This window comes from Lontra canadensis, unplaced genomic scaffold (assembly GCF_010015895.1).
Source record: "Lontra canadensis isolate GAN:19392208 unplaced genomic scaffold, GSC_riverotter_1.0 scaffold58, whole genome shotgun sequence".
Lineage (NCBI taxonomy): Eukaryota > Metazoa > Chordata > Mammalia > Carnivora > Mustelidae > Lontra > Lontra canadensis.
In genome coordinates, this window is record NW_022631052.1 from 637698 (window position 1) to 694412 (window position 56715).

General features: G+C 46.7%; 3 protein-coding genes and 2 non-coding genes across 9 annotated transcripts in view; 4 read left to right on the forward strand and 1 right to left on the reverse strand.

Moving 5' to 3' along the window:
* The window catches only part of MSI1 (musashi RNA binding protein 1), a 21994-nt gene extending 13727 nt beyond the window's left edge, over positions 1-8267 (forward strand). Inside the window, exons 10-15 of one of the 4 annotated variants that reach the window (XM_032876149.1) lie at positions 217-297; positions 1604-1660; positions 4591-4659; positions 5351-5538; positions 5969-6032; positions 7122-8267. In XM_032876149.1, the coding sequence (XP_032732040.1) occupies positions 217-297; positions 1604-1660; positions 4591-4659; positions 5351-5538; positions 5969-6010 (437 nt within the window). In that variant the 3' untranslated portion in view covers positions 6011-6032; positions 7122-8267. The remainder of the gene's footprint in view (positions 1-216; positions 298-1603; positions 1661-4590; positions 4660-5350; positions 5539-5968; positions 6033-7121) is intronic. The other 3 variants (XM_032876150.1, XM_032876152.1, XM_032876153.1) reach the window with 3 other exon arrangements.
* An 11318-nt stretch (positions 8268-19585) lies between these two features.
* PLA2G1B (phospholipase A2 group IB) lies at positions 19586-26307 on the forward strand. The gene is made up of 4 exons (XM_032876107.1): positions 19586-19752; positions 22784-22943; positions 23454-23581; positions 26097-26307. The coding sequence occupies exons 1-4, from the start codon at positions 19719-19721 to the stop codon at positions 26219-26221; spliced, it is 447 nt and encodes a 148-aa protein (XP_032731998.1). The 5' UTR covers positions 19586-19718; the 3' UTR covers positions 26222-26307.
* A 1737-nt stretch (positions 26308-28044) lies between these two features.
* Positions 28045-42857, reverse strand: SIRT4 (sirtuin 4). Of its 2 annotated transcripts, none has more exons than XM_032876155.1 (5): positions 42813-42857; positions 40112-40609; positions 36426-36720; positions 36120-36330; positions 28045-28367 (listed from the first exon to the last, which is right to left on the reverse strand). In XM_032876155.1, exons 2-4 carry the CDS (start codon positions 40606-40608, stop codon positions 36178-36180), a joined length of 945 nt encoding a protein of 314 aa, XP_032732046.1. In that variant the 5' UTR covers position 40609; positions 42813-42857; the 3' UTR covers positions 28045-28367; positions 36120-36177. The 2 variants fall into 2 exon arrangements, with proteins under 2 accessions (XP_032732046.1, XP_032732045.1); XM_032876154.1 differs by lacking the exon at positions 28045-28367 and adding an exon at positions 30686-31355.
* A 4902-nt stretch (positions 42858-47759) lies between these two features.
* On the forward strand, positions 47760-47900 carry LOC116878725. Its single transcript, XR_004384873.1, has one exon. It is a non-coding gene; the product is annotated as a U4 spliceosomal RNA (small nuclear RNA).
* A 604-nt stretch (positions 47901-48504) lies between these two features.
* LOC116878736 lies at positions 48505-48645 on the forward strand. Its single transcript, XR_004384881.1, has one exon. It is a non-coding gene; the product is annotated as a U4 spliceosomal RNA (small nuclear RNA).
* The last annotated feature ends 8070 nt before the right edge of the window (positions 48646-56715 follow it).

Consider the following 56715-nt stretch of genomic DNA (forward strand, 5'->3'; position numbering starts at 1 on the left):
TAGGACCTGCCTCTTAGGATTCCTTTGAGGCTTAAGGAGAGAATGAAGTATGCAGTGGGCTTAGCCCAGGGCTTGGCATACAGAAGGTGTTTGGTAAATGTGGCTGTTATCTGTGCTGTGAGGTGGGGAGGGAAAAGAGTGGCTCAGATCCTTCCCTGCTGAGCAGGGTGGCGGCACTAGGTGAGGCCTCTGACACTATCCCCCTCATCCTATCAGGTTACCCCGGTTTCCAGGCCACAACCTATGCCAGCCGGAGTTACACAGGCCTCGCCCCTGGCTACACCTACCAGTTCCCTGGTAAGTCCTGCTTGGTTGTCCCTCTGCTGCCAGCATGTCCCCGGTTCCCCCAGCAGTCTGACTCCTTAGGGCGGTGTCGGGGGGTGCATGGCTGGGGGAGGGCGGGTCTGCCTGCTGGAGGCTTGGAAGGAAGGGCATGTCTGAGGAAGAAGCACCTCTCCCCACCCATCCCCTTCCCCCTTCCTCCCCAGAAGGTGGGGACCCCCCCACCTGGGGACCCCCCACCCACCCACCCCCACGTGGTCCTGCATGGCACGGTTCTCTCTCAGGCAGATCTTTGCCTGCATCCTGCCTTTTCTCCCCTCCTCACGCCATTCTGAGTTGCCACTTCCACCAAAGAAGGCATCAGACTTGTGGCGGGAGCCTCCCTGAGGGCCAATGCCAGCTGTGTCTTTTACGGTCAACGCTTACAATGACCACGTGCTCCGCTGAGCCCTCTAAAGGCCCAATAAGACTTTTCACGCCCCCCTCCAATGCGGAAAAGCAGTCCAAAACCTTGATGATCATCACCCTCATTTGTAATTCAAAATAAAAATAACACTAGACCTTAGAGTAAGTGGTAGGAAGCCCAACACAGCTCTGAATTTTGCCATGGTGGGTCTTCAGTGTTGTTTTCTTTGAAATATCAGACATCAAATTTTTGCATGCTTTTTTTTTCTTTTTCCATTCTGGTTTTTTTTGGGGGTGGGGGGAGCCTTTTTCAAGAGGGTCCCTGAGCACTTGCATCCTTTGCCTCTTGGGCTGTCCAGTTTGGCGTCCTTCCTCTACACGATGTTGTCTAATCCTGACAACACTCACGGGGGAGGGATGACCATCCTCATCTTACAGGTGAGGAAACAGTCTCAGAGAGCAAATGGTCTTGCTAAGACAACCCATCATCTAGAAGGATGTGGAGCTGGGAACCCAGCCTGAGCCTGACAGGCTCTGGGGTCACGGTTTTTCATCAGTGCTGCCTCACCAGCTCCTCCCCACAAACAAACAAAGAAACACACAGGAGAAGAGGAGGATTCTGGGAGGCGTTTTGGTGCAATCTTAACATCTTTTAAAAAACACCAGAACAGTCGCTCTGGCATTGGCCAGCGCCCAGGGTGTAGATGGCAACTCCGCCTGTTCTTTTTCTCTCTGTCTCTCCTCTGCCTTCTCCACCTTTGCCTGTTGAGCACCGTGCTCTCCCCATCCCAGCTCTGGGGTCCTGTGCATGGCCTGTCCCCCTACCCAGTATCCCTGTGGGTGCACCCGTCCTCCCTGGGCCGTGCCCCAGGGGCCTCCCCTGGATCTTCCTAAGCTGTTTTACGTTTCATTTTAGAATTCCGTGTAGAGCGGACCCCTCTCCCGAGCGCCCCAGTCCTCCCCGAGCTTACAGGTCAGTCGCTCGGATTTCCTACACCTCACAGGCCACACGGGGAGAAAGAGAAGGACCCAGGGGTCTTCCCCGGGGAAAGCTAGTGGGACCCTTTTCTCCTGTCCAGCAGCGCTCTGGCTGTGGGGACAACAGACTCTGCCCGGGCCCTGGCCAGTCTGTGTAGCTCATGGCCCTGAAGGGTGGGGCATGGGGCCAAGCCCAGCAGATGGAGGAGAAATCACTCATTCATCTATTTGGCAAATATTTATCTAGCACCTCCCATGTGCCAGGCACCGAGTAGACTAGACTCTGGGATCCAGCAGTGAAGAGCCAGGGCCTCACACTCAGACTAGAGTGGGCCCGGTGGGGTCTTGGACACACTGGAGTGCGCATGCCTCCACTCTGTGCCAGCCGACCCTTGCCGGGATGGGATGCCCACCTAGTAGCTGGAGATCTCAGTTTCTGAGGGAAGCCAGAAACCCAGCTTTTGCTTCTGAATGGATTTTTCAATAGTTCTCAGATGTTGGCAACGAATTTGAAATTGTTAAACCACTGCAGGCCAAACGAAACCTTCGTGAGAGCCAAATCCAGCCCTCAGGCTGCCCGTTTGTAGCTTCCGAACAAGCTGCCTGAAGGCGCACTTGGCCTCCTCCGGAGCCATCTCTCCCCCTGCAGCTTTTGCTTGGGACCGGCAGCCCCTGCTTCGGGGCCGGGGGCGTGGCCAAGTCCGGGAGGAGGGGCGGGGCATGTGCAGCGAAGGTGGGCTGCAGGGGGTTTCTCTGTTCAACCTGCTTCTCCCCCCACCTCACCCCAGACTCTCCCTCCCAACCTGGCCGTGTGTGGAGGACGTGAGCATGGATGCAGCTTGCGATGACACCTTCCTTCCAAGGGGTGCTCGGGGGTCCCCCAAAATGGGGAATGGAAGAAAACGGGATGAGGAAAGGGGAAGGAGTAAAGAGTCCTGTAGGTGGGGGGTGGTAGATACCCCTCCCTGAGCAGAGTTGGGTTTGACCCGCCATGGAGATGTTGGAAGGAGGATTCTTTTCTCCTCATTTCAGAACTTTGTGCTGAGGACCTACTACGTGGGTTACTCAGCCAGGCCCCAGGGGCACGGCCGGGACTAGACAGGGCCAGGCCCTGCTCTCACAGGACGTGCAGTCTAGAGAGGAAACCAAATACTTATTATATAAATGAGTAATCCCTTACAGTTGTGATAAGCAGTTACTCAGGTTGGCTGTGCTGACTTTGCTTTGTGGAAATGCTTAACCAGACTGAGAACCAGGCATCAGAGCCCAGCCCCTGCCCTTAAAAGAACTGAGAAGACACGTCCCCTCAGCGGCTGGCTTGGTGCAGGGGAGGAGGCTTTCCCTGAAGGCCTGGAGTTTGGACTCTTCTCTTGCCTTCAGGAGATGTGGGTGTTTCCTTCAGGCATTCAGGAGACATTTATCATGCCAGATGCTCTTCCAGGTGGGGATGCAGCCATGAATGAGACGGACAAGATCCCTGGCTCCTGGAGCTGGTATTTCAGTGGAGAGAGACGGCAGTAAATAAGTAGACAAACGAATGAAGTAATTGCAGAGGGTGAGAAGTCCTACAGGGAAAATAAAACGGAGATGCTTTAAGGCCTTAGGGCCAAGGGCAGGAGGCTGCCTTAGCGAGGCTGGCCAAGGAAGGGGATGTCGGGGTGAGGAGCCAACTGTATTGGCTCTTAGGCAAGGCTCTTCCACAGTTTAGGAATCATGCTGTCCCCAGACTTTAATCCCCCAGACCCAAGGCTGTTCAGGGGCCATTTCCAGAGTCGCTAGCCCCAATCCAGTACCAGTTTTGGGTCAAGGTCACCAAAACAGCCCCACGGGGTGCATTTTGGAATGGCAGACTGTATTCCTGAGGGCAAATGCCAACTCAGAGGACTCTGGGTGGGGTGCGGCCTCAGGGGCTGCAGTGGCAGAGCCAGGCGGTAGAGGGCGCTCACCCACTACCGCAGCCCCAGGGAGCTCCAGGTTCAAGCCAACCCCTTATTTAAGAAGAGGAGCCTCTTAAGGGTGCATGGCTGGCTTAGTCCTAAAAGCATGCAACTCTTGACCTCCGGGTTGTGAGTTCAAGCCTCCCATTGGGTGTAGAGATATCTTAGGGGTAAAAAGAAGAGGTTCCTTTTACTCCTTCAGCATTTATTAAACACCTACTGTGTGTAAGACAGGGTGCTGGGCACCATGGAGGCAGACAGCAAACAAGGATATAGCAGTATCTGTATGTGAAGAAGGGAACCGAGAGAAGGAGCTAGGGGAATTTGGGGGAGATAGTGGTCGTTTCAGAGGCTGTCAGGGGAGCCCTGAGGCGGGGAATTGGGTGCATATAATTTACCGAGGGCACGCGGCCTCAGGAGAAGGACAGTGAGTGAAACAGGAGAGGCAGAAGGGCTGAAGCTGAACTGTGGCCTGGACTGGAGTCTGGCTTCCGCCTGATCCCACCGGGAGCTCTGAGACAGGCACTGCACCCCAGCGTTGGCCCCACCTTGAGGCAACAGGCCTGGCTTCTTGTACCCCATGTCAGTCAGCCACTGGCGCAGTCGCCTGGGGTTGGGTTGCTGGCCATAAGCTCCTGGGGGCCTCTGGGCTTGGTGGTCCCGTCCGGCCAGTGGCACTCTCTAGAGAAGGGGCATCACTCAGAGCAGCTCAGGGTGGGGTGCCCCGCTCCCTACCCCGAGTTTTGCGTTGTTTAGCTGTGTCGCTCGAGTTTGGGGGTGGGAGGAAACTGAGGTTGAATCCATTGCTAGGAAGCTGTCCACTCTCCTTCCTTTCTCCACCCATTCTGTGGGTCAGGGCACAGCTGGTGCCCTAAGGGAGTGCCTTCTGCCTCGATGCGGATGCCTTGATGCTGCCCAGAGGGGGCCTCCATTGTCCACTTCAGTCCCCTCACCCTGCACACTGAAGTGCCCATACCTTTCCTTTCAGCCATTCCTCTCACTGCTTATGGACCAATGGCGGCAGCGGCGGCGGCGGCGGCTGTGGTTCGAGGGACAGGTGAGGACTTCTGGGGTGCAGGAAGCAGAGGAGAGGTGTTTGGGGCAGAGAAGTCTAGAGGGGAGAGGAGGTAGCTACTGCCACCGTTTTTCAGAAGGACTTATTTATTTATTCCTTTGCTCCCCAAGTATTAATAGAGCACCTGGCGAGCCAGCCAGGAAGGAGGCTCCTGTCCTCCAGAGCTTACAGGCTGGTGGGGGCATCGGGTGTGACAGAGGCAGGCATTCTGAAGGACAAGCCTGCTCTGCTGGAGCAAGCCTGGTACCAGAGGTGCTCACAGCCGGAGCCTCTCAGGAAGGCTTCCAAGAGGACATACCCCTTAACTTCCAACTTGAAGGCAAAATGGAAGAAAAGTGTCCCAAGCAGAGGCCAGTTAGCCTGGGGGGAGTACAGGAACAGGGCGTGGGGAGGACAAGCAGGAGGAACCAGGCCCTGGGAGACACAGAACATTGAAGCAGTGGAGTGATGTCGATTCTGGAAAATGCACTGGGCTGCCAGATGGGTGGCGGTGGATGGGCCTGGGGAGACCTCCAGGGAGTGGACCCACCATCCCGCTGGGATGTAGGGATAAGGGAGAGGGAAGGCTCAAGGTCATGCTAAGTGGGTGGAACAGGTTTTGTTTGGGGGTGGGGGGTGTCGTGGGGCAGCAGTGGGCGCCGGGGCTATCACCGTCTTCTTTCTGGGTTGCCAGGCTCTCACCCCTGGACGATGGCTCCCCCTCCAGGTTCAACTCCCAGCCGCACAGGGGGCTTCCTGGGGACCACAAGCCCTGGCCCCATGGCCGAGCTCTATGGGGCAGCCAACCAGGACTCAGGGGTCAGCAGTTACATCAGCGCTGCTAGCCCCGCCCCCAGCACCGGCTTTGGCCACAGTCTTGGGGTGAGTGGCCAGTCCTGGAAGACTCACAAGTTGGAGGAGGGAGAGGTTTTGTCTGTTTGCAGGGGCAGAAGGGGGCTGAGGGAGGATGGATGGAAAGAGACGGTCACCAAGGGGGAACAGTGGGGCTCATCATTCAATCCATGGGCCAGGCATGAGGCGGGCTCTGGGAATATCATGCAGACTCACTGTCTCTGGCCACATGGAGGCTAGATTCTAGCTCAGGGGTGCCCTCATTTTAACCAGGGTACTGGTAATACGCAGATCCCAAGCCCTACCCTAGAGTGTCTTCTCCTGCGTCTGCAGTGGGGGCAGTATGGCAGGGCTAGACAAGGGTCTGTGCCTCACCCTCGGTGTTCCTCAGAAGAAAGGAGCCCCTGGGTCTTCTCTGCATCCCTAGGAATTCTAGGAGTCAAATTCTTTTCTCCCCCAGGGTCCCTTGATTGCCACAGCTTTCACCAATGGGTACCACTGAAGCAGGAAACAGGTGGCAGGAGGTGAGGAGGTGGGCCAGGGTCTGGGGTGGGTGGCACTGGGGATGCTGGCACCCTGCAGCGCCGTCTGGCACACAGACCTTGTCCCCGCCTTCGTGGAGCCCACGGTGCAGGGAGGAGACAGAACTTTCATGACCGCAGTGGTCAATGAACCTGAAAAGCTGCTCAGCCTGCTACATAAAAAATGTAAATGAAAACCACAATAAGGCAGCCAATGCCACCTGTCAAAGATTTTTTTTTTAAGATGCCTAATGCCCAACATTGATGAGGGTGTAGGGGAAGCAATAGGTAACTTGTCTCAGGGTTTCCAAAGGGCAGACTGGCACTGTTAATCCAGATGTTAAACATTCAATGCCCTTGACCCAACGAGTCCACTTCTAGGCATTTATTTTAAAAACTGCAAAAAATCGGGGCACCTGGCTGGCTCAGTTGGAAGAGGGTGTGATTCTTGACCTCAGGGTCTTGAGTTCTAAGCCCCCTGTTGGGTGTAGAGATTACTTAAATAAAATTTTTTTAAAAATTTAAAAACTGCAAAACACTGAAATGCCCATCAAAGGGAGAGTGGGTACTAAGTCAGCATATGCATATGCCGGCATATTACACAGCCATGAAAACGGGATACTGTCAGCATACATGCATGTCCAGAGAGAGAGAGAGCGAGAACTCTGTACACATGGTCACAGGGGGATCCTGGGTGAACCTCGGGAATTTCGTTTGTTCCTTCCTTCCTGCATTGATTCCAACGACCATTAGTGGAGCACTGTTTCAGGAAAGAGGGATGTAGGAGACAGACAAGGCCCCTCTCATGCTACAGACAAAAATCAAGTGGACCAATGATGAACTTCCAAATTACGTGTGAAGAGGCTGCTTGAGATTAGAGGTTCAGAAAAAGTGCCTCCGAGAAGGCACTACTTGAATACATCCAGTCATGCAAAAATCTAGGGAAAGGCATTCCTAACAGGGAACAGAGCCTGAGAAGTGTGTGAACAGAGCTCTGCTAGGAGAGGCTGCTTGCGTTCCAGGAGCCCCTAAGAGAGGCGGGGGAGGAGACACGTAGACTCTGCGTACCCCTAACCACCTGTTGTGTTCCAGCGCCCCAGCCTGCAGCTGACTGAGGACCACAGTGAGCCAGTGAGGGGGCGGGGACACCTCAGCCGCAGCCGCCGCCCCCTCCCCCCGCAGCGACTCGGACCGCTACTGCCTGCCCCCCACTCCCTGGGCCCGGCCCCTGCCCTGCTGCCCCCGGACAGCGTCTGGCTCCCCTACTAACCTCCCTCTCTTCCGCCCTTGGCTCCCCTCCCCCACCTGCCCCTCTCCTGCCCGCTTTTATTTATTTTGGATTAGCCGGTTGCCCCCCACCCCCCTGGTTCTCCCCTCTCAGGTCTGTGCCCCTCCCTTCCTGCCGTGCCCCCATAGGACCCTCCCCCCCCCAGAAGGCTTTTGTATTTGTGCATAGCTAGAGTGAGGGCGGAGGGGGTCTGCTCTAGGCCGCAAGCCCTATGCTTGTTTTTTATTCTGGTTTCCCCTCCTTTTCTCTTTACTTTTTTTTTTTTTTTTTTTAAAGAAACCGTTTTTTAAACTATTTCTAGGTTTGTGAATGTGAAGCCCCAGGCCGCAGGGGGCAAGGGGCCAGGTGCCCCCCCACCAGCTGAGAACAAAATGTCTATGTGGGTGTGGGCCCCTGGCTACCTCCCTCCAGCCCTGGAAAGGAGGACAGGGTTGTGTAGGCCAGGCCAAGCCCCTGGAACCATCCCGTCCTGTATCATATGTAAATACTGTGAGGTGAAGCCCCTACCCCTCTCTAAGACCCCTTGGGGGTGAGGGCATTGCCTCACCCCACCTGGCAAAGGTCTCCCCCTGTGTTTCTGTCTCCTCCTCAGACACCGTTACTGTAAGCTTGCAGGCCTCAACTGTGGCCAAGGCAAGCCCGCTCACTCAGGCCCTAGGGGTCAAGGCCTTGGGCCTGCTCACCCCAAAAACCCAGCGTGGGGGCAAGGGGTGAGGAAAGAGAAGGGCTCGCCCGGAGCCACTGCTGGAAAGGAATTAACTCTCCAAAGGTCTCCCCCTGCCCCTACCTAGGTCAGGCCTTCATGGTTTCTGCTCTGAGCCCCCCACGAGCGGGCATCAAGGGAGCACTTTGGGAAGGGGTGGAACCCAGGGGATAGCAAAGGGCTTCTCAGGGAACCCCCACATTTTCTCACTGAAGTTTCCCACCAGGATGGTCCCTTGGCAGCCCGAGCCCCTCCAAGTTCCCTTCAAAGGAAAAAGAGGCTCAGGGTCTGACTCTTCATGAACAGTGAGTGACCTGGCCGGCTCGGCAGGGCTGAGGCTTACCTACCTGTTGTTGGCCCTCTCTCTGTGTCCCTCGTTCCCAGGTCTGAGGCTGGGGACCTAAGTTCTCTTCCCCATCATAGTTCCCATCCCTGAAAACCCCCTTTGGAGAGTTAATTGTCTGTGTGAGGTGCTTAACCTATTAGCCCTGAGAACACAAAGCAATAATCTTTGTTACTGAGATGCGCGGCTGTTCGTGGTTTTGTTTTTTTTTTTTTTTTTTTAATGTTTCCTAATAAAAGAGAAGCTGCATTTTATTGGTTTTTATTTTTAATTTTCTACACGTTTGAGCTGAGTCATGAGAGACTCAGCTTCCTTCTCCTCCCTTTCTTGTGACCCCATCCCACCCCCACTGGGCCCACCCATGGGCTCAGGGCCCTGGAATTCCGTTTTCTGATTTGTTTGGGGAATTTTTTTTAAAAGATGTTACACGGTGTTTTGAAGCCAGCAAGTTACCACCCTCCGGTGTCTCTTCTCTCCACATCTGTAACTTCTTTTTCCAGGTTTTATTTTCAGTTTTAAATTCCTAATAAATTATTTGAAAACGGTGCTGGCTTTGTGAGTCTCTTCCAACTCTGTGTACGTTCAGGTCCAAGTACCCCGGTGACAGCCTGTTTTCTCCTACCTTTTGTTCTTCCCTTGAAAGTCTACACTTTCCATTTGACCCAGCTTCCATTGACAACTTCTTGAGCAGCCTCAAAGCTTACTGTTGTTGATGACATAGAACTTCATGTCTATTAGGATGGCCATTATTTTTTAAAAAAGGGGAGGGGAGGGGAGATAACAAGTGTTGGTGAGGACGTGGAGAAATTGGAAACCCCATGCATTGCTTGTGGAATGGAAAATGGTGCATCTACGATGAGAAACAGTCTGGTGGTTCCTCAAAAAGCTAAATACTGAATTACCATATGATCCAACAACTCCACTCCTAGGTATATACACCCCAAGGAATTGAAAGCAGGGACTCTCTCATACTTACATACCAGTGTTCATAACGGCATTACCCACCATGGCCAAAAGGTGGATACCATCCAAGTTTCCAACAACAAATGAATGGATAAGTAAAAATGGCTCTGGCCATATGATGGAATATTACTCAGCTAGAAAAAGGAGTGAGGTGCTCGTACATGCAGCAACCCGAATGAGACTTAGACCTTATACTAATGAGGGGCACCTGGCTGGCTCAGTAGGCAGAGCATGCGACTCTTAATCTCAGGGTTGTAGGTTCAAGCCCCACATTGGGTGTAGAAATAACTTAAAATATATTTGGGGGCACCTGGGTGGCTCAGTGGTTAAGCCTCTGCCTTCGGCTCAGGTCATGATCTCAGGGTCCTGGGATTGAACCCTGCATCGGGCTCTCTGCTCAACGGGGAGCCTGCTTCCTCCTCTCTCTCTGCCTGCCTCTCTGCCTGGTTGTGATCTCTTTCTTGGTCAAAGAAAGAAATCTTAAAAAAAAAAAAAGAAAGAAAAGAAGGAGCTTGCAACTCTTAATCTCAGGGTTGTGGGTTCAAGCCCCACGTTGGGTGTAAAGATTGTTTAAAAAACAAACAGGGGTGGGGCGCCTGGGTGGCTCAGTGGTTAAAGCCTCTGCCTTCGGCTCAGGTCATGATCCCAGAGTCCTGGGGTCGAGCCCCGCATCGGGCTCTCTGCTCAGTGCAGAGCCTGCTTCTCTCTCTCTGCCTGCTTCTCTGCCTACTTGTGTTCTCTGTCTGTCAAATAAATAAATAAAATCTTAAAAAAAAACAAAACAAAACAGGGGTGCCTAGGTGGCTCAGTTAAGCATACTCTTGATTTTGGCTCAAGTCATGATCTCAGGGTCATAAAACTGAGCCCTACGATGGGCACTGTGCTGAGCGTGGAGCCTGCTTAAGATTCTCTCGCGCGGGGGTGACTGGATGACTCAGTGGGTTAAAGCCTCTGCCTTTGGCTCAGGTCATGATCCCAGAGTCCTGGGATCGAGCCCTACATCGGGCTCTCTGCTTGGCATGGAGCCTGCTTCCACCCCCACCCCTTCTGCCTACCTCTCTGTCTACTTTGTGATCTCTTGTCTGTCAAATAAATAAAATCTTAAAAAAAAAAAAAAAAGTTCTCTCTCCTGGGGTGCCTGGGTGGCTCAGTTGGTTAAGCCTTGGCCTTTGGCCCAGGTCATGATCCCAGGGTCCTGGGATAGAGTCCCAAATCTGGCTCCTTGCTCAGCGGGAAGCCTGCTTCTCCCTCTGCATGTTGCTCCCCCCCTTCTTGTGCGATCTCTCTCTCTGACAAATAAATAAAATCTTTAAAAAAATAAGAAATATGAATAAATGTTAGTATCTGTTGCTACAGTCCAATATTTAAAACAAACAAAGAAACAAACAAAAACTTAGCATTGGACCCTTTGCTCCTGTTGCCTTTAAGAGGGTAAAGTGGAGGGAGGGCACCTGGGTGGCTCGTGGGTTAAGCCACTGCCTTCAGCTCAGGTCATGGTCTCAGGGTCCTGGGATCTAGGCCCGAATCGGGCTCTCTGCTCGGCGGGGAGCCTGCTTCTCCCTCTGTCTCTGCGTGCCTTTGTGCCTGCTTGTGATCTCTCTCTCTCTCTCTCTGTCAAGTAAATTCTAAAAAAAAGAGGGTAAATTGGAAAAACTGGCTGAAGTCTGAGTATGAGTATAGCCGAATGGTCAGATGTGGGGTGTTCCAACACACAGCTCTTCCCCTTCCTAGCTGAAGGACATTGAACAGGATCCCAAACCTCCCTGAGCCTTAATTTTCTCATGTGTCGAAGGAGAAGGATAAAGGCCACATATTGTAAGATTCCATTTATAATCCACAGAGACAAGAAACGGATCGGGAGGGGTGGGGGGGACAGGGAATGGGGAGTAACTGCTTAATGATTAAAGGCTGGCCTCTGAGGTCATAAACGTGTTTTGGAACTCGAGGCACGGGTGGCACAACACTGAGAATGTACTAAATGCCACTGAATTGTTCACTTTAAAATGCTTAATTTTATGTTACGGGAATTTCACCTCGATAAAAAGAGAGTGCTAGCCATAGCTTGAGTGATTGAGAATTAAATGGGAGGGCCAACAGGGGATTCAACACCAGGCAAGGCACAGAGTAAGTGCTTCGGGTGAATAGTAATTACTATTAATATTGGGCTGCCCCAGATGCCTGGAGTATGTGATCAGAGCTCAGTAGCGGCTGCCCCCTCCTGAGTGGGGCCGACAGCTGCCATTCACACATTCACTCAACAAATATTCCCTTAGCATCCACTGTGTGCAAGACTATGTGTTAGGCACTAATAGCGTGACCAAATCATCCTGCTTTGCCAGGGACTTTCCTGGTTTGCAAATAGTAAGTTCCACGAGTCCCAAGAACACTTCATTCCCTGGAAGAACCAGGACAACTGGTCACCTGAAAGCATTGATTTAGTATGGGTGTGTGTGTGGGGGGGGGTGTCAAGGTCAACTGAGATCTGAAAGCAAAGTAAGGGGCAGCTGGATGGTTCATTTGGTAGAGCATAAATCTCCACCTTGGACTCCTGATCTTAGGGTCATGAATTCAAGCCCCATGTTGGGCGTAGAGATTACTGAGAAGAGAAGGGAAGGGGGAAGGGAAATGGACAGTGGAGGGAAGGGAAGTGAAGGAAAGGGAAGGGAAGGGGGAAGGGCGGGGTGAGGGAAGAATAATTAGGCAGTGCAGTGGGAGGAGCCTACCAGGAGTAGAGCCCAGCTGCAGCAAAAGCCTTGAGATGGGGAGAAGCATGAAGCCTTTAATCAAGAGCTCAAAGAAGGCCCATTGGGGCTGGAGTAGAAGGTATCCCGTCCTACTCCATGTTGAGAGGTAGGTAGGGACAGATGAGTCTCTTGGTTGGTTTTCTTTTTTTTTTTTTTTTAAGGTTTTATTTATTTATTTGAGAGAGAGCAAGAGCAGAGGGAAGAGGCAGAGGGAGATGCAGACTCCCTGCTGAGCAGGGAGCCCGATGAAGGACTCAATCCCAGGACCCCAGGATCATGACTTGAGCTAAAGGCAGATGCCTAACCGACTGAGCCACCCAGACGCCCCTTAAAAATAAAATCTTAAGGGGTACTTGGGTGGCTTAGTTGGTTAGGTGTCTGACTCTTGATCTCAGCTTAGGACTTGATCTGGGGGTTGTGAGTCTGAGCCTAGCATGGAGCCCACTTGAAAAAATAAAAATCTTAAAAAATAAAATCTTAAAAAGAGTTCATACTGGAAGCTTTTCCTCTCAAATTAGGAGCAAGGCAAGGATGCCCACTGTGGTTGCTTCTACTCAACATAGTATTGGAAGTCCTAGCCAGAACAATCAGGCAAGAAAAAGAAATAAAAGCCATCCAAATTGGAAAGGAAGAAGTGAAATTATCTCTGTTCACAGATGACATGATCTTATATGTAGAAAACCCTAAAGTGGGGGTCCTGGGTGACTCAGTTGGTTAAGCATCTGACTTTTGATTTCAGCTCAGGTTGTGATCTCAGGGTCGTGCGATCGAGCCCCATGTCAGGCTCTGCCCTCAGCAGGGACTTTGCTTGGGATTCTCTCCCTCTCCCTCTACCCCTCTGCCTGCTCTCTCTCTCTCTCTCTCTAAAATAAAATAAATCTTAAAAATAAAAAAAAAGAAAACCCTAAAGAGTCCACAAAAAAACTGTTAGAATTAATAAACAAATTCAGTAAAGTTGCAAACTAATAAAATCAACACTCAAAAACCAAGTACATTTCTACACACTAACAATGAACAATTGGAAAAGGAAATTAAGAAAATATTTCCGATTATATTAGCATCAAAAACACTGGAGCACCTGGGTGGCTCAATTGGTTAAACGTCTGCCTTTGGCTCAGATCCTGATCCTGGGGTCCTGGGATCTAGCCGCACTGGGCTCCCTGCTCAGCAGGGAGTCTGCTTCTTCCTCTCCCTCTGCTTCTCCCCCAGCTTGTGCTCTGTCTCTCTCAGATAAATAAATAAAATCTTCCAAAAAAGAAAAATAGCAAAACACTGGGGGCACCTGGCAGCCTTAGTAGGTGGAGCATGTGACTCATGATCTCGGGGTTTTAAGTTCGAGCCTAACTATATGTAGAAATTACTTAAAAATGAAATCTTTACAGGGATGCCTGGGTGGCTCAGTTGGTTAAGTGTCTGCCTGCAGCTCAAGTCATGATCCTGGGGTCCTGGGATTGAGTTCTGGGATCGAGTCCTTCATCTGGCTCCCTGCTCAGCAGGGAGTCTGCTTCTCCCTCTCCCTCTGCCACTCCCCCTGCTTGTGCTCTCTTTCTCTGACAAGTAAATATAATCCTAAAAAAGAAAGAAAGAAAGAGTTGGAGGATTCATACCTCTTGATTTCAAAACATATTACAAACTATAGTAATCAAAACACTGGGGTATGGGCATACGGACCGACATAGACCAGTGGAATAGAATAGAGAAGCCAGAAATAAACCCTCACTTACATGGGCAAATGATCTCTGACAAGGGGACCAAGGCCATTCAGTGTGGAAAGGACAATGTCTTCACAAACAGTATTGGAAAAATTAGACTTCCACATGCAAAAGAATGAAGTTGGGCGCTTAAGCCATCTACAAAAATGAGCTCAGGGACACTGGACTGGCTCAGTTGGCAGAGCAGGTGACTCTTTTTTTTTTTTTTTTTAAGATTTTATTTATTTATTTGACAGAGAGAGAGCGAGAGAGGGAACACAAGCAGGGGGAGTCGGAGAGGGAAAGGCAGGCTTCCCACTGAGCAGGGAGCCTGATGTGGGGCTCGATTCCGGGATCCTGGGATCATGACCTGAGCCGAAGGTAGATGCTTAATGACTGAGCCATTCAGGTGCTCCCTCCTTTTTTTTTTAATTTAAGTAATCTCTACACCCAACATGAGGCCTGAATCAGGAGGTCCTCCCACACCACAGAGATCAAGAGTCCCGTGCTGTTCTGACAGAGCCACCCACAGGCCCCTAGAGCACATGACTCTTAATCTTGGGTCATGAGTTCAAGCCCCACACTGGGGTTAGAGTTTACTTTAAAAAGGGGGGGCAGCCCTGGGTGGCTCAGTGGGTTAAGCCTCTGCCTTCAGCTCAGGTCATGATCTCAGGATCCCCGGGTGGAGCCCCACATCGGGCTCACTGCTCAGCAGGGAGCCAGCTTCCCCCTCTCTCTCTCTGCCTGCCTCTCTGCCTACTTGTGATCGCTCTGTTTTGCAACCAAATAAATAAAAAATAAAAAGTTCAAAATGGATGAAAAACCTAAATGTGAGAACTAAAACTACAAAACTCCTAGAAGAAAGCATAGAGGTAAAGCTTCATGGCATTGCAGTTGGTAACGATTTCTTACATATAACCCCAAAAGCACAGACAACAAAAGCAAAAATAACTAGGACTATATCAAACTCAAAAATGTTTGTGCTTTAAAGGACACAACAGGGGGCACCTGGGGGGCTCAGTGGGTTAAAGCCTCTGCCTTTGGCTAGGGTCATGATCCCAGAGTCCTAGGATCCCAGGGTTCTAGGATCCCAGGGTCCTAGGATCGAGCCCTGCATCAGGGAGGGCTCTCTGCTCAGCAAGGAGCCTGCTTCTCCCTCTGCCTACTTGTGATCTCTGTCTGAAATATAAATAAATAAAATCTTTTTTAAAAAAGTAAATAAAGGATACAATAGGGGCGCCTAGGTGGCTCAGTCGGTTAAGCATCTGCGTTCAGCTCAGGTCATGATCCCAGCGTCCTGGAATCGAGACCCACGTTGGGCTCCCTGCACTCTGGAGGGTCTGCTTCTCCCTCAGCCCCTCCACCCCCAACCACGGCTTGTGCTCTCTCTCTCCCCCTCTCAAATGATGAAATTAAAAATTAAAAAAAAAAAAAAGGACTCAACAAAGTGAAAAGTGACCTAAGGAATGGGAGAAGATATTTGCAAATGATCTGATAAGCAGTTACTGTCCGAATACATGAAGAACTCCTTTGCTGGATGGTTTGGGTGCAGGGGAAAAAAGGTTTGGCTATTTTGGTACACGGCTTCAAGGTGCTCATCTGTACTTGGCATTGGTCATAGGATCCCCTGTGTAAATAAAGCTCTTAGTATCTTTCCCAGTCCAGCATTCAAGCAGCGTTTGCCGTTGTTGCTGTGTTGTTTGTTGGTGGTGGTGGTGTTGAAGGAGGCTGTGGGCTCACAGGCAGGTAAGCATAGGTTTGAATCCCAGCCCTATCATTTTCTAGCTGTATGACTTTGAGCCCGTGACTTAAGCTCTCTGAACCTGTGTCACCAACTGTAGAAAAGGGAAGATGGTAACAACAAGCATAACTAGGTACAAAGATTGTTGCTAGGCCGGAAAGCCATGTATGTGAAGCTCTCAGCCCAGGACCAAGCAAACAGAAGTGCTCAGCACGTGGTATGCCCATTGCTGCTTTTAAACATTTCCTGAAGGCAAGAGCCTTGTCCTTCGGGGGTGGGGCAGGGGCGACCTTGCTGGAGTGTGGGTACGCCGTCACCTGAAGGAGCCAGAAGTTATCCTTAGCTGTTCTTCCCACTGGAGAGTGTGTTTTTCCCAGGCTGGGAGAAGCTGTGTGAGACACAGCTGTGCGTGAGTCTGGGGCAACCTGAGGTCACGGTACAAAGAGTGTAGGGGCCTGGCAGGATACTGGGTACTTGCAAGGTCCATTCCTCTGCCACCTCTCTGTCCCCTGCAGAGGTTTGGATTGTCACATTTTGCACGTCTTTTTCCAGGGGGGAGAAGGGTCTGGTAGCAGCCTGACCCCTTCCCCAACAGTAGCTTTGCCTAAGCCCCAGCATGAAATGCACATGGGAATGTGTTCAGCCTGCCTTTGTGGAAGGCCTCCAGCTGGTGGAGGGAGGAGGAGAAAAGGAGGGATGCAGGCAGTGCTAACCCTCTTTCTGGCCTCCAGCACTCCCACCCACTACTACGATTCCCTGTCAGGAGGCCTCCAGCACTCCCACCCACTACTACGATTCCCTGTCAGGAGGTGACATTATGGTATCATAAGCACCAGATGGAGCTCACATCTTGGTCCTGCTGTGTGACACTGGGGCAGTCCCTTAACCTCTCTGAGCCTCAATTGTCTTAGTCTTCTCTGCAAAATGGAGTTTTGTAATTGGACCCACCTCAGAGGTTTATGCCAGCTTCTTAGCATGAGACCTGGAATAGAGTTAGTGCTCAGGAAATAGATGCTAACACTATTAGCCTTAGAGGATTTCATAGCACCGATTTCTCCTCCTTCCTCAGACCCCATAGAAACAGTGGTTCTGGGGCGCCTGGGTGGCTCAGTGGGTTAAGCCTCTGCCTTCGGCTCGGGTCATGATCCCAGGGTCCTGGGATCGAGCCCTGCATCAGGCTCTCTGCTCCGCGGGGAGCCTGCTTCCTCCTCTCTCTCTGCCTGCTTCTCTGCCTATTTGTGATCTCTCCGTCTGTCAAATAAATAAATAAATAAATCTTTAAAAAAAAAAAAAAAGAAAGAAACAGTGCTTCTTCCTCTGCTTCATTCTGTCCCCAGAGAACCCACACAAGAGGGACTTAGTTAGCATTTTGCTGGCCAAGCCTTCCCTTTCCTTGGGCAGCCCTCACCATTCTGGAGACTAAAGGGGCAGACCCATTTGTCAGGCCGATGTGGGGTCCCGAGCTAACCTTTCCAGGTTAGCTGGAAAGGCTCTCCCAGCACCACCTCCACACCTCTTGGTGGGCACTGAGACAGTCTCTGTCATCCTGAGCAGCATTGTGACGACGGAACCCTCCGTGACGATGGAAATATTCTGTATCTGTGTGTCACAGCGGCCACTGGCCACATGTAGCTACTGAACACTTGAGAAACTAATTTTTAACATTCCTGAATTGTAATGGATTTAGGTAGCCACATGTGGCTAATGGCTACCATACTGGACAGACGTAGAAACCTCAGATGCAGATGAAGAGTGGGAGGAACTTGAAATGATCCCAAACTGAATGGAGGCAGAGCCAGGGCCAAGCAAATAAGTCACTTGCCCTCTCGGCCTCAGTTTCCCCACCTACCTACTAAATGCTGCTTTAGTGTTACTCATTAGCTGAAGAAATTTTCCTGGGGCTCCTGGTTCGGGACAACACATGGGGAGCCCTTCCAGATGGATTTCTTCTTTTTTGGCCTGGGTGCGTGCCCAAGGGAAAAGTGGAGAGAGCTGCAATCCCGGAGGGCTTGGGCAGAGGCTGCAGAGTTAGGGTTAGACCCCTGGACGCGGTACTGACTCAGACACAGCACAACCATGCCAGGCTGGAGGGAAGGCATTCAGCGGGAAGAGGGAGGTGTGGGTTCATGTCCGGGTGTGGCCACGTCCAGCTCTACCTCAGGCTGAGCCTCCGTGTCCTCACCCGGAAGGTGGCCAAGATGCCACCCAGGGGGACGCCTGGGTGGCTCAGTTGGTTGGACGACTGCCTTCGGCTCAGGTCATGATCCTGGAGTCCCGGGATCGAGTCCAGCATCGGGCTCCCAGCTCCAGGGGGAGTCTGCTTCTCTCTCTGACCTTCTCCTCGCTCATGCTCTCTCTCACTGTCTCTCTCTCAAATAAATAAATAAAATCTTTAAAAAAAAAAAAAAGATGCCACCCAGGACAAGAGGCGATTAAACAAAACATGGCAGTGTGAGGAAAATGGCACTTTACCTCTGTGCTCTTCCTCCCCCAAACCTTTAACCAACCCCTACTGTAATCATGAGATAAACATCATGATTACAAACTCTAACAGAGGGGCATCCAATGATGTAGCTGGCTGCAATCCTCACAACAGTCAAGGTCATCAACACTAAGTGAATCTAGGGGGCTCCCGGGGGCTCAGTCCGTTAAGCATCTGCCTTTGGGTCAGGTCATGATCTCTTGGTCCGAGGATCAAACCTCCTGTTGTCTGGCTCCTTGCTCAGCAAGGGATCCTGCTTCTCCCTTTGCCCCTCCCCCACTCATGCACACTCCCTCTCTTTGTCTCTCTCAAATAAATAAATAAAATATTTTAAAATAATTTAAAAAACAAGAGGGCCTCCCAACTCAGGGCTGTTGCAGAGACCACGTCAGTAGTCAATAGGAGAGCACCAATTACAAAGTAGAACATACTACGGGAAATGTCCAGAACAGGTCGATCTATAGAGAGGGAAGGCAGATTAGCCGTTGCCAGAGGCTGGGGCAAATGACTGCTAATGGGAAGGGGGTTGCCTTTGCAGGGGGTGGGGGGTGAAAACATTCTGGAACTGGAGATGGTGGTTGCATAGCAGTGAATGTAATAAATGCCCTTCAGTTGTTCGCTTTACCTTTTTTTTTTTTTTTTAATTTCTTTCTTTCTTTCTTTCTTTCTTTCTTTCTTTCTTTCTTTCTTTCTTTCTTTCTTAAGTAATCTCTATACCTAACATGTTGCTTGAGTTCACAACCCTGATTACAAGGAGCATATGCTCTTTCAACTGAGGCAGCCAGCTGCCCCTGAATTGTTTGCTTTAAAAATGAAATGGCTAGGGGCGCCTGGGTGGCTCAGTGGGTTAAAGCCTCTGCCTTCGGCTCGGGTCATGATCTCAGGGTCCTGGGATTGAGCCCTGCATCAGGCTCTCTGCTTGTCGGGGATCCTGCTTCCCCCTCTCTCTCTGCCTGCTGCTCTGCCTACTTGTGATCTCTGTCTGTCAAATAAATAAATAAAATCTTCAAAAAAAGAAATGGTTAATTTTATGCTATGTGAATCTCTCCTAAAAAAATGCTGTACAAACATTTGAGAAGACCCCCCACTTTTTTTTTTTTTTTAATTCTATGAGTCAGATCCAAGCCTTTGGAACTCCAAAGCCCAGGGTTTCCTTACAAACCCATGCTGGGGAATGGGAGAGGAGATGGTATTAACAGAGTGGGGAAAAATAAAACATGTGCCTTAGAATCAGGCATGCCTAAGTTTGAGCCCCTGCTCTGCCATTTGCTGGCTGTGTGACCTCAGGCAAGTTACCTCACCTCTCTGAACTCGTTCACTCATCTGTGAGATGCATGACTGGTAGGAACTATTCACTGAGACCCACCATGGAGACCCAGGCCCATGAGAAGATGGGGAGGCAATGGTAGAATTAGGTTGAGTGCAAAGGAGGTGGGGTGAGGGTTGAGGTTCCCAAACTCCAGAAATAATCCCTTCCATTAAAAGGTGCTAATGAAAAAAAAAAAAAAAAAAGGTGCTAATGAAAATACATACACTACTTCCAAGGATCCCTTGCTGACAGGGTTTGCTTGTTGGTAAAGGTTATTCCTGTAACAGACAGAGTCAAGGCCAACTCAGAGCAGGTTCAAAGCAAAGCAAACACTACAGCCTTATCTTGGGGACATAGTGTGGGTATAAAGAGGGAGGCCATAGGTGACTTTAGTCCTTTCCCTTGCTCAGCAGCTTGACAACAAAATGAAATTCCTCATACTGGCTACTCTGCTCACAGGTAAGCAAGTCTCCCCAGTCCCACCTCTTCAGTGCTAAGATCTCACTCTTCAGGAATGGGGGCCCCAGCTCACAGGGCTGGCTGGACCTGGAGCCTTTACTCAGGGCTCTCTATCAGGCTTAACAGCACCCGTGCTGGCTTCCCTTAAATCCCCCCACAGCTCCAGCTTTTCAACCTTTAGGTCTGAACTCAGATTGCTCTCAGAAGGGCCTATCTGCCCACCTGAGCAAAGAGAGACCTCTCTCCTCTCTCTCTACCATACAGCCCTGGTATGGAATCTTCCCAGCACCTACCTTTGCCTGCAATTTGTATCTTGGTTTTTGTTGATTCATTTCCCTTTTCAAAGCTTTAGTTAATTAGTTAACTAATTAATTATTTTTAAGTAAACTCTATCCCTAACATGGGGTTTGAACTCAAGACCCTGAGATCAAGAGCTGCATGTTCTACCAACTGAGCTAGCTAGGTGTCCCACTTCATTTCCTTTTTATTCTCCACCCCCACAGAAGCATGCGCTCCAGGAGAGCAGGCATAGAGCTGTTTGCGCCATTTATTGAATGAATGAATGAATGAATGAATGAATGGAATCAGACACATTGGGATTCAGATCTCACTTCATTCATCCATCAGTCTTTCATGCATTCCACACCGATATCCCAGAGGCTCCAAGGTATCAGGCTCTGGGCTGGGACTGAGGACTCATAGATGAACAAGCCATGCTCCCTGTCGAGGGAACAGACACACGCAGACACGCACGCATACACAGGCGCGCACGTGAGAAGTGCTTTGTGCAAAGAGCTGAGCTGGCTGGATCAGAGACAGAGGAAACAGGGAGGCAGGAGGGAGGTCTGGAGATGGGCCAAGGTGGCCGGGCCACTCCTGTCTGCTGTCGGTGTGGAGGCTGCTCATAGGGGAGAGTGAGCAGCTGTCACCCTTCCTTTGCCCTGAGGTTTAATTTTTTTTTTTTTTAAGATTTATTCATTTAGTTGACCACAGGGAGCTGTGAAGGGAGAAAGAAGCCTAAGCAGACTCCACCCTGACCGTGAGCCTGGCATGGGGCCCAATCCTACAAACCCTGAGATCATGAACTGAGCCAAAACCAAGAGTTGGATGCTTAAATAACTGAGCCAACTAGGCGCCCCTGCCCCGGGGTTTAAACATACGGAGCAGCTCCAGTGCGCACAGCAGATCAAGGGAAGAAAGGGCATGACGCTGGGCAAGGAGATAATACTGGTGGCTGATGGAATGGGACCCCCAAATCATATAGTGTCCTCTTCTCTTTAGGGCACCATATCTCACAGGGTATGGCTCTGAAAATGAGGTGAAGGGGTCCTGCTGCCTGTGTCTTCTGTGTCAAACTTTGTGCTACAAGGAAACTTAAAAAAAAAAAAAAACCCACCTTATTTATTAGATATTTATTGAGCACCTACTATATGCCATGTAGTTTCTTTAATTGGTGTGTTGATTATTTCATTCGCATAGCTCATCATATACTTACGGAGTGCTTACTAAGCGTCAGGCCCTGGGGAATTAAAATTGCCCTGAGGCCGGTCCTTGAATTTATGCTCTAGTGAGTGGGAGGCATTAAATAAACAGATACAGACTGCTAGAGGTACGAGGAGACAATGAACATAAAGAAAAGTGATAGCAAAGGAGCCACTCAGCTTGGGTCATCAAGAAAAAGGAGGTGGCATTTTTTTTTAAAGATTCATTTATAAATTTGAGAAAGAGGGAGTGAGCACGTAAGGGGAGAGGCAGAAGGAGAGGGAGAGAGAATCCCAAACAGACTCCACAAGTGTGATGCCTGATGCAGGGCTCGACCCCATGACCCTGAGATGAGGACCTGAGCCAAAACCAAGGGTCGGGCTCTTAACCAACTTCACCACCCAGGCGCCCAGAGCAAGTGGCAATTAAACCAAGATCCTCCAGGTTTTTTGAAAAGTGAGATGACAAGTGTGCCAAGCAGAAGAAACAACGGGTACACGGGCCTTGAGGCAGAAAGGAGCTTGTCCTGTTGAGAATGGTAGACCACCCAGGTCTCCTGACTATCCCTTATACTCTTGCCCCATCTCAACCCCGCCATTCCCCACCTAACCCATTTTAGATTCCCTTTACCATGTTCCAATTTTTCCACCCTCTAACACAATATCCGGTTTCCTTCTTTATTTCATTTATTGCTTATTGTTTTCCTCGTCCACTAGGATGTAAGCTCAAATAGATTTTCTATTTGCCCCAGGCCCTGGGGAATTAAAATTGTATCTCCGGTTCCTAGGGCAGTGACTGGGTCCGTAGTAGGTGCTCAATAAACATTTGTTGGATAAATAAAGGGAACTCCACTGGAAACATATGTTCATGCAAAAACTAAGATGTAACTGTTAATAGCAGCACTATGCATCAGAGCCAAAACGGATAAGCCCAGATGTCCATCATGTGATGAATGGATAAACAGAATGTGGTCTATATATACAGTGGAATACTATTCAGTTATAAAAAGGAACAAAGTATTGTTATATAGTATAATGTGGATGAACTTCAAAGATATTTTGCTAAGGGAAAGAAGCCAATCATAAAAGGCCACATGTTGTACGATTCCATTTACGTGAAGTGTTCAGAATAGGCAAATCCATAGAGACAGAATGCAATTTAATGGTTACCAGAGGGGAGAGGGGGAATAATTGCTAATGGGTACAGGGTGTTCCTTTGGGGGTGATGAAAATGTTCTGGAATTAGTGGTGATGGTTCCACAACCCTGTGAATATACTAAAAATCACCGAAACGTACATTTTAAGAGGTTAAATGGTAACTTTTATGTTATGTGAATTTTATCTCAATAACAATTTTTTTTTTGAAGTTTTACAGAAAGAAAAAAATCTCTACTCCTATTACCAGGTTCCGGCATCCAGCTCTCTCCAGAGGAGGCATCTGGTGTGGTCCGGGGTGGGGGGCCAGAAAGCCGGCAGGCAGTGAGCAGGGCCCCTGGGAGCTGGCAGAGCTGATCGGGACGTATTTAAACTCTGGACGTGTCTTCTTGCAGTGGCCGCGGCGGATGGGGGCATCAGCCCGCGGGCGCTGTGGCAGTTCCGCAACATGATCAAGTGCACGATCCCTGGGAGTGACCCTTTGAAGGATTACAGCGACTACGGCTGCTACTGTGGCCTGGGTGGATCTGGCACCCCTGTGGATGAGCTGGACAAGTGAGTGATCGATCAGCAGGAAGAGCGGGGTGCCCGTGGGGTGGGAGGAGGGCACAAGCCAAAGATCTCACGAGGAGGCACAGAAAAGGGGTTTGCATATTTGCTAAAGATAACATATTTTCCCCTCTTGCCGTATAAACAAACATACTCCAAGAGGACTCTGAATCCAACTCTATCGGGAGGAAAAGCCAGAGTGGAGATGTAAAGTAGGAGCGGGTGCGTCTGCCCTCTAGTGGCAGAATATCATAATACAAGACACCACAGCGACGATTCAATTGTCCTCTTCCAGCAATGGTTAAGACTCTCACCTCATCTTCAGAATATATGATTGTATTATAAACCTGCGACCATTTTTAAATCGCCTTCAATAAACATGATCAAAGAACTTAAGTTTTTTCAAGCCACAGGACCAATATCTTCTGGAGCGTGTCAGCTTAATCATCCCTCCATTTTCCTGAGGCTGACCTGCTTCCCTGCACCTGCCTCAGCTCTGTCCATCCCCCTCTCCAGGTGTTGCCAGATCCACGACCACTGCTACTCAGAAGCCAAGAAACTGGACAGCTGTAAATTCCTCCTGGACAACCCCTACACCAAAATCTACTCGTACTCGTGCTCTGGCTCTGAGATCACCTGCAGCGGTAGGTTGAATCTTTTGTTGGCTTGTCTCCCCTCAGTAGATAGGGGAGGAAATAATAGTAATGAGAGCCACCATTTATCAATCACTTCGTTGGTGCCAGGTGCTCCTTGAATTCAAGGTGCTCTTTGAATCCTGGCAACACCCTAGGCGATCAGTATTATTATTATACCCATTTTACAGGTGACAAAACTGAGGCTCAGAAAGCTGAGCCAGTTGCCAATGGGCACACAGCTCATAAATGGTGGTTTGGTTTTGAATATAGGTCTATATGACTCCAGAGTCTCTGCTCTTAACTGCCATGCTATTCAGCTTCGTTGTTTCATAAAAAGAGCTCAGAACTACCATTTATGAGTTCCTTATTACATACCAGGTATAGATGAGATAGGTTTTAATGACCCCATTTTACAGGTGAGGAAGCTGAGACTCAAAATAGCCACTTGCCCCAAATCACACAGCTTCTAAGTGGTAAGACTGGCATTTGAACTCAGTTGTTTCTATATCAAAGGGTCTGGTCTTAACCACTAAGTTGTGCAGAGCTCCTGATGAAGTACGTCCCTCCGGGGAGGCGGCTGTGAAGAATAGAGGTGAAGGGTATTGTCATGCTAGGTCAGCATTCTGGTTTGCACTACTCTCTACTATGCACCCAGAGACAGGTCCCACTTTTCCCAAAACTGTACATACAACGTTGGGATAACCACAATTCAAATCTAGGAGGCCAAGAAAAAAATTATCAGGAATCCCACCATCCTTCTCCCCGTGCTTGTGCTCTCTCTGTCAAATAAATATATGAAATCTCTTTTAAAAGAAATTATTGAATGTAAGCAGAGGTACATAATTATAGTTAACAAAATTGAAATTCATTTTAAAGGTTATTGTTGTTTCTTTTAGTTAAAAAAGTAAACAAGGCCAAAGTAATGTAATTTCAAACTCTTCAGAAACATATCATAGAAAGGAGAAGTTGCCTATAATCTTATCTCCCAAAACAAACAGTTGGATATATTGCCTTTCATTTTCATTCATTCATTCATTCATTCATTTATAAACAGTTACTCATTGACAGTTTTTCTAAAAAAAATTATTTATTTATTTGACAGAGAGAGACACAGTGAGAGAGGGGACAGAAGCAGGGGGAGTGGGAGAGGGAGAAGCAGGCTTTCACTGAGTAGGACGCTGGGATCATGACCTGAGCCGAAGGCAGCCGCTTAACCAACTGAGCCACCCAGGCGTCCCGCTTTCACTGAGTAGGGATCCCGATGCAGGGCTCAATCTCAGGACCCTAGGATCATGACCTGAGCTGAAGGCAGACACTTAATGACTGAGTCACCCAGGAGCCCCAACCTTTCATTTTCCTTTAATAAAATATCTTGGGAACATTTCTACATATAGATGTACTTAATTATTTTAAATATCTGTATAATATTCTACTGTAAGAACGTTCTATAATTTTTTAAATATGTGCTATAAAATAGAGAAATTGTCTTGCTAAACTTCAGTAAGGTGAAATGTACAATACTTCGTTCCTTGAGTATATGTTTTAGTGTTTTTCATATTGCTTATAAATTGCTTGCCTATGTTATCAGAGCTCTATAGCTATATGGGTTTTAAGAGCTTATTTTAAGGGATGCCAGGGTGGTTCAGTTGGTTAGGTATCTGCCTTCAGCTCAGGTCATGATCCCAGGGTCCTGGGATTGAGTCCCACAACAGGCTCCCTGGGAGCCTACTTTTCCCTCTGCCTGCCGCTCCCCCTGCTTGTGCTCTCTCTGACAAATAAAATCTTTTCTTTTAAAAAATTATTTTTATTTATTTATTTGACAGAAAGAGACACAGCTAGAGAAGGAGCACAGCAGAGGGAGTGGGAGAGGGAGAAGCAGACCCCCTGCAGAGCAGGGAGCCCGATGCAGGGCTCCATCCCAGGACCCTGGGATCATGACCTGAGCAGAAGGCAGATGCTCAACGACTGAGCCACCCAAGCGCCCCGCCCCCCCTTTTTTTTAAAGAGCTCATTTTAAGTTAAATAACGGAACTTTCCAAAAGGCACCCATCACACCTGGGATTGCCAGATTAAACACATGTTGCCCAGGGACGCCTGGGTGGCTCAGTCCTTAAGCATCTACCTTTGGCTCAGGTTATGATCCCAGGGTCCTAGGTCTGAGCCCTGCATCAGACTTTGCGCAGCGGGAAGCCTGCTTCTCCCTCTCTCACTCCCCCTGCTTGTGTTCCCTCTCTCGTTGTCTCTATGTTTGTCAAATAAATACATTAAAATCTTAAAAAAAATAAACCCACGTTGCCCAATTCAACTTGACTTTTAGATGGACAATGAAGTTTTTTTTTATTCTACATGTCAAACATCACATTTATTGTTTATCTGATATTCAGGTATTTTTATTTGCTAAATCTGTCAACCCTAAATTTGTATCAATGGAATGGCCACCAGATTATTCGTTAATTCTTCCTGACCCACATTGGACAAAGCAGGATCTGCCTTGGCTCAGTCCTTTCGTCTTGCTCTTTTCCAGACAAAAACAAAGACTGTCAGGCCTTCATCTGCAACTGTGACCGCAATGCTGCCATCTGCTTTTCAAAGGCTCCATATAACAAGGAGCACAAGAACCTTGACACCAAGAAGTACTGTAAAAGTTGAGTATCCCTTCTGGAAATCATCATCCCTACATGCCTCATTGCCTTCACCTTAGCCTGTGTCCTCTAATAAAGCACTTTGATGAAAGGCCTCCGTTTAGAAACTGTTTTATTCTCTATCTGTGTCTCTAAGTCTCTCCCGAGTTCTTTACAAGCATCATTCCTTCTAGCCTTGGAAATTGATGTTGGGGGATATTTCTAGGAAATGAACACCATGAGTCCTGAATAATGATTAACAAGCGCTGATTATTTACTCGGTGCCAGATTGAACTACATAATATATCCTCTGAAGTAATATATGCTACCCCTGTTTCCTTATCCCCAGGGCTGGGGGAGAGAGACAAAAAATCCCTTTAACAATCTTTTTTTGGGGCGCCTGGGTGGCTCAGTGGGTTAAGCCTCTGTCTTTGGCTCAGGTCATGATCTCAGGGTCCTGGGATCGAGTTCTGCATCCGGCTCTCTGCTTGGCAGGGAGCCTGCTTCCTCCTCTCTCTCTCTGCCTGCCTCTCTGCCTACTTGTGATCTCGCTCTGTCAAATAAATAAATAAAATCTTTTTTTAAAAAATAATTTTTGGGGGTAAGATTTTATTCATTCATCTGACAGAGAGCAAGAGAAAGCACAAGCAGGGGGAGCAAGCATAGGAGAGGGAGAAGCAGGCTCCCCGCGGAGCAGAGGGCCCTATATGGGGCTCCATCCCAGGACCCCCGCCAAAGACAGATGCTTAACCGACTGAGCCACCCAGCCTCTCCCCTTTAACAATCTTTCAATGAGCATCTGCCGGGTGCTCATTAAAGGAAATGGAATATGGGAAACCCTAGTACAGTGGCAGAGATTTAAATGAATAAACTAAATTGTGAGTATTCTTAAGTAGCGATTACATCCCAGCAGCCACAGCGTCTTCACAGTGCTTGGCACATCTCACACGCTCATTAAATAATCGTTCAGCGAAGACACGTCTTGGCGCCAAGGTTTGCGGCAGTCGAGGAAAAACCACGTGGCTATATTTACCTTTTAAGATCACGTGATCCCGAGCCCAACCCCGGCATTTCCTTGCCCACAGGGATTTCAGAATAGGAAATGTGATTGGGTATCTTTTGGACACGTGGTACCCGGTTCCTCCTTTTTTTTTTCCCTTACACTTGGGAAAAGCGGCCCAGCCCCCCACCCACCTCCGCACAGTCCAGGCTCTGACCCCGCCCCCTCGCGCGTCTGCGCGAGCCGGCGCAGGCGCAGGCGCAGTGGTTGGTAACGGTTGCTCCAGCCCACGTCAGGGTGAGGTGGCGGCGACGGCTCCTTGCGCGGCTTCCTGGGTCCTCGGTGCGCTGTTCTCCATGGTCAGAATCCCGCGGGAAGGAAAGTGTGGGCGGGCCGAGTGTGAGAAAAGAGCGAGCTCACGTAGGTATGACGTTGGGGTCCACCTTCCTGCGGTGCGCGTGCCTGTGGGTGTGTCGGCCCCACACGCGCCCCTTCGTCCCCAGCCCCATAACGGTTTCCGGTGGGGAGCTGCTCCAGGGCTCCCATCCCGGAAAGGGACGAGGCGACCGGGAAGCTAGGGTGCGGGAAGCCAAACTGGCGCGAGGAGAGAGGCGAATGGAAGTTGGGCGAGCCATGGGCTTCTGCACCTAAAGTCCCCATTTTCGAAGAGAGGAAACAGAAGGTGAAGGGATTTGCAGCTCTGACCTCCGGTTGGAATGCTCCCCCTTTTCCCGCCTGGTGCTTGCCTGTTCATCGCTCAGGACCTAGTTGGGGTCACCTCAAGAAGTTTCTTGAGTCTTGTCCTTTTTCGCTCCCAAAGTGCAGTTGCGCAGTCACCTCGCCGGGCTTCTATAGATCATTAAAGAAAGGGAGTTCCGAACTGGATGGACTAGCTTTGGTTACTGGCCGGGTCACCCCAGGTGACCTTGGGCTAGTCACATAAAATCTCCAAGCTTCAGGATCTTCATCTTTCAAAAGAAATAATAGTGTGCAGATCATAGGGTTGTGGGAATTAGGTGAGCCAACGCCTTGTAAAATGCTTCCTACAGTGCTTGTTCTATAGTAAATGTTCCATAAATAACTATTTTCCCAAGGGGAAGGAGAGGCAAGGATACTCTTTATTTTTTTTAGAAAGGCTTTATTCTATCAGGTAAGACTTGGCTTTTGTAATCTTCTGAAAAAAAAAAGACGACAGATACACAAAAAGGAATGTAGCTCTGGAAAAGACCCATGCGAGTCTAGTTGAAGTATTCAGTAGAGGACAGAGTTTTAGCCAAGTGGTTATGGCTGACATTTGCTTACTGTGTTCCAGGCACTGTGCTGGGAGTTTAGATGCATCCCTACCTTTCTTTTTTTTTTTTTAAAGATTTTATTTATTTATTTGACAGACAGAGATCACAAGTAGGCAGAAAGGCAGGCAGAGAGAGAGGAGGAAGCAGGCTCCCAGCTGAGCAGAGAGCCCGATGCGGGGCTCGATCCCAGGACTCTGGGATCATGACCTGAGCCGAAGGCAGAGGCTTAACCCACTGAGCCACCCAGGCGCCCCTTTCCCTACCTTTCTTAATCTTCCTAACAACCCAGTTAGGTAGCTACTGGTATCCTCATCCAAAGAGACTGAAGATTAATCACTTGCCCAAATTCACATAACTACTAAGTAGCAAGACAGGGATGGAAATCCAGGTGTGTCTATATCCTAAGAGTTTCAATTCGTGCTATATCCCTTTTCTAATAGAGGAAACACACACACACTCACTCTCTCTCCTTTCTTGGACGAGATTAACTACCCCCTCCCCTTCACAAAGTGGAATTTATCTGTTCAGTGACATAAAGATTAAATAAAAAATCTGGATCTGAGCACCATCTGGAATCCCAAGAAGGATAATATATCTGGAATTAACTATTTCAGTTAACCGATAACTTATACCCCATTCCTAGGAGCAGGGTAACCACTTCATCCTGATTTTAGCACTGAAAGTCCTGCAACCCAGGAAACCCCCTCAGTACTGGGCAATCTGGGACAGTTAGTACCCTACCTAGGAGTGTTGAATTTCCTATTGGTCCTTAGTGGATCCTCTCAGGAAAAGTTTGGCATTCACTTGCTGAAGACTGACCCTTACACATGGCCAAGCATTTCTTACTGGCTTAACTCCTCGAGTGAGCTGATAATGTGTTGTGAAATACTTTGCATAGTGTTTGGGATATAGTGTGCTCATTAAATGTTATTATTTAAGGGAGAGCTAAAAGACAGATAATTTATGACAGTATAAAAGAAGGAATATAAGTTAGTGGGAAATTGGTTTTGAGTGTTATGTACTTGTTTGCCTTTGTGACTTCTACTTACTAAAACTGTGATAGCAGAGCAGAGCCATAAAAGCAGTTGAGGAAGGTCATGCCCAAAGCTACATGCAGCTAGAAGGCTGTAACCGGGAGAGTGACAAACTGATAGCACCCACTAGTCAGTTTGTTATTCCAACAGAGGACACTTATAGTGGGTTAGGAACTGCCATGCTGGTAAAAAGCAAAAGATGTAAAGTGAGGAGATGTGAGATCTTTGCAGAGTTTGTCTTGGGACAAATTTTGGGGGAGGAATTCCACCTCAGGAGGAACTATGAACAAAATGAACATTCCTAAGGTCCTGAAGACTTGGTTTCATGAATCATGCCAGCATTAGGTGGTAGAGCCTGCCTCCCTCCCTGGCAACCTAACCTGCTCTCCAGGGCCTGCTGCAGCTTAACCATTCCTGGTCTCCTTGGCCAGTTGTACTGCTGGCTTCTAATTTAGGTTTCTTTCTAAGCATAAGCCTCAGACAAACAGGAAGCAGTTGTTCAAAAAGAAAAGAACTGGGAGGAAAGTCCTGGATTCTAGTCCTGGCTCTGAAACTATGTTGTATGGCCTTCAGTAAGTCTGGATCTTAGTTTCCCCCAAAATAAAATGAGGGGGATGCATTTAATTTGCTCTCATTCTGTCTCATCTCATGCATGAATCTGTGACATTCTGTGGTAGAGAGTAAGGACGGGGAAATAGCACATTTTCTGTGAGCCACTTGAAGCCAAGAGATTGTATCTTTGTCGCCTTAGTACCTTAATATAGTATCTGTAACTGATATAGTAACCCCTGATGAAATTTGGGGATGAGAATAGCTTGAGATCTGAAAGACCCAGATCTGAATACAATTACTGGTACTGACTTTTGGTAACTGAGCAAATCTGATTCAAAGCACCTTAGGATCCTCTGCAAAAAAGCTGAAATGAGATTTACAACAACCGTACACCTCCTCAGAATTAGCGGCTATGGGAAAACATAGAGTTGTGCAGATGAAAAGAACTCTGTTGGTTTCAAGATCCTGGATTATCCCTGTTAACTAAAATTTACTTCCTAGGCAGGTGCAGGATGAACATGTATTCCTTGCCCTAATTTTAGACAAAAGACTAGCTAGAAAAGGCTATGACTCTTTCATCCACTTTACTTTTTGATTTTTTTTTACTTTGAGATTGTGCTGAAAGCTTTAGCCTGGTACAGGCTTGTTGCCTTACTTGGCAGAACAACAAATCAGTTTAAGAGCCCACATGTTTCCTCTCTGCAGACCAGGTTCAAGGCAAATGTCTCATTCTGGCAGCTGAAATCCAGCAGAAATCCTCAGAGAACTGTGTCATAAAGCCCATTCTCTTTCAGCTGATTAAAAAAATATAAACCTACAGCCCACATACCCAATGTGCTATTAAAAATGTGATTCCTTTATTCCTTCGTTCATAAAAAATTCACTCATACCATTACTCATCTTAAAAAATATATCAAAATGTTTCAGTTAGAGACATTTAACCATTTGTAATTATAAATGAAGTCATTTTCTTCTCCCCTCACCCCTCACCTTAGTGAAATTCCTGGGTTAGCTAGCACTCCAGAGACTGTTCTGGCCTACATTATTTCCCAAGCTGTTTCTTCTGCCTGGTGAGATAAAAAGCAAGTGAGGGCAGTTTTCCCTACCCAGAGCAGCCACTGCTTTGAAAAAATCTTTCTTCAGGGTCAAATCTCATCGGTCACACTCAAACCTGTCCAGTTCAGAGAGGGGCTGGAGAAAGATGTCGGTTTGCTGCCCTCTACAGGCTGCATCCAGTGAGCTTTGATTAGGTAGAGGAAGAAGGGAGGAATCCTTACCATGGATCTGAAAAGAAAGGAAACAAGTTAATGCTGATTAAGCCGAGAGTGGGTAGGGGTAATGGTTGTGAACATCAGCCTACCATTCAAAAAAACACAGCATCTAGGGCATGTAAAGATGGCCACCACATCTAGTTAAGTGAAAACAGGATATGATAAAACATGAAAAACCTTGATCCGATTTTTGTAAAAAAAGATTTGGTTATACCAGAATGTTAAACTTTGGTTATCTTGGTGATGGGATAATGGGTAATTTGTATTATATTCTTTTTACTTAATTGTGTCAATTTTTTTTTAAGATTTTATTTATTAAAGAGAGAGTGCAGCAGGGGGAGTGGCAGACAGAGGGAGAAATAGACTCCCTGCTGAGAAAGGAACCCGATGCAGAACTCAAGTCCCAGGACCCTAAGACCACAACCGAGCTAAAGGCAGCCACTTAATCAACTGAGCCACCCAGACATCCCTTATCTGTATCATCTTGATGTTCTACAATAAATATGTAGTATTCTGGTATAAGAACCTAGTTTGGGGGCACCTGGGTGGCTCAGTGGCTTAAGCCTCCACCTTCAACTCAGGTCATGATCCCAGGGTCCTCGGATCAAGCCCTGCATCGGGCTCTCTGCTCAGCAGGGAGCCCCGCCTGCCTCTCTGCCTACTTGTGATTTCTGTCTCTGTCAAATAAATAAATAAATAAATAAATAAATAAATAAATAAAATCTTTAAAAAAAAAAAAGAAGAAGAACCTAGTTTAAAAAAATGTATTAAAAAGCCGGCAGTTGGCGGGGGGGGCTGCACCCAGGTGGCTCAGATGGCTAAGCATCTGCCTTCAGTTCAGGTCACAATCTCCAGGTCTTGGGATTGAGCACGACATCTGGCTCCCAGTTTAGCAGGGAGTTTGCTTCTCCCTCTCCCTCTGCCTCTCTGCCTGCTTGTGCTCTCTCTCCCGCCCTCTCAAGTGAATAAATAAAATCTTTAAAAAAGGGGGGGGGGCGCCTGGGTGGCTCAGTGGGTTAAAGCCTCTGCCTTTGGCTCAGGTCATGATCCCAGGGCCCTGGGATCAAGCCCGGCATTGGGCTCTCTGCTCGGCGGGGACCCTGCTTCCCTCTCTCTCTCTGCCTGCCTCACTGCCTACTTGTGATCTCTGTCAAATAAATAAAGTAAAAATCTTTAAAAAAAAAAAAAGTGTGTGTTGGGGCGCCTGGGTGGTTCAGTCGGTTGAGCTTCCAGCTATTGATCTGGGCTCAGGTCTTGATCTCAGGCTTGTGGGTTCAAGCCCCATATTGGGGTTGGGGGTTGGAGGCTACTACTTTAAAAAGTTTGTATGCCAAGGGGGCTTCTTTGGGGCCAGTAGTGTTCTGTTCCTTGATCTAGATGCTGTATGTCTTCATCAAGCTGTCTACTTATAATACATGCTCTTCTCTGTATGTATAGTATACTTTAGTTACAATCGTTTTTGTAAAGTGCTTATATAGGAACTCTCATTCATTTGTGGGAACGCAAAATGGGGCAGCCAGTTTGGAAGGTAGTTTTTTAGCTGCATACAAAACTAAACATACTTTTATCATACGATTCAGCAATCTTGCTTCTTGGTATTTACCTGAATGAGTTGAAAACTTATGCCCAGCAACTTAATTCATAATTGCCAAACACTTGGAAACAACCAAGATGTCAGTAGGTGAATGATAAATACTGTGTGAGTGCCCAGGGCAAAGGGGCATGCTGGACTCTCTGTACTTTCTGCTCAACTTGGCTGTGAACCTAAAACTACTCCAAAAATTAAAGTCTTCTTTTTCCTTTTAAAGATTTAATTTATTTGTGGGGCACCTGGGTGGCTCAGTGGGTTAAGCCTCTGCCTTCAGCTCAGGTCATGATCTCAGGGTCCTGGGATAGAGCCCCACATCGGGCTCTCCGCTCAGCAGGGAGCCTGCTTACCCCCTCTCTCTGCCTGCCTCTCTGCCTACTTGTGATCTCTCTTTCTCTCTGTCAAATAAATAAAATCTTTAAAAAAAAAAAAAGATTTTATTTATTTGTGAAAGAGAGCAAGAGCATGCAAGCAGGGGGAGTGGCAGGCAGAGAGAGACGCGGACTCCTCGCTGAGCAAGAAGCCCAACAGGGGATTCAATCTGAGGAACCCCAGGATCATGACCCAAGCCAAAGGCAGCTTCTTAACCTACTGAGCCACCCAGGCGTCCCAAAGTCTTTTTTTTTTAAAGTGGTTTTAATTCTCTAGCAATATACTAAAAACTATTGAAGTGTACAGATTAAATGAGTAAACTGTATGGTTTGTGAACTATATCTCAACAAAGCTTAAGTGGTTGTACTCAGATTAAAATGGATATGAAGTACATGCTACAATATGGATGAATCTTCAAACTATTATGCCACGTGGAGAAGCCAGACACAAAAGGCCACAGATTATATGAAATGTCGAGAACAGGCAGAAATAGATTAGATGTTGCCAGGGACTGGGGAATGGTGGTGGGGTTGGGAATGGGGAGTGACTGCTAATGGGTACAGTGTTTCTTCTTGGGATGATGATATTCTGGAATTAGACAGTGGGGAGTAATGTACAACTTTGTGAGTGTACTGTAAGACAACTTCGAGCGAGTGAACTTTATGGTACGTGAATTATGTCTCAATAAAGCTGTTATCTTTTTACAATGGGGGAAAGAAAGCAATGGCAGATTTTGAAATTATCTGGGTGGCTCAGTCAGTTAAGCATCCAACTCTTGATTTCAGCTCAGGTCATGATCTCGGAGCTGTGAGATTGAGCCCTGCCTCTGTTGGAGCTGGGCGTGGAGCCTGCTTAAGATTCTCTTTCCCTCTAATTAAGCAATTAGATGGATTAGATAGAGACAGATAGCACATACACAGAACAAAAAATCATAGTCTTTCAAACACTATAGCTTAACGCACATTAAAACAATTAGTTTTAATTAAGGGGCGCACAGGGGGCTCAGTTGGTTCAGTGACCAACTCTTGATTTTGGCTCAGGTCAGGATCTCAGGGTCAAGGGACTGAACTGGGAGTGGGGCTCCACCCACGCTCAGTGGAGAGTCTTGCTTTTCTCTCTCTCCTTCTCCCTTTGCCCCCCACCCCGGCTCATACTTTTTCTCTCTCTAAAATAAGTAAATAAATCTTTGGGGTGCCTGGGTGGCTCAGTGGGTTAAAGCCTCTGCCTTCGGCTCAGGTCATGGTCCCAGGGTCCTGGGATCGGGCCCTGCATCGGGATCTCTGCTGGGCGGGGAGCCTGCTTCCTCCTCTCTCTCTCTGCCCGCCTCTCTGCCTACTTGTGATTTCTGCCAAATAAATAAATAAAATCTTTAAAAAAAATTTTTTTTTTCAATTAATGGGACACCTGGGATGGCTCAGTTCATTGGGTGCACTCTTGCTTTTGGCTCAGATTATCTCAGGGTTGTGAGATCAAGACCCAAGTCCTGCTGTGTGCTCAGCGGGGAATCTGCTTGAGATTCTGCCCCTCTCCCTCTCCATCAGCCCCTCCTCCCAGCTCACATGCCGGCACTCCCTCTCTTCTCTCTCTCAGATAAATAAATAAAAATCTTTTAAAAATAAATAAAAATTTATAATAATAAATAAATGAAATAAAAAATAAAAAACAAATTTGTTTTAATTAAGAATAGCCATACAGGGGCGCCTGGGTGGCTCAGTGGGTTAAGCCTCTGCCTTCGGCTCAGGTCATGATCCCAGGGTCCTGGGATCGAGCCCCGCATCGGGCTCTCTGCTCAGCAGCGAGCCTGCTTCCCTTCCTCTCTCTCTCTCTGCCTGCCTCTCTGCCTACTTCTGATCTCTGTCTATCAAATAAATAAATAAAATCTTTAAAAAAAAAAAAAAAAAAAAGAATAGCCATACAGGGGCGCCTGGTTGGCTCAGTGGGTTAAAGCCTCTGCCTTCAGCTCAGGTCATGATCCCAGAGTGTTGGGATCGAGCCCCGCATCGGGCTCTCTGCTCAGCAGGGAGCCTGCTTCCCCCTCTGTCTCTGCCTGCCTCTCTGACAACTTGTGATCTCTCTCTGTGTCAAATAAATAAATAAAATCTTTAAAAAAAAAAAAAAAGAATAGCCATACATTAAGAAGTCTAGAACTTCCGGGGTGCCTGGGTGGCTCAGTGGGTTAAGCCTCTGCCTTCAGCTTGGGTCATGATCTCAGGGTCCTGGGATCAGGTTCTCTGCTCAGTGGGAGCCTGCTTCCCCCCCCTTCTCTACCTGCCTCTCTGCCTACTTGTGATCTCTGTCAAATGAATAAATAAAATCTTAAAAAAAAAAAAAAAGCCTAGGGGCACCTGGGTGGCTCAGTGGGTTGAAGCCTCTGCCTTCGGCTCAGGTCGTGATCCCAGGGTTCTGGGATCGAGCCCCGTGTTGGGCTCTCTGCTCGGCGGGGAGCCTGCTTCCTTCCCTTCCTCTCTCTCTCTGCCTGCCTCTCTGCCTACTTGTGATCTCTTGTCCATCAAATAAATTTTAAAAAGTCTTAAAAAAAAAAAAAAAAGCCGGGGCGCCTGGGTGGCTCAGTGGGTTAAAGCCTCTGCCTTCAGCTCAGGTCATGATCTCAGGGTCCTGGGATGGAGCCCCGCATCGGGCTCTCTGCTCAGCGGGAAGCCTGCTTCCTCCTTTCTCTCTGTCTGCCTCTCTGTCTACTTGTGATTTCTGTCAAATAAATAAAATCTTAAAAAAAAAAAAAAGCCTAGAACTTTCTCTATTTTGTTAGTACTCTCAGTTGAATGGGAACTAGAAACTGTTATCTAAGAAAGCATTTACCTTTAATAGCAGGATTACAGTGGAAATCTGTTTCTGGCTCAGGAGCATCAGGCTCTGGTCAGTGTGGGTCTATCAAAGGCAGCAACTCTCCACAGGGAGAATCCAGTTTCAGACATGCCAAGTCGTCCGACCGTGTGGGCCCAATGTTAAGTATCGCGATTGGAAGCTTCTTCTCTTGGGCAGTGAGGATAAACCTGTAGCCGGAGTACACCTTACAACAAGAAGACACAGGTGAGAACTCTCGATGCAGGAAGAAATAAACCAAATAGGGAGCCTCTCCAGAGGTCTCCATCCCAAGGCAGATACCTGCAAGGACGATCCCACCACCAAGAGGGAGTCAGCTTCTTTTACACGCCTGCGCACAAAGTCAACCTTGTTAGGGTTCACCGTGTCCCCGAAGAAAACGACGTCTGGTTTCAGGGGGCCTCCACATCGAGCGCAGGACGGGACCTGAAAGCTCTGCACCTGCTCCTCCGTGAGAAAGACGTCGCCATCAGGAGCCAGGCCATGGGCCTCAGCACTCCAGGTGGGGTTCAGGGCTTCAAAACGCTCCTGCAACGCTCTGCGGGGAATCTTTTCACCACAGTCCAAGCAAAGGACCCTGAAACCAAAGAAGCTGACTCAATGGTTGGTTCCGAGGAGGCAGGAAGCTGCCAAAGATGTCTCATCTCCAACCATTTTTAACTCCTCCAACAGCGCTTGCCATTCCCAACATGGAATCTTTTCTCCATGTTAGGAATACCTTCTCGTGACCTCTAAGTACCACCATTTCTCACTTTCCTTCTACTGCCAACCCATAGAACAAGGAGTGTACATCTGTTTTCCTTACTTAGACTCCTTGCTTACCCTGTTGGCTCATTTTTATATCCTTAGCACAACTGCAGATGACTTCCTTAGTGCCCACACCCATGCTTTTCCCTCCCCTCTCCTCCTCTGGGGTGATGGTCGCTGTCTATCACAGTCTCTTTAAAACACTCTTCCCCCTGGTGTCTTTACCCAGTGTCTTCTGTTTCTCCCTTTTTTTTTTTTTTTTTTTTAGATTTTATTTATTTATTTGACAGAGAGAGATCATAAGTAGGCAGAGAGAGAGGGGGAAGCAGGCTCCCTGCTGAGCAGAGCCTGATGCAGAGCTCAATCCCAGGACCCTGAGATCATGACCCGAGCCAAAGGCAGAGGCTTAACCCACTGAGCTACCCAGGCGCCCCTTCTTTTTCTCCTCTTACCTCTCTAATCATGAGCTCCACGAGAGCAAGAACTTTGAGTCCTTTGACCACTGTGCTATGCCCACCACTAGAATGGTGCCTACAGACAGTGGGCATTCCCTAAATAGCTGCTAAAAGAAAAAACAAAAGGCGGTTTAGTTGGTTTCTTCTCTACTCCTCAATCTTCCAGCCAGTTTTCTTCTACCTTCTCCACCCTGGGGACTCTCCATTTTCACTGCCACGATGCCTCTGTGCTGACGATCCTCTCCCCGTACAGGACTCCACTCCTGGCCTCTCTCCCAAACTCCAAGTCATCTTGACTGTCCTGTCCAGTTTACCTCTGTCTTCACCCACCCTTCCCCAACTTCTCCAAAACTGTCCTTTCTCCAGTTACTTGGGTGGGAACCCTTGGAAAAACTTGTTACTCATTTTGCTCCTTTTTATCTAGTCAGCCTTCAGATTATGTTGATTATTTTACTTAAAAGGCCCCCTATGAGGGGCACCTGGCTGGCTCAGCTGGTGGAGCATGTGATTCTTGGTCTCAGGGTTCTGAGTTCAAGCCCCACCTTGGGTACAGAGATTATGTAAAAAAATACAATCTTTAAAAAAAAAAAAGGGTGCCAGGATGGCGTAGTCAGTTTAGCATCTGACTCTTGGTTTTGGCTCAGGTCATGATCTCAGGGTTGTGATATCAAGCACCATGTTGGGCTCCACACTCAGTAGGAAGTCTGCTTGAGATTTTCTCCCTCTCCCGCCCCCAACTTGTGTGCACACACACACACTCCCTCAAATAAATAAATAAATCTTTAAAAAACAACTAAAGGCCCCCTACGAAATGACAAGAAGTCTTGGATTTGTTTTAAAACATTTTAAGAGACAAGGAGAGAGAGGGTAAAGTAGACATGATAAAATCTTTATATCTGAGTGATGGTACATGGGAGTTCATTATGCTACTTTCCTTTTAGGGACATTTGAAATTTTTATCATGCAAAGAAAGTTTTAATGGACTCATGGCCATCATTAGCTCTCGAATTCCCCTGATACCACCTGGGTCTAGGTCCTTTGGGCTGACCTCCCTGAGTCACTCTTTCTAATTCTGTGTGGCTTTCCTCAAATGCTATTTTTATCATACTGCTTTCTTGCTCAGAAACCACTAATATTCCCCTTTGGTCTCTCACGACAGACCCAAATTGCACTGCACTATTTTCAGACGCACCCATGATTTGAGTCTAGCCTTCCCAGACAATCTGATTTCATAGTAACTCTCCACATAGGCCAAGCCAGACTCCTCTGGGCTCTGCAAGTCCTCTTCATTTAGAAAGCCCTCTCCCTTCTTTTGCCTAGTCAGAACTGAGCTAGGCTTAAGCCCCATCTTTCCCATAAAAGCATGACCAGTTGGGGTGCCTGGGTGGCTCAGTGGGTTAAGCCGCTGCCTTCGGCTCAGGTCATGATCTCAGGATCCTGGGATCGAGTCCCGCATCGGGCTCTCTGCTCAGCGGGGAGCCTGGTTCCTCCTCTACCTGCCTCACTGCCTACTTGTGATCTCTGTCAAATAAATAAATAAAATCTTAAAAAAAAAAAAAAGCATGACCAGTTACTCCAAGCTTTCCTAAATCTGTTTCTCTGAACTTACAAAACATGCCTATCAAGAACCACATAATTTGGGACGCCTGGGTGGCTCAGTTGGTTAAGCCGCTGCCTTCAGCTCAGGTCATGATCCCAGGGTACTGGGATCGAGTCCCGCATCGGGCTCCTTGCTCGGTGGGGAGCCTGCTTCTCTCTCTGCCTCTGCCTGCAGCTCTGCCTGCTTGTGTTCTCCTGCTGGCGCGCGCTCACTCTCTCTCTCTCGCTCTCTCTCTCTGACAAATAAATAAATAAATAAATAAAATCTTAAAAAAAAAAAAGAACCACATAATTTAACAATTGTGTGGAGTTATTTGTTAAACATGTTATTTTTGGATCCTTCCCCCCACCCCAAAAAGATCACAAAGTTCTCATATATAAAGTAGACCATGTTTTATAAGTTGGCTTTGACTCCTCCCTACCACCAAGTAGCACACGACATGTTGTGGGCGCCCAATAAATATTTTATGATTGGCAAAATCTCTGGGGCTTAAAAATAAGGAAATGGTTTCCAATTAGCTTCAAGTTATTGCCAGGGCTACATGTCTTCCTTCCATCAGTATTTACTGGGTTCTGACTATATGCCAGGCTGTACTGTGTTCTACGTGTCTAGGCACCAGAGATCTACTGGCTTATAGCCTATGCTGTTGGCACTTTGCTCATAGTCCCCGCAAGACACCCTATAGGCCACTTGCACACAGTTCCCCTGTAAGCAACTTCCTGCATCCCTCTTAGGGTGTTCACTGGCCAAGGAAGCCTCCTCCAGAGTTGAAGAGTCAGTGTTAGGGACTTAATTCTCCTAAACTGACCCTCAACCAATGAGGGATGGGACATGATGGACAAATGCCCCAGCTTCCTTGACTTTCAGAGAGACAATTCTGAAGCATGCTCTTGACAGAGGGTTCCTCAAAGGATTGAGGCTCAGTTCCCCAAAGCAGCAACCCATTCCTTAATTTACCCTTTTCTTGGCTTTTCTTGCCTACCCTGTTTCATTTCCCCACTGAGTTTGTTCCTCTGTGAGTTTGCTGGGATCGACTCCAAAATAAACAGTTTGCTCCAAATCCTTTTCTCAAAGCCTAATGAAAACCACAGCGATCAAGATAGCCAAGGTCTCTGCTCTTATGGAGCACACATTGCTGCATTCAAACTATTTGGAACTTCCTGCACCTGTGCATGCATCCGTGGAGTTCTGTCAGGCGCTGACTCCCTGCTTTCGTGTGCAAGGCATCCACATTTTGGGTCACCAACCAGTACAGCTTTCCAAGTCTCTCCCAATTGCTCAAAGCCCAATGTGCAGGGTTAGGCTGGAGGGAGGAGAACCGAGGCCAGCCTACAAAGTTTCTCGCCCAGTACCGCTGGCGGATTGGAGCACTCCGTAGAAAATCCCCGTGCTGAATGGGTTTCTTGTCAGTGCGGGCGTAGAGTCCCACCTTTTCTGACCTGTAGTCTGGGATCCCCGACTCGGTGGAGATTCCTGCCCCGGTCATCACTAGGAGTCTCTTGGAAAGAGTGATGAAGCGCTGTAACTCTTTGACCTTTTCAGGGTCCAGAGGAGGACTTGGTGGCACAAATAACCCAACGGACCCATGTGAGCACTGCCGGCTGACGTTCACCATCCAGCGGCTTTTTGCTGCCCTGAAAGTCAACCCAAAAGTCATCCTCATTCTAGAGAGAAAAAAACCTGATGTGAGAAACCGGGTTTTAAAAAAGAAAAGCGGGCGCCTGGGTGGCTCAGTTGGTTAAGCAACTGCCTTCGGCTCAGGTCATGATCCTGGAGTCCTGGGATCGAGTCCCACATCAGGCTCCTTGCTCGGCGGGGAGTCTGCTTCTCCTGCTGACCTCTCTACTCTCATGCTCTCTCTCTCTCTCAAATAAATAAATAAAATCTTTTAAAAAAGTAAAATTAAAATAAAAAATAAATAGAAAAGCAACCAAAAAACCCAAAACAAACAAACAAAAACAACTACAAAAACTGAGGCAACCATCAACCAATGAATGAATAAACAAAATGGGGCATATCTATTCAATGAAATGTTATTTACCTATAAGCATGAAGTTCTTTTTTTTTTTTTTTAAGATTTTATTTATTTATTTGACAGGGAGAGAGCGAGCACAAGCAGGGGGAGCAGTGGGCAGAGGGAGAGGGAGAAGCAGGCTCCGTGATATGCATGGAGCCCAAAATGGGACTCGATCCCAGGTTCCTGGGATCATGATCTGGGCCAAAGGCCGAGGCTTAACTGACTGAACCACCCAGGCACCCCACGCATGAAGTTCTGATATATGTTACAACATGGATAAACATTAAAAACATTATGCTAAGTGTAAGAAGTCAGCCAAAAAGGACAAATACCATACTATTCCATTTATATAACTTGTCCAAAATACACAAATATATAGATACAGTAAGTAAATTAGTAGTTGCCAGGGACTAGAAGGAAGAATGTATCAGAACCTTAGTATTTCGGGGCACCTGGGTGGCTAAGTGGGTTAAAGACTCTGCCTTCAGCTCAGGTCACGATCCTAGGGTCCTGGGGATCGAACCCCACATACAGGCTCTCTACTCAGCAAGAAGCCTGCTCCCCCTGCCCACCCACCCCACCCCCCGCCGTCTCTGCCTGTCTCTCTGCCTACTTGTGATCTCTGTCAAATAAATAAATAAATAAATAAATAAATAAATAAATAAAACGGTTTAGAAATAAATTTCTTATAAGGGGTTCCTTAGTGCCTCAGTTAAGCATCTGCCTTTGGCTCAGATCATGATCCCAGCGTCCTGGGATGGAGCTGTGTGTTGGACTCACTGCTTAGCAGGGGAATCCGTTTCTCCCTCTCCCTCTGCCCCTGCTCATGTGCTCTCTCTCTCTTTCTCTCTCGCTTACCGTCTTTGTCAAGTAGATAAAAATCTTTTTTAAAAAATTTCTTATAGATTTCAAAATATTAATGGCCTACTCCCAATATATTTTTTAAATCCCATAATAGCTCATTGTTATTCCATCTAGACTACATCTAAAGAGTCTCCATTGGAGGACTACCTTTGTAATTTTAGTTACTAACATCCCTTGGGAGACCGTGTGTTCCATAAACCTACTTCCCATTTTCTAAATAAGTATTTCTTCATAAACTAAAGAGCACATTTCAGGGGTGCCTGGGTGGCTCAGTCGTTGGGCGTCTGCCTTCCACTCCAGTCATGATCTCAAGGTCATGGGATCGAGCCCCACCTCCGCTCCCTGCTCAGCAGGAAGCCTGCTTTCCCTCTCCCACTCCTCCTGCTGTGTTCCTCCTCTCGCTGCCCCTCTCTGTTAAAAAATAGTAATAACAAAGAGTGCACCTGAATTCTAGTTTGCTAGGTGTTGAAGTCATAGCTCAGACATTTCAGACTTAGCTTTTTATGGCTTTTTATTTATTAATGTAACTAAGCACATGCACATCTTTTATTCTCTCTCTCCCATATTCTATTAGTTTACCCTCAATCGCAAACACCACTCGCTAGTGGGACACAGCAGAATAGTGAGGTCTGGCACGACATTTTACCCCAACTTTCTAGCTGTAAAAACAAGGTTTTAACATATTATTTAACATAATACAGAAATTCTCTAGTGATCGCACCCCGTATGTAAACATTATCTTATGCCTGGCTTTTCAGATCCAGGTTCAGGACCCTGATTTCTCTAGACATTCCACAGCAACACGTGAACGGCTAAACAAATCTGGTCTGGATTCCTGAGACCAAAGGGCTGGGGAAACCCCTCTGAAAACACGCTCTATTAGAACCGCAGCTCCCTGCCAGGTTCCACCAAAGGACAAAGAGTTAATACCACCCCTTACAACAAACCCCTTCAAGAAACCCGAAGCTCACACAGAACACACTCACCTTTCACAGCTTAAACGACACTTTACGACTGACTATGCAACTGACTGGCTACTTTTGCATTTGGGGAAATGTAGTTCATGAAGAGGAAATGCTTCATAAAAACTACAAGTCCCACAATCCTCTGGGCTTCACAGTTAAGAGGCCCAGATTGTCTAGTAGCGCCACCTGTCTGCGTTTCAGGGCCAGAGGTTTTGAACCTTGGTTGGAGATGGGCCGCGGTCTTCTAAAATAACAGTGTCCCTTTGATAGAAATGGCTCGAGTTTCCACACCGGAGTGCTAAGTGCAAAATAATACATCCAAACAGCACTAAGTTAGGAATTTATTCTTAAGATAGAAGCTTTACGGGCGCCTGGGTGGCTCAATCCTTAAGTTTCTGCCTTTGTCTCAGGTCATGATCCCAGATCCTGGAATCCAGCCCCGCATGGGGCTCCCTGCTTAGCCGGAAGCCTGCTTTTCCCTCTCCCACTCTCCCTGCTTGTGTTCCCTCTCTTGCTGTCTCATTCTCTCTCTCAAATAAATAAATAAATAAAATCTTAAAAAAAATAGAAACTTTAATAATGGATCTAGACTAGACTCATACTCAACTTCAGTGATTATGATCCTTTGCACTCACCATGAGGAAATCAAGTTTCCACCTTGCAGCCGTTTGTGAACAAATATCTGAAAAACTGATGTTTTTGGAGTTTATATGAACAACTAACTCCACACATAATATACAGGGAATAGTGTGTTTGCCCACTTGGCTTCTCCAATTTTATTTCTCCTTCTTTGTTTTTATTAAATTAACCAACACAATGCCTAGGTCTCACTTACAGATATTCTGATTTAATTGGTCTGGGGAGATGCCTGGGCATCAACCAGTTTACAAAGTTCCCAGTTGTTTCTAATATGTAACCAAAGAGAACCTTTGTTCTCTAGCCTCACCTAAATAAGTTATCAATTTCTGTTGAGAACATAATCAAAGGCCAGCTAACCTGGACCTTGAAGATCACCCAAGGAACAACTTCACCCATTTTAAGATAAACTGAAGCCCAGAAGAGTATTCTAGAAGTTGAAGTCAAAGTTTGACTCCTGATCCTCTCACTGAATGTGTGGAGGTAAATATTGGTAAAGTCACCCAGGTTAGTGTTTGAGGGTAGGACCTCCAGCAACAGCTCAGATAGGTCACCCTGCTGGGATAATCACCTGACATGACAGCCTTTTGTGCCCTAGTTAACCTGACCACATTGGCTGAAAGAAAGGCCCAAAATATAGACTGGAAATGTTTACTAAGTCAAAAAAATTGTAATCAGCAACATTTTCTGCATTTCTCGGTATTTGACCAAAACCTATTGAAATGGCAAAACACTGGCATTCCCCCAGCCACATTTTATTATGAAAAATTTCCAACCCATATTGTTTTCTCACTTTGCCAAGTGGAATGAGCATCATTTATTGCGAGACTGCCTGATGCAGGGCGATTGTGCTTTTAGGCCCCAAAGATGCTCATGTTCCAGAGATAAATTAGCTGACTTTTCAATTTTTCTTAGTGCTGGAAAGTCATCCGTGGAGAATGAAGTCACCCAAGGCAGCTGGTGAAACACACAATTTTACCACACCAGGAATTTAATGACTAAGTCTTTGATTGGATCAAAGTAAAATAATCTAAAATTAATCAAGTTGTTAATCTCCCCCCCACCCCTGCTAATTTTTCTTACCTTATGAAAAAAAAATTAACTACACATCGCCATCAAACAGGACTTTTAAAAATGTCATTTTTGCATCTAGGTGATGACTGTGTTCACTGAAACAACACTCTGAACATTTCAGGTTTGAAATTTTTTTTTTTAAGATTTTATTTTTAGAGGTGGTTAAGCACCCAACGCTTGATCTCAGCTCAGTTTCTTGATCTCAGGGTTGTAAGTTCAAGTCCTGTGTTGGGCTACATGCTGGGCATGGTGCCTACTTAAAAAAAAAAAAAAAAGATTTAATTTTTAAGTGACCTCTACATCCAAAGTGGGGCTCAAACTTAAAACCCCAAGGTCAAGAGTCTCATGCTCTAGCGACTGGGCCCACCAGGAACCTCTCATGTTTGAAAAAAAAAATTTTTTTAAGATTTTATTTATTTATTTGACAGGCAGAGATCACAAGTAGGCAAAGAGAGAGAGAGAGGTGGAAGCAGACTCCCTGCTGAGCAGAGAACTCTATGGGGGGCTTGATCCTAGGACCCTGGGATCATGATCTGAGCCAAAGACAGAGGCTTTAAACCACTGAGCCACCCAGGTGCCCCGAAAAAAATTTTTATTTTATTTTATTTATTTGTTTGACAGAGATCACAAGTAGGCAGAGAGGCAGGCAGTGAGAGAGAGGGGGGGGGGAAGGAAAGCAGACTCCCCACTGAGCAGAGAGCCCAATGTGGGACTTGATCCTAGAACCCTGGGATCATTACCTGAGCTGAAGGCAGAGGCTTTAATCCACTGAGCCACCAGGCACCCCTGAAATTTTTTATAATAAAATGATGGGGAGCACCTGGGTGGCTCAGTCAGTTAAGCATCTGCCTTCTGCTGGGGTCATGATCTCAGGTTCCTAAGTCTTTGTGTCAGGCTCTCTGCTCAGCGGGGAGTCTGCTTCTCCCTCGCCCTCTGCCCCTCCCCTCCTCATGCTCTCAATCTTTCTCACAAAGAAATAACATTTTTGTAAAGAAATAAAAATTTTTAAAATACAATAAAATGTTAGGAAAAACGTCACTTTCTTGGAGACTGCTTTTTACATCTTAATGGGTAGCAAAAAGTAAAAGTATGTTGGAGAATATAGTTCAGGGAAGAAAGAAGTTCAGATATAAGTTTCTGACAGCTTTCCACTCACCAAAGAAAACAGGCAGTGGGAGCGAAAATTACTTCAAACTTTGTAAACTGTGAACATTTCTTTCTTTTTTTTTTTTAAGATTTTATTTATTTATTTGACAGAGAGAGAGATCACCAGTATGCAGAGAGGCAGGCAGAGAGAGAGAGAGAGGAGGAAGCAGGCTCCCCGCTGAGCAGAGAGCCCAATTTGGGGGCTCTATTCCAGGACCCTGAGATCATGACCTGAGCCTAAGGCAGAGGCTTAACCCACTGAGCCACCCAGGTGCCCCTAAACTGTGAACATTTCTATAAAAATAGCCTTCTTCATCCTCTTCTCTCTGAATTAAGGTGTCCAACAAAAAACCTTTTGTCATTAGGGACGCCTCAGGGACTCAGTAGGTTAAGCCACTGCCTTTAGCTCAGGTCATAATCCTAGGGTCCTGGAATCGAGTCCTGCATTGGGCTCCTTGCTCAGCGGGGAGCCCGCTTCTCTCTTTGCCTCTGCCTGCCACTCTACCTGCTTGTGCACGCACTCTCTCTCTGACAAATAAATAAATAAAAATCTTAAAAAAAAAACAAAAACCTTTAGGTATTAAAAAAGAATTAACCCCCCCAAAATTACCATATGACCCAGAATTTCCACTTCCAACTATACACAGAAAAGAGTTGAAAACAAGGACTCAAACAGATACTAGTATGCCTCTGTTTGTAGGAGGATTATTCACAATGCCAAAAAGTGGAAGCAATGCAGATTCATAGAATAATGAATGGGTAATAAAATTCCAAACAATGGAATACTAATCAGACGTAAAGAGGAATGAAATTCTGATATATACTACAACATGGATAGACCTTAAAACATTATCCTATGAAATAAGCCAGACAGGCGTCTGTCTGGCTCCGTGGGAAGAACATGCAACTTTTGATCTATGGTGGTGAGTTCAAACCCCACGCTGGGTGTAGAGATTACTTAAATAAACTTAAAAAAAGTAAGTAAACTTAAAAAGTAAACTTAAGTAAGTAAACTTTTAAAAAAGTAAACTTAAAAAAAAAATAGTCAGGGGCACCTGGGTTGCTCAGTTGGTTAAGTGTCTGCCTTCGGCTCTGGGATAGAGCTCCATAAGCGGCTCTCTACTTAGCTAGGAGCCTGCTTTTCCCTCTCCCTCGCCCCCCTCCCAGCCCCTGTCTTGTGCTCTCTCGTGGGCGCTCTCTATCTCAAATAAATAAATAAATAAATTCTTAAAAAAAAAAAAAAAAAAAAGCCAGACACAAAAAGTAAAATATTGGGACGCCTGGGTGGCTCGGTTGGTTAAGCAGCTGCCTTTGGCTCAGGTCATGATCCCAGAGTCCTGGGATCGAGTCCACATCGGGCTCCTTGCTCGGCAGGGAGCCTGCTTCTCCCTCTGCCTCTGCCTGCCACTCTGTCTGCCTGTGCTCCCACGCGCTCTCTCTCTAACAAATAAATAAAATCTTTAAAATAAATAAATAAATAAATAAATAAATAAATAAAATATTGTATGGTTCTGCCTATATGAGATACTTAGAAGAATCAAATTTGTAGAGACAGAAAGTAGAAGTTGCCAGGGGCTGAGAGAGGAAGGAATGGGTAGGGGAGTTAGTGTTTAATGGGTACAGAGTTTCAATTTGGGGTGATGGAAAAGTTTGTGAAAAGTGGAGAAATAGTTGCAAAGAATAAACGTACTTAATGCTACTGAACTGTATACTCAAAAATAGTTAAAATGGTGAATTTTATTTTATAAGTAGTTTCTTCCAATTTATGGGGGAAAAAAAACTATTTTGGAGATGATAGTACGCAGTGAATCGGTAGCCAAGTTAACACACGCTGACACGGCCCATTTTTCATCGGCCCCAATTCACTCTATGAATGAAGCTATTAGCATGTTCCCTCCCATAATGCTTTGCTTCATCCTCCATCAAAACTTAGTTAAGTGAAATCAAGAAATAAAATCCTTAGAAATAGCTTATGCATTTCGAGGGATCTTTATACGGTTGTATAATTTTCAATCAAATAATAACTGATGGTTTTTCTATGAGACCCAAACTCGCATTTCTGAAATAGGAACCTTGCCTATTGGGGGTAATGACTAGGGGGCGTTGCTTTTTAGCTTTGCGCAGTGGCAGTATCGTAGCCAATGAGGTTTATCCGAGGCGCGATTATTGCTAATTGAAAACTTTTCCCAATACCCCGCCGTGACGACTTGAAATATAGTCGGCATTGGCAATTTTTGACAGTCTCTACGGAGACTGATATGCTTTGGTTTAATAACAGTGCTTTTATTTGGTGGTTTTATTGGTCTTTTTAAAAGTCCGCTGCTAGTCATGGGGTGGGGTGTGATTGTTGTTACCACTTAGTGTTTTAAGTCCGATAGCAACGCGGGTTGGTGGGGGGTGTTTTGTTTTGCTTTTTGGTTAGTATTTTGATTTTTGTCCCGGTAACGTTCGAGATTGCACAAATATTTCCTGAGGCCTTTGCCCACCTAGTTCTTTGCAGGACCCACGCTCCGCCTGCAGTCACTCGCCTTTTTCTGGTTCACTCGTTTTCCCAGCTTTCAAAATCGCCGCTCAGGTTTTTTAACTCAAAATTCAGGTCTAACCTGGTCATCTCTGTGATGTCATGAGGATTTGCATAAGATTACCCAGCATCCCCTGCGAATGCATTCTCAATTCCAAAATCTGAATGTTCGACCCGAGATGATCCAACAACCACAAGCCTCCCGCGCAGACGGACCTTAACTATAACTGCTGGAAGCCGAACGCATCAGATCCACGAACTCGCTGGCAGTAACTCACCCTCACCGTTAAGATAGTTGTCATCCGTGGGGGAGCAGGGTGGGTACAGTACATCTTCAGCTTTGCGCAGTGGCAGTATCGTAGCCAATGAGGTTTATCCGAGGCGCGATTATTGCTAATTGAAAACTTTTCCCAATACCCCGCCATGACGACTTGAAATATAGTCGGCATTGGCAATTTTTGACAGTCTCTACGGAGACTGAGTATATTTGTTTTCAAAAGGCAGTATGAACCTTTATTTTTGACCTGGTATTGTTTTATGTTCTTGTTTTAGCTCATTACTGGTACCTTACGTAGGACTTATTAGAGTCTGAGAAAAGTATTTTTGTTGCGTTTCTTTCTGAAAGTCGGAGACTTGTGAAAATAGGAAGAAATGTGCAGTGTTTTCATCCAAGTGTGTGTGTGGTTTTTTTAAAGTTTATTTATTTGACAGAGAGATCACAAGTAGGCAGAGAGGGGTGCGGGGATGCAGATTCCCTGCTGAGCAGAGAACTCGATGTGGGGCTCGATTCCAGGACCGTGAGAGCAGAGAATTAACCCACTGAGCCACCTAGGTATTTCTCATCCAAATGCTTTTTTTTTTTTTTAAAGATTTTATTTATTTATTTGACAGAGAGAGATCACAAGTAGATGGAGAGGCAGACATAGAGAGAGAGAGAGAGGGAAGCAGGCTCCCTGCTGAGCAGAGAGCCCGATGCGGGACTCGATCCCAGGACCCTGAGATCATGACCTGAGCTGAAGGCAGCGGCTTAACCCACTGAGCCACCCAGGCGCCCCTCATCCAAATGCTTTTTAAAGCAACTAGTAGGCCAACGGAAGGTATAGCTGTGTTTGGAACCAAGTGCCCTTACATCTAGGGGTGGACTGGATTCCACGACACCAGCTACCTCTAGTCTTGTCCTCTGTTAGGAAGGCCAGGGGCGTCCCCGGACAAAAGCCTTCAGGAGTCCTACCCTTGCGCATGACAGATCCAGCTGGACATGGGTGGGCCACCGTGACCCATCAAACACTTTACTGGTCTGTAAACAAAAGGATGTGTGGCCCAGGGGAAAACCACCCCCGCGGTAAATTAGACCCAGTCCCTGCTTTAGGGAGCTCACAGTCTTGAGACCACAAGTAAGCAAAAGAACAGATAAACTCGGAAATTACAGATGATTCCAGTGCTATGAAGAACAGAAGCAAGGAGATGTGATGGAACCATCCAGAAGACCAGCCAAGTTCCGACAGCAGCCACTGAGTACTTACTGTGTACCAGACTGCACAAAAAGTATGTAATACGCTTCATTTCATTTAGTTCTCACAGAAACCACTCTCCCATTCCTTTTTTTTTTTTCTGACAAACAGCTCTATTGAGTTATAATTGACATTCAACAAACCACGCATACTCAAAGCACACAATTTTATAAGTTTTGAGACAATGTACACCCATGACACCATTACTGCCGTCCAGATAGTGAACACATTCATCACTGCCCCCAAATTTCTGGTGTTCCTTTTTAATCCATCCCCACCTCCCATCTCTTCCCACTCCCTTGTGTCACTATAATTTGCATTTTCCAGAGTTCTACATAAATGGAATCATAGGGTATGTAAATTTTTCAGATTGACTTTTTCACCAAACCTAATATCCTTGAGGTCTATCCAGGTTATTGCGTTAATCCATAATTCATTCCTTTCTCTCAGTGAGTAGCAGCATTCCGTTGATGGAAGTATCAGAGTTGGTTCAACCACTCACCCATTGAAGGACACGTGGGTTGCTGTCTGACCAGTAAAGCTCCTAAGAACATTCCTGTACAAGTTTTGGTGAGTAAGGCCCCTTGGCTGGCTCAGTCAGTAGAACAAGTGATTCTGGATCTTGGGGTCATGAGTTCAAGCCCATAGGAGCATAGGGCTTCCTAAAGAAGAAGAAGGAAAAGAACAAATCCAAGTTCTGTGTGAGCATACATTTTTAATTCTCTGGGGCCATATGGGAAATTACATGTTTAGTTTTGTAACGAATTGCCAGATTATTTTCCAGAGTAGCTGCATCATTTTACTTTCCATGTGCAGCCTTTTAAAATCTAGACAAGCGGGGCGCCTGGGTGTCTCAGTGGGTTAAGCCTCTGCCTTCAGCTCAGATCATGATCTCAGGGTCCTAGGATCGAGCCCCACGTTGGGCTCTCTGCTCGGCAGGGAGCCTGCTTTCCCCTCTTTCTCTGCCTGCCTCTGCCTACTGATCTCTCTCTGTCTGTCAAATAAATAAATAAAATCTTAAAAAATAAAATAAAATAGGGGCGCCTGGGTGGCTCAGTGGGTTAAAGCCTCTGCCTTCCGCTCGGGTCATGATCCCAGGATCCTGGGATCGAGCCCCGTGTCGGGCTCTGCTCCGCGGGGAGCCTGCTTCCTCCCCTCTCTCTCTCTGCCTGCATCTCTGCCTACTTGTGATCTCTCTCTCTCTGTGTCAAATAAATAAAATCTTAAAAATAAATAAATAAAATAAAATAAAATCTAGACAAGCCTCCCAGCCTTTCCTCTTTCCTTTATGACATTGATTTTTTTTTTTTTTTTTTTTTTGGAAGAGCCCAAGACAGGTATCTTGCAGAAGTCCCACATTCTGACTTCATCTGATGGTGTCCCAGGGAGGTGTTGACAAACATATTCCTTTGTCACCCTGTATTTCCTATAACCAGGACTTCCCAGCTTGATTAGATTCAAGAGAAGTTGAAGGGCGTCTCTGTGAACTTTGCACTGCATCTTCCACTGTCAGTGAAGCTGAATTTAAGCACCTGGTTAAGGTAACTGCTCTGTCTCTACTATAAAAGTAATCAGTAATCTGTGGAATGAACACTTGCCATAGAAACCATTTGAGACTAAAAGCCCTTTGCTTTCCATGACCACCACCTTAAACTACTTCCTGATCAGTCATCAAATCTGGCTGAGTAAGATATATTAATGTCACTCCTTCTCTGGAAAATCCCAGATAGGTTTCCCAGGGCTGAAGGATGCCCTGATTTCAGGACAGGAATTCAAGAGCCCCCAAGAAGCCATTGTATCAGAACTGAGCAAACATGATGGAAAGAAGAGGTCGGTGAGCATTTCTCAAAGGGGAATTCTGGGAAGAAAAAGAGGGGGCTTCTGGCTCCCTGCTCAGCCGAAGTCTGCCTCTCCCTCTCCCTCCGCCTGCCACTCCCCCTGCTTATGCTCTCTCTCTTTCTGTCAGATAAATAAAATCTTAAAAAAAAAAAAAAAAAGTACATACCTTAAATTTAAAAAAATACTTTGGAAAGAAAGAAAAAGGGGGAACATCCTGGAGACCCCATGTTGATTGCTTAAGAACTTCAAAAGGAGGCAGGCGTGCTACCCAGAGGTTGAAATGTTGATATAATTATCCCTGATGGTGCAGTCTGGAAATGCACCCCAACCATTTCTTTCCACCTTAGCTGGTTTGCTGAGATGGTGAATCAGAGTACTGACCCAGGTCTGGAGGAAATAGAAGATGGTGCTCTTGTGGCAAATTTTGTATTGATCAGAATGTCAGCTGACGCTCTGGCAAACACTGACCTATGTGATGTGGTGTGTGTGTGTGTGTGTGTGTGTGTGTGTGTTTGTGATTTTCTTAGAATTTCTAATAGCAAGTAAGTGAAATAATGACCAATTTGTGGGCAAACACAAAAGCATGGGAAAACCACTGAAAAGATGAACAAATAAAGAAAGCAAAATAATGTTTTTATTTTAAAAAGGGAAAAGTTAGGCATTCGTTAAGCATCTGCCTTTGCCTTGGGTCATGGCCCTGGGGTCCTGGGATCGAGCCCCCCATTGGGCTCCCTGCTTGGCGGGAAGCCTGCTTTTCCCTCTCCCACTCCTGCTTGTGTTACCTCTCTCGCTGTGTCTCTGTCAAATAAATAAATAAAATCTTTTTTAAAATTTAAAAAAATAAAAAAGGGAAAAGTTACAGAACATCCATGTGACATTTTGCTCTCAGCAATGCTGGACTCTTCTTTTGGCTGGGTAATTTGAGTTGCAATGATTTTTTTTTTTTAATTGCAGTAAAAATCAGACAACATAAAAATAGGTGTTTGAAAGTGAATCCATATGATGTTAACATACTATTTTCTGTTTCACAATAATATTATTTCACAATATTTATTAATTCACAATAATTATTAATTCACAATTACACAATAATTTTTTCTGGTTACAAAATTACTGCACGTAATTTTGCATATAAAATCCAAGCATTGTATATATGAAGAAACAGTCTAAGATCCCCCACCATAAACCTGCCTCTGCTGCTAGAGGAGAAAGCCACAGATAAATGAGACTATTCTTCCAAATTGTTCTATTCCTATGTCAACATTATTATTAACAAACATTGGATTGTACTCTACCTCAGTGCTACTAATTCTTTTTTCTTTCTGCTAAATAATACAATGGTGGCATATTACCCATGTCAGTACATAGCTCCCCTCTTCCTGTATGGGTATATATCACTTCAGCTAACCAGTCTCCTGAACATGGACATTTGACATATTTTCATTTTTCCTGATTAGAAGCAATGCTCCTATGAACATCCTTGCTTGTGCAGCTTTGCCTACTCGTGGGGTATTTCTTTTCTTTTCTTTTTTAAGATTTTATTTATTTATTTGACAGATAGAGATCACAAGGAGGCAGAGAGGCAGAGAGAGGAAGGGAAGCAGGCTCCCTGCCGAGCAGAGAACCCGATGCGGGGCTCGAACCCAGGACCCTGGGATCATGACCTGAGCTAAAGGCAGAGGCTCTAACCCACTGAACCACCCAGGCGCCCCTTGTGGGGTATTTCTAGGGAAAATTTCTGTAGATCTGATTGCCTGCACAAAGGCCATTCCTATTTTGCATTTGAGAGGTGTCCCCAAATCAGCTCCCCTGAGACTCTTCCAATGTATTCACCCATAAAGCCACGTAGGGAGAGTACCTGGAGAATGTCTGATGTATATGTTTGGATGTCTCGGCAGTTTACCCGTTAGGGAAGGGAAGAGGGAGGGGTGTGAATTCACATCCAGTTTAAACACTGGTTTGTTCTCCAGCTCCTTTCCAGACAGAGAGCAAGAAAAGACTGCGTTGGGTGAGGTAGTCCTGGCCCTCCCCACCACACAGGGAAATATCTTTGGAAACACCAACACCCCCCATGGAGCCAACAGTCACCCCACCCTCCCTCCGTTACCCCAGCCAATCTGGACCCCTAACTCCAGGGGACACAGAGCCTGATCACCATCTCAGCAAGGAAATGACCCACCAGCCCCCCCCCCCCCCCCCCGCAAACAATCTTCTTAGTGTTCAAGTCACTTCAGGATGTCTGTAAGAATCAGCTGGGAGCTTTTAAAAATTTTGAAGCCCAGGGGCACCTGGGTGGCCCATTGGGTTAAAGCATCTGCCTTCAGCTCAGGTCATGATCTCAGGGTCCTGGAATCGAGCCCCACATCAGGCTTTCTGCTCAGTGGGGAGCCTGCTTCCTCCTCTCTCTCTGCCTGCTTCTCTGCCTACTTGTGATCTCTGTCTGTCAAATACATAAATAAAATCTTTAAAAAATAAAAAAATAAATAAAAATTCTGAAGCCCAGGCTGCATTCTAAGACAAATCAGAATTTCTGAGCATTAGTTTTGGACAAAAATAAATAAATAAATAAATAAAATCATCATAATAATTAATTTTTAAAAATTTTATATATATATATATATTTCCCAAATGATTCTGATGAGACTAACTGCCATAGAGATATTGTATTACATGATATAGGAAAAGTGCTTCCAATGATGCCTGATCCAGAGTTAAATGCTTTGGTAGGGGTCATAGGACCAATTTTCCGAGCCTGGGCGGTGGTCAGGGAAGGCTTCCTGGAAAAGGGGGTAGCTGAGCTGTGAACTAAAAGAGAGCGGTTAACCAGGACAGAGAGGATGAATTTTTACAGGAGTTAACAGCCCCTGCAGTGGTCTGGAGACAGAGGAACTGTGACTGGAGCTGAGAAGGGAGAAAGTAGCCACACTGGGTCTTTTAATGGGGTTAGAAGTCCTGGAAAACTACTGGGTTTTATTCTGGTGTCTTTTTTTTTTTTTAAGATTATTTATTTACTTATTTATTTGACAGAAAGAGTATAAACAGGGGGAGTGGCAGGCAGAGGAAGAAGGAGAAGCAGGCTCCCCACTGAGCAGGGAGCCTGATGTGGGGCTCAATCCCAGAACCCTGAGATCATGACCTGAGCTGAAGGCAAACGCTTAACCGACGAGCCACCTGGGCACCCCTTATTCTGGTGTCCTGAAGGATTTCAGCAGGATGGTGGGAGCCCAGACCATGCCTTCCCTCCCAATTCAGAGGCAGCAGGGCCTTCCTAAGGCTGTGTGCCCCCCTGCTCCCGTTCGTGAGCCAGCCTGTGGACTCTCAAGTCAGGACCGTCCTAGCTTTGAATCCTGACTTCACCACTTTGTACCCGTGTGACCTCCAGCCAGTAACCTTATTCATGAGCCTCAGTTTCCTGGCCTATAAAATAAGCATGAACCCCACCTTGGGTTTTTCGCAAGGATTAAATGAGATAATGTAAAAGACTTAACATAGTGCATCCCACACTTCAAACAATAAATGTTCTAATATAATAATAATTCTAATATAATAATTATTATTTAATGCTATTAATATGATTAATAATAGTCCATGATATTGATTCTGCAACCCCTGGGTGACTGGTTAGATCCCTAAATCTGTCTTTTTCTCTCCCAGGCTTAATCCCACTCTGGTCCTCCCATGATAATTAGAGTTTCAATTTCTCAGCCTTTTTCCTGCATTTTTCGTGTTGTTGAATGCACATAACAACCTTGGGAGGCATATATTTTATTATCCAGATTTTACAGTTAGGGTAACAGAGGCTCAGAGTGGTTAAGCCACTTGCCCTAAACCACCTAGCTAAGTATCAGACCTTCAACTTCACACGCATTCATTGATAAGGAAACTGAGGCTCAGAAAGATGAGGTTATCATGAGTAAGGCTGCACAACTGGCAGGTGGCAGGGCTGGGGTTTAAATCCTTGTCTGTCCTGTGACTCCTGGACTCTTAAGAGTTTCCTCCAGAGGGCTGACATGCTTGCTAGGATCCACTCTTTGAACCACCTGGGGAGATAAGCAGGAGAGGCTGGAAGCTTCCATTTTTGCTGCCCTTCCTCTGGGGCTCTCATAAACTCAACCACCAGCCCCTTCTTCCGGAATGCCCTTCTCACTGCCTGCCTCCCATTCTCCAAAAATCAGGTCAGTGTTCATTCTTTTCCGAGAAATATTTCCAAGTCTCCCTTGAATCACTCTTAAGCAGTTGAGTCTCTTTCATGTTAACGTCTGTAGTGCCTTTTTTTTTTTTTTTTAAGATTTTGTTTATTTGCTAGAGAGAGAGAGAGAGCAAACATGAGCAGGGGGAGTGGCAAGCAGAAGGAGAAGTGGGCTCCCTATAGAGCAAGGAACCTGACGGACTCAAAACCAGGATGCTGGGGTCATGACCTCAGCCAAAGGCAGACGCTTAACCAATTGAGCAGTGTCATTTTTACAATGTAATTGTATTTTAATTTAAAAATATCAACTCTTGGGGCACTGAGAGAGAGCACAAGTAGGCAGAGAGAGAGGAGGAAGCCGGCTCTCTGTTGAACAGAGAGCCCTATGCAGGGCTTGATCCCAGGACCCTGAGATCATAAGCTGAGCTCAAGGCAGAGGCTTAACACACTGAGCCACCAGGGACCCCTCCTGTCTTTTGCTTTTTTAAACATAGCACTGCAGAGGGGCCTGGCTGGCTCAGTTGGTGGAGCATGTGACTCTTGATCTCAGAGTCATGAGTCTGAGTCCCATGTGGGGTGTAGAGATTATTTCAAAATAAAATCTGGGTGCCTGGGAGGCTCAGTGGGTTAAAGCCTCTGCCTTCGGCTCAGGTCATGATCCCACAGTCCTGGGTCCAAGCCCCACATCAGGCTCCCTGCTCAGCAGGAAGCCTGCTTATTCTCAGTGTAACAGGAAACCGCTGAACGGGTGAAGCAGGGGAATGAGAATGGGACAATGTATGTTTTTTAGATACTACCTTGTGACCCAGCCATCCCACTCTTGCGTATTTACCTGAGATGAAAACATAGGTCTGCACAAAGACTTCTCTACAAATATTCATAGCCCCTTTGTTCACAGTGGCCCAAACTGGGTAAACAGCCCAGATATCCATCATCAGGACTGTGGAGAATCGAAGTGTGGTACCTCTGTACACAGGCGTCTTACTCGTAATAAAAAGGAGCAAACTC

What these genes read in the sequence shown, in the direction of transcription:
- PLA2G1B (XM_032876107.1), top strand. Translation starts at nt 19,719, where the DNA reads ATGAAATTCCTCATACTGGCTACTCTGCTCACAG. An exon ending in CCTGTGGATGAGCTGGACAA is followed by an intron (nt 22,944 to 23,453) that starts GTGAGTGATCGA and finishes CCCCCTCTCCAG; the next exon opens with GTGTTGCCAGATCCACGACC. An exon ending in CTCTGAGATCACCTGCAGCG is followed by an intron (nt 23,582 to 26,096) that starts GTAGGTTGAATC and finishes GCTCTTTTCCAG; the next exon opens with ACAAAAACAAAGACTGTCAG.
- SIRT4 (XM_032876155.1), bottom strand. Translation starts at nt 40,608, where the DNA reads ATGAGGATGACTTTTGGGTTGACTTTCAGGGCAGCAAAAAGCCGCTGG. An exon ending in CTCCACGGATGCATGCACAG is followed by an intron (nt 36,721 to 40,111) that starts GTGCAGGAAGTT and finishes CTTTGGTTTCAG; the next exon opens with GGTCCTTTGCTTGGACTGTG. An exon ending in TGGTGGGATCGTCCTTGCAG is followed by an intron (nt 36,331 to 36,425) that starts GTATCTGCCTTG and finishes TCTTGTTGTAAG; the next exon opens with GTGTACTCCGGCTACAGGTT.